Source organism: Halichoerus grypus, chromosome 6 (assembly GCF_964656455.1).
Source record: "Halichoerus grypus chromosome 6, mHalGry1.hap1.1, whole genome shotgun sequence".
Taxonomy (NCBI): domain Eukaryota; kingdom Metazoa; phylum Chordata; class Mammalia; order Carnivora; family Phocidae; genus Halichoerus; species Halichoerus grypus.
Window position 1 is genome coordinate 49,279,460 of NC_135717.1, and position 72,089 is coordinate 49,351,548.

Sequence of the window (72,089 nt, forward strand, 5' to 3'; positions counted from 1 at the left end):
AATGAAGTACTGATATAGCCTACAATATGGATGGGCCTTGAAAAGATTAAGCTAAATGAAAGAAAACAAACACAAAAAAGAACACATATTGTATGATTCCATTTATATAAAGTATCAAGAATATGCAAATCCATAGAGAACAGAAGTAGATTAGTGGTTGTCAGGGGGTACAGGAGGGGAGAATACAGAGGAGCTGGTAATGAATATGGGGCTTTAATTTGGAGTGATGTAATGTTCTGAAATGAGACAGTGGTGATGATTGTGAAATTCTGTGAATAAACTAAAATCCACTGAATTACACACTATGAAAGAGTAGATTTTATATGTTTCACATTTCAATTTTTTTAAAAACTGAAAATTATGTCATGATCTTTTTCATGAATAGGAGGTAGCTTGTGGGATTTTAAAAGTTGGTTGTCCCCAAGAAGAATAAACAAGGTTGAGCTTAAATAATCATGCTCTCCAATTTCTCTATTACCTTTATCTGAGCCTTCTTAAAAAGTGAGTCCTCACAGTGAGTAGGGCCATAAGGGAAAGGTGTGCAAGTACTGCCCTGGACAAAGACACTCAGCTAAAGAGGCAAGAGGGAGCTCAAATGCAAACTACCACCCACTAACCAACCATAGGCCCTGGCACATGGTTTCATCTGCCTGGAGTAAGGGGTGCATTTTCTCATTTGCACAAAGGTGTTATATGGCTTAGCATTAACTCATGAGAACAGTTGAGAAAAAGGAGATACCTAATTCAATATCGTCCTCATTTATATTTCAATGTAAAGAGGACTATTATAATTATGAAAGTTATACAGCAGAAATCTCAGGCAAGTCCTCATGAAAATATTTGATACAAACATATACACAACTTCCTAAAATGATTTATTTAACCCTAATTCATTAAAATTGATTACCTAAATTAAATAGCTCAGCAAAATGATAAAGGGAACTAAATGGACATATTAATAAGTATTAAAGACAATCTGCTTTCAGTTTTCTTGGGATATATACTACAAGAAACATCCATTTCTATATAAAGTTTTCTGTAAATACATATAAAAATACATAACAATTTATAAATTATGAGTTGGGCATGTGCACAAAAGTGGTAGGATATCCCAAAAGTCAAAATATATTGCAAAATATCAAATTATTAAGTATATTTTAGGTACAGTAGCTGATAAAGTAGGTCTGGCATTTCTTATATAAGTTTTAGATTAAGACTAAAAATTTACACTTCAACCACACATAATTAATTTCATTTTTATACAGAGTGCATTTAATTAATAAACACTAGTACTAGATTCTCATTTTTTCATCTTCTACACTTTACTTTTTAAATGAAATTGGGGTGAATTGTGAAAACAAATTATTCAATCTGAATTCAACAATTTATGTAATAACTAGCATGTCAACAATTTATGTAAAAAGATGTCAACTTAAAACTAAATTGCCAGCTATCTATCCTTAGGATAGGCAAAAACACTTCACGTATCTTCCACAGGGTTATAAGAAAATATTTTGGGTGTCAATCTCTAATGTATTAAAGTGAATTATTTAACTGTCAAAGCAAATATTACCTCTAAATATTTTCTGTTTGATAGAGAATGAAAAAAATAACACAACATTCATAGATACCTCTGGGTGACACTGAGTTAAGGTACAAAATTTGTTTGATTGTTACATACTGATGAGTATTTGAGAGACTTATTATGAACTTCAAAAAAGTTAAACAAGCAAAAAAAAAAAAAAAAACATTATGAAGGTCTAATTGCCATATATAGTTAGTAAAATCATGGCTAAATAATGGTGTCCTGAAACACTCATTGTAGGATATTTGTACAGCAGATATTGTGTTTTTAAAAAATAGAGATAATTAATAGGAAAATAATTTTCCTAAAACATATATATAGGTTCCACGCCCAGTGGGGAGCCCAATGTGGGCTCAAACTCATGACCTTGAGATCAAGACCTGAGCTGAGATCAAGAGTCATATGCTTACAACTGAGCCACCCAGGAGCCCCTAAAACATAATTTTAATTAATCATTCTATCTACAAATAAAAAAATCCAATACATTGCCATCTTATCCATTTGATTTTGCACCAAGATATAACTGGTAATAACCACAGTAGAAAGTTTCCATGGTGTCCTCACACAACTCTAACAGAAGAGCTATCAGTGTTAAAAGGGAGAAGATTTGCAACTTTGAGTTGGGTGTTCTGATAGTAATGTATGCCAAATAAATTATCTTGGCATGGCTGCTTTGGTTTCCATAGAGAATAAAAGCGTACTCATCTGGGACAATATTTTTCCTACTTTCCCTCAATTTGTATTGCCAAGCAAAGAATGTCACCAATCACCATTTTTTGGCATTTAATAACGGTGACTAATACAATGAATGCTTTCTGAAACTAAGATGTTATTTGAAAAGAAATATTTTTAGTATAGCAATATTAATAGTCTGTGGATTCTTTTTCATCGTGTTTCCAGCATTTGAACAAATTATATTACCAACAATGAGGACAGAAAATAGAATGTCTAGTGAGACATTGTGATAACTCACAGAACGATCTAGAAATATGAATGCAGTTTCAGCATACTTTTGATCAAATGAGAGACAAATTTCAATATCAATTTATAAAAAACAGCTTATAAATCTCTAAATGACTTGTATCAGAGGCAACTTAGAAGCATTATTGAAAGAAAGCACCATAAGGAAATAATTTCAAAAGAGAAGTAAACATGAACAAAAAAAGGTGTGCTGAATTGATATGTTACATATAATTATGGAAACTTGATGGCAAACTGTCCCACAATGCTTGTGAATGAGAATTTCCAAATTCTGTCCTATGTAGACAGAACATAATCATAAAGAATGTTTATACATATTACCTGAAAAAAGTTATTTTCATGTTCAAATAAGATAGGCAAGAGATTGCATTTAAAAATAAACACATTTCAATTTACTATAGTGACTCACAATTACTACAATGTGCTTTTAATGTGTCAGTATGCATTGCAAATCTTCTAGAAAGAGATGTAGTAAGTAGCATTTCCCAAACATATTATACATCGGTTTAGGAGACTAGTGTTCTACAAACATTTTTTTTAAGTGAGTTCTCCTTAAAATGTCCATTTCTGAAAATGATGGCAGTTCTCATTTTACAGAAGAAAAACTAAGCTATAAAGGATAATTATTCCATATATGAACATGCAAATGAGGAACACAAATCAGAACCTTGAATTTAAAGCTCCATCATCTTCCTCTAAGAAATATGAAACACTTATCCATATTAAGAAATACACATTTCCAGAAATATTGTGGAATTTTTACATTCCCTTTCTATAATCAAAATAAGAATTAACTCTATGTAGTGTGTCCATAGGAATCTGAACCCTCAGAATTTAGACATAAAGTTATAAAAACTGCAAATGAAAATAACAAAGATCAACATAAGGTAGAAGCTTTATATTAACCATCAAAAAATAAATATTATTAAGCAAAGTTTAAAAACTTCAGATGTCACTTGAGGTTCTTTAGGATGTAACTGTGTTAACTTCAACACCTTATCTAAGATTTCTGTCAATTCTCAAGAACTTTAACTTTCCTGGTCATTTCTTACTATAACCTTTTAATATTAGGTTGCACCCATCTCCTGCCTTGAGGCTGTTATTTTTTTGTCATCTGTTAACACTGATAAGAAACATAAAGCAAAATGAAGAATTTGCTCCTCCACAAGGCAATTGTATGCCTTGTAGACTTGAAGATACAAAGGAAGCTATAGTATGGAGTCACTCTGCAAACAACTTAAAATGGGTTATAGGACACACTGACTTTTATTTTTTTTATTTTATTTTTAAATTTTATTTATTTATTTGACAGAGAGAGACACAGAGAGAGAGGGAACACAAGCAGGGGGAGTGGGAGAGAGAGAAGCAGGCTCCCTGCTCACGATGCGGGGCTCGATCCCAGGACCCCGGGATCATGACCTGAGTGGAAGGCAGACGCTTAACGACTGAGCCACCCAGGCGCCCCAGGACACACTGACTTTTAAAGGATCTTGCACCACATTCAGCACTACAGATGTCTCATTGCCATATATCTCTGTGGGAACATATTCCAACACTTTCTTTGTATGACCCCCTTCTATTTTTCTGCTCAACTCCTGTTAACTTCTAATGCAGAGTTGGTCCTTGAAAGCTAACAGCAGAGGGCCTCATTTTTTAAAGGTTTTCTTTTTTTAATACTAGTTTTAGATTCGCAGAAAAATGGAGAATACAAAGATTTGCCATATACCTCCTGGTCCCACTCATGCAGAGCCTCCCCGGTTATCAATATCCCCCATCAGAGTGGCACATTTCTTACAGTGCATGAGGCTACGTTGAAACATCGTTATCACAATCATAGTTTAGATGTGGGTTCACTCTTGGTCCTGTACATTATCTGGATTTTGACAAATATAGAATGATATGCATCTACCATTAGTATCATATAGAGTAGTTTCATTGCCCTAAAAATTCTCTGTGCTTTGCCTGTTCATCCCTCTATCCTGAACCCCAAATCCCTCATTTTTATGATCAAATATATCCATGATATATGTTTCTTAATAAAGACAGTTCACTCCTCATATAAATGCACTGCTAATCCTAGTAGAGTAAATCCCAAAGTAGATAACACACTAAACATCCCATAAGATAAAACATAAGATATAAAACGAGATATTGTGTTTTTAAAAAATAGGGGTAATTAATAGGAAAATTATGTTCCTAAAATGTTATTTTTAGTTAATTATTCTATCTGCAAATTTAAAAAAATCTAATACATTGACATCTTCTCCACTCCAATATATAATAATTATAGATAAAATATAACTTAAAAGACTTAGAGATTTCTATTTCCAGGTAAGAGGGAGTCACAAGTACCAAATATAATCCTTCCACAAAACACAAGTAGAAAACAGGAAAAAACGTACATCAGCTGCTTTTAGATTTTCAATAATAGGCATAGCAGGACTGTGATTTCTGAGAGGGAAAAAACAATGAGGTGAGCCTTGTGATCATGATGGCTTTCTGTCTGAGACATTTTTGGGCTGCAGGGACAAGGGTGGAACACCCTACAGAACCCAGCAGACTATTTTGAGAAGGAAGAAACTGGAGTTCTTGGAAACTGAGGAAGCTAGAATTTGCAGGTAGAAGTACCAGAAAGGAGGGGACTATAGAGAGAGAGCTCCAGACATCTGCAAGACATCCTCTTGAGTTTTTGATTAGTACTAGACTACGCAAGCTACATTGAAATTAAATACAAGACAAAAACCAAACATACAGTTATAAGATAAACAATTCTCAGAGCTCAAACAAGTTGGGGAGAGATATTAACATTCTGGATAGTAAGAGTGGAAAATACTTAATGATCCCCTGATACAGTACAGACCCCAGAGAGTCAAGCTTTATTAATAAGCTGATACAGAGGGAAGATTCCCCTAGACACAGCCTTGCAAATATTAAAACAGGGATCAAATTAATTTGGAAGTCAATTAACTGCCTGTATAATAGCAAAGCCCAACGCTTTTTAAGGAAGTCAGCAAAATTCACACACTGCACAGTGTTATATTACTGTCTGGCATCCAAAAATAGTTATCGGAAATGCTAAATGTACAAAAATAGGACTCATCACAAGATAAAAAAAATCAGACAATATAACCAGACATATAAAAAGCCAAAAATGAAAAAAAATTAGTAAAACCAGGATGAAACATCGATTAAACACAAATATTTAAAGGAAAACGGACACAATGAAGAAGGAAATGACAGATACAAAGATAACACAAACAGAACTTTTAGAGTTGAAAAAGTACTTTAAATAAACAATTCCCTAAATGAGATAAAAACCTGATTATTCACTGAAGGAAAAAAAAATCAGTGACCTTGAATTAGTGACAGACTTAAAATTTTAGCAAATAGACAAAAAACAAACAAAAAGAATAAGCAGTGTAACTAAGCAACCTAACACAAGTGGGAATGGAGTTCTGGTAACAAACAAAGGAGGGGACAGAAAATATTTCGAATGAAAATATCCAGAAACCATTCAATTTTGACGAAAATGATAGACCAACAGATCCAAAACCAAAAAATATTAACATGTTATATGCAACACACACAGGTACACATACAAACAGCACATACCGAAGCTCATCATGATTAAGTTGCTTAAGTCAGGGACGCCTGGGTGGCTCAGTTGGTTAAGCGTCTGCCTTTGGCTCAGGTCATGATCTCAGGGTCCTGGGACTCAGCCCCACATTGGGCTCTCTGCTCAGTGAGGAGCCTGGTTCTCCCTCTGCCTGACATTCCCCCTGCTTGTGTTCTCTCTCTCTAATAAATAAAATCTTAAAAAAAAAGTTGCTTAAGTCAGTAACTAAACAAAAATCCTAAAAGTAGGGAGAGCAAAATGATTCTAACATCCTTTTGACTAGCTTGGCTGATTGTCCCACCTCAACAGAGGGGCCTCACTGCTATGAAGGTTGTCTGGATACAACCTCAAACTAGGGAGAATTCTTCAATGAACAATATGAATGCCCTATTCCTTAACAACTGGCTATCCAGAAAGAGTAAAAAACATAACAAGAATAACAAAACAATGCCCCCAAAAAACAATGAAAGGAAAAAATAGTTTTGCACTGTCTGTAAGACTTAATACATTTTATCATTTTATCATCTCTCTCTCCAATAATGATATTATTCTTAATGAATCAAACTAAAGAAATCGTTTGTAATATAAACACCAGGTTTGGCAGGCACATTTAATTGCCTTTCATCCTTGCAAATGTATTTTCAACAGTCTTGTGATTCAAAGATACAATTAGACTGCTTATCTTTCATTCCTTCAAAGAGAAGGTCATATTTCTGGCAGAGAAGAACGGTAATGATTTTGCTTGTGTGTGTGTGTGTGTGTGTGTGTATAGTATGTTTCACCTCCTACTGACACCTAATTGCAAATAAAATCTCTGTAATGCATTATGGACCAGAAAATTGGATGGAATATAGATCCTCATTGGTAATTACTACATTCAAGACTGGCCAAAACCTTGTATCTGCATAAAAACACCTTTGATATGAAAACATTTACTGCGTAATGCCACTTAGAAAAATAATACATGTTGTAAAAGGGATTTATGCAAGATGGTTAAGATTCTAATAATCTTGTAGCACCTCATTCTGTTAATTCTGTATCTATGGTTTCTCGTGTAAGAATTTTTTTAAAGTTACAACACATAAAAATGAGTTCTTATTGCAAAATTTAAAGATTTAAAACCTTCAGAAAGTGAGTAACCTTCATACCACACAAAATAAATTTCTACACATAGATTACATGTAAATTGAAGAGAGCCAAAGGTAATTGTGTTTTTTGTTTTGTTTTGTTTTGTTTTTTCTTTTAGTAATTTCTAAACTGCATCTTAGATCTACAAATGCTTAAAAAGTTCTAGTTGATTTTAAAGAGAACTGTAAAGTTTTTGTAAAGACAAAGAGTTACAATAACATCAGATTTTTGCAAAGGTATCAAATCCACAGAGAATATAAACATGTCAAATTAAATAATCAAGGGATCATGTAAGATTATAAGGATTTTTTTTTTTTAGAAATGCAAGGAAAATATTTACCTTTAATACAATCTTTTAATGAAATAAACTGAGTAATTCAAGAACAGACAAATAACCTAGGCTATGGTATCTTACTAAGGAGTGGAGTAAAGAACCAGAATATTGAACAAGGTCAGTTGCAGAGCAGAAGAAAACTCTAAGAGACAGGCTTTGAGAAGATGTTAAAAAAAAAAAAAAAAAAAAGGATTGAATTGACTATCATGTATGGTGGAGTATTCGGGGTAAAACTAACCTAATGAGTAGACCATAGATAGTCCCATTACAACAGAGGGGTCTCAATATTCTAGAGGGCATTTGATTAAATTTGGAAACAAAGAAAAAGACTAATGTCACCACTTCTGTTGGATAATGCAATAAATCTGAGAAAAGTAAATACAATGTAAAGATTTTAAAAGAAGAAATAAATGATCAATCATATATATTAGTACTTATGTGAAAATATAAAACAATCATTTGGTAAGCTTTTAGAACAAAAGATCTTAACAAGATTGCTAGAAATATGAATAATAAAAATATTAATTGCATTTCCACCTATTGCAACAAAATATTAGAAAATGATAGGTTAGGTGTTCTTTTTTTAAATTTCCTGAAACATGTGCTTGCATGTAATTTATAGTAGCACATATATGTTTCATAAAATACATATTTTCTCAAAATAAACATCTACTAAATAGTTATACATATGTAATATATAATGTATTATATGTATAATATATAACATACAAGTATCATAAATATATTTAACAAAATATGAACCATACTTGTTTTTGGTAAAATTTTAATATTTTATTAAAATTTATTATATTAACCTAAATAATGAAGAAATATACCATGGCCATAGGTATATTTTAAATATAACAACTCTCTCCAAATAGACTAACAGATTTCATATAATGCTCACTCCTTTCCCAAATTTGAGTGAAGTTGTTGTTGAGCTTGAGAAATTGACTTTAAAATTTATATGAAAGAACAACCATGAATAAGCAAGACACTTCTGAAGGACAGGAGACATCAATAAAATTTTTATCAAATAAATATTTTAGCACAAGAATAGAAAAAAATCACTCCTGCAACAGGACAGAGAGCTCAAAAATAGATCTACATACATATAAAAGCATAAAAAGTAATGGAAAATTTAAGAAATGGAATTTCAGCAATCAATTTCCATTTATGGAAGAAAATGGAATTGGAATCCTACATTACATTTTTGCAATTTTTCCAAATGCATAAAAAATTAAAATATTGGAGCAAAATTCTAAAGCATTTGGGAAAAATATATGTAAATAAATTTATTATGTCTGGGTAGGAACGGATTTTTCAAACAGGACCAAAAGAGCCCTCATCTTAATATAAGTGATTGATAAATATGACATTAAAACAGAAAATATCTGTTAAGCAAATAAATTATGAAGAACTTCCTTAAAAATCCACATAAAATTATTTGCTTAATGTTTAATAGGCAAATGATATCTATAATCTGTAATATAATCCATAATATGCAAATATATATAAATAATATAACATATTAAATTGCTAGTACAGTATAATATATGTCCTATTGTCTCTAAATAATATTTTTTTACAAAAGTTTTGATCATTGTTTGTTTTGAGAAGCTATTATCCATATACTGCAATATTAAATTCAATTTTAAGTATTTTGGAAATTTGCATCTACTACTATTTAATACAAGGCTTGCTCAGAAGCCTGCTTTAGTCATTATATACTACTACCAAAGGTCTAAGTAATTTGGCTTACAGTCTGATATCATGAACATGATAACATCAAGACAAATTGATGATCCTTTGTGTATGGTTCTTGATAAGATAAAAATTCTGAAGATTAAAGCATGTTGATGGTGGTCTGGGGATGATGTTGACTGTGGTCTGGGGGTGGGGTAGGGACAGGGAGAACAGATCACCTAATGGATTCAGACTTTCAAAAGCAGATGGTGCAGGCCTGGTATGATTTTGGTTTGGTTAGAAATGATTTCCTAAATAAAAGGTTAATCTGACTGTATTTTTTAAGACAAGAAAAACTATATGTAATTGTATAAACTACAGTGATAAATCTTCTGACCATGATGAATGTTTTTTTTCTTGTTTTTCTTTTTTGTTTGCTTGTTTGTTTTATTTTGTTTTGATCAAGGATTCACTTTAACAGAAAACAGTATGATCCACATACTATCTCATAAGGATAAAAAGGGATAAAGGGAAAGAGGGATGGCCAGTAGAATAAATAATGAGAGACTTATAGTAGTAAGGACGCCATTTGGATTCTAACCTCTTTGCTGGTTATCTGTAATATTGGAAGATCATATGGCCAATATTTAAATAGTAATGAATGCTAGTTCATCTTTCAAAAGTATTCTTAAGTTGTTTTTTGGGGGGGGGGGCGCTTGGGTGGCTCAGTCGTTAAGCGTCTGCCTTCGGCTCAGGTCATGATCCCGGGGTCCTGTGATCGAGCCCTGCATCGGGCTCCCTGCTCAGCGGGAAGCCTGCTTCTCCCTCTCCCGCTCCCCCTGCTTGTGTTCCCTCTCTCACTGTGTCTCTCTCTGTCAAATAAATAAATAAAATCTTAAAAAAAAAAAAGTTGTTTTTTTTTTTAATTGAAAATGGCTAATATTTTGAGAAGAATTACAGAAAAGTAGGAGTCCAACATGGAGATAAACACTGGAGGCTACTGTGAAAATGCAGTTGAAGATGATGGTACTTAGCCCACGGTGAAGGCAGTAGAGATAGTAAGAAATGGTCTGAATCTGGAGATGTTGAAGACAAAGGATTTTGTTGGGTTGTGTGTGGATGTGAGAGAAAAATGTAAGTTAAAGATGTCTCCAAAAATGCTGGCCTAAGCCCAACTGGAAGGATGGTATTATAATCAACAAAATGGAAGCCTATACTGTCTGACCTAATCTGATTGTCTAATTTAGAATCTTGGCTCTGCTGATCACCATCTGATTTTAGACAAGTTATTTAACTTTTTCTGTCCCTCCTTTTCCCTTATATGTCAAAATGATTTGGTAATATTATTACCATATAAAGCTGTTTAATCAATAAATGAGAGAATATCTGTAAAGTATTTAGAATAGTGGATGGTACAAAATAACTAAATAAATTGTATTTTCTATTACCTCCTAAATCCAGCCTGAGAACAAAGACCCTGCCTGAGATCTGTAGGTAGACACACAGGTGGTTCTACTAGATAAAAAGTTCTGATGTTACAGTCCACAGTCTAAAGATCACTATATTTGAGTAAAATCAAGCCCTCCTGCTTAATCAAAGTGTTTCCTCAACTGACCTAGTAAATGCCTGCCATGAAATTTGCCTCCAAATGGACTGTGGACTAATTGACACCAAAATGGATGGTTTACAAGTAGAGTTTAGTCTCAACCAGTGGATCTCACAAAGTAACTTTTTAATTTCCACACTTGTGTTTGAAAATACAATGGATTAGAATGTGGCACAACGGTGGAATCTAGTCAGACAACTGGTTTCCATTTATGCTTCACCACTATTCACTATGTGACCTTCAGTTCCCTCATTTATAAATGGGGATAACAGAATGAAGACAATGGATTTTGTTGGATTGAATGTGGATGTGAAAGAAAAAAAGGTTAAAGATGGCTAATAATAATCTCATGAGATTATTCAGTGGATTAAATGAAAGAAGAATGTAAATCACAGGATAGTTCAAAGGGTATAGCAATTGTTCAGTAAATATTAACTATTATGATAATGATGATGATAACAATTCTAATGATAAATAAAATTATAGTGCATAGTCATTCTTGAATTGGTAAACAAAAATTACAAAAAACTTTATTTTTTATAACATTCAGTATTTATGTTCTAGTAGCTTATAAAAGTCCAATAAATAAAAAAAATATTCATGAGTGTTTAATAATGGAATTAGGTACCATAACCCTCACATAGATAAAAAATTGGGGGGTTTTATAAGGCCCCCAAACAACATACCTCTAGTTACTTTCCCCATTCTCCTTCTAAGAAGAATAACATACTCAGTTTTATGCATTTGTTAGCATCCTTTAGGACTCTTTAATCTCTTTTTGAAGCACTGTAGAAAGTAATGAGATCCCCAAAGAAAGCCTGAAGGGCCTCTAAATAACCAGAAAGAAACAGCTAATCTCTTACAACCAAACCTTGTAAAATAGCAATTTGTTCATTAATGATAGAAAAAAAGCATCTTCATTTGAGAATTAATCCTCATCTTCCATAAAACAAAACCACCTTCTATATTCATGTAAAAAGGAAACATAGACTGGGCTATAGTTAGTGGAGTAAATCTTATATAATATACCAGCATTAATAGTGCTGTTAAAAAAAAGAAGAATGAAAGAATAAAAGAAAATCTCATTAACGCCTTATCTCATAGAGTACTTTAAGGTAATCAGCAAAGGAAGGGGGTCTTTCAATGCAATTAGTGGCTGTTAAATTTAGAGAAAATTAGAGGGGCTATTCTCTATCCAGGTCCTACTCAACTTTGAGTCATTGGGCTGATTTTTTAAGGGCTGATTCATTAAGGAACAATCACAGCAGGTGTAGTTTTCCATGTTAAGAGAAGAACCAGCATATTTTATACCTCTAGGCAACCTAGTGGGACACTAAGGGGATATTTCCCAGCATAGCACATTTATTTGAACTTTTGTTTACCTCTGAACATCTGTAGGACTAGGTTCCTGACATATTAAATATTTGTATCACATTTTGTACTTGAATTATATTTTATATTTGTCTCAAATTATACACTTCATATTTGCACCACACTTTATATTTACAAAGCATCGTACAATTATTTCTTTGGGCTATTACTTACAGCACTCTAATGGGAGTATGTAAGTGTAGCATTACTTATTTTAAATATGGAAACACCTCTATCTATCTATCTATCTATCTATCTATCTATCTATCTATCTACCTATCTATTATCTATCTATCCATCCATCCATCCATCATCTATATATCCATTATCATTGATCTATATTCTATCTAACTATCTAGCTAGCTATTCTCTATCTAGCTATGAGTTCTAAGTGACTTTTTGAAATTATGTATAAGAAGAATTTGATTTTTCAAGACCTATTTGTTAAACCTACTACATGAAATTCTCTGAACCTTCCAAAGAGGAAAACGTGTGAAATAAAGAAGACAATACATTGGGTTTCACTTTTTAAATTTTTTTAAACATGTTCTATCATGATTTCTCAGCTTCTCTATTTTTTGAATACTATATATAAATAAATTACATGCTGAGTTTCAGTCCAACATGGTGACACAGGAGGCTCCTAAACTCCCCACCTCCCATGGATACACTAAATATACAGCTACACATGGAAAAATTCCCTCTGAAATAAACCCAGGAACCAGCTGAGCAACTCCTACACACAGGATGAATGAGAAGATACCCATGCCAAACAAGTCTTTGCACAACCGCAATTACTAGGAGTGACTAACAAAGAAGGTGGCTTGGACAATCACAAAAGTTTGAGAGAGAATCAGGAGCTTAGGCTGGGATGGGCAATAAGCTTCGTCTCCTACACAGGAGCTCTCCATCAAGACACAGAGATAAGGATGTTTTATCTACTGTGCAGAAGACACAGACACAGGGAAAATAAAGAAACACAGAAAAATGTTGCAAACAAAAGAACAAGAAAAAACTCCAGAAACAGAACTTAATGAACTAGAAATAAGTAATTTACTAGACAAAAAGTTCAAAATAATGATCATAAAGACACTCACTGAGGTCAGGAGAATAACGCATGAACAAAGTGAGAATTTCAATAGATAGATTAAAAAAAATAAGGAAGTACCAAACAGAAATCATAGATCTGAAGAATACAATAACTGAATTGAAAAAGAAGTCAATAGAGGGATTCAACATCATACTTGATCAAGTGGAAAAAGGAGCAGTGAAATTGAAGACAGGGCAGTGGAATCTATCCAAACAGAAGAACAAAAAGAAAAAGAAAAAGAAAATGAAAAAGAGTGAACATAGCTTAATGGAATGATGGGACACCATCAAATGGATCGACATTTACATTATAGGGGTCGCAGAAGGAGAGTACAGAGAGAAAGGGGCAGAAAGCTTATTCAGAAAAATAATGGCTGAAAACTTCCCTAACCTGGGGAAAGAAACAGATATTCTGATCCTCAGTTGGGAAGCTCAGAGAGTTCCAAAAAACATGAATCCAAAAAGTATCACACTGAAAAATGTTACAGTGAAAATGTCAAAAGTTAGAGACAAGGAGAGAATCTTAAGAGCAGCAAGAGAAAAATACCTTGTCACATAAAAGGAAGCCCCCATAAGACTATAAGCAGATTTTTCTACAGAAATCATGTAGGATACTAGAGAGTGGCTCAGTATGTTCAAAGTGCTGAAAGAAAAAAAATTGCAACTAAGAATACTCTAACCTTTTCTGGGTATTTTCTTACTTTGGAATGGAGAGAGAGAGTTTTCTTGAGAAGCAAAAGCTGAAGGAGTTTATTAGAATTAAAAAAGGTGTTATAAGAAATGTTAAAGGGAAATCTTCAAGCTAGAACAAAAGGGTGCTATTTAGTAACAGGAAATATATGAAATAATAAATCTCACAGGTAGAAGCAAATAAAGGATTAAATTCAGAATACTTCAATGCAATGGTGGTAGGAAATCACTTATTAATTTAGTATAAAAATTAAAAGACAAAAGTAGTAAAAATAACTATAACCACAATAATTTGTTAATGGGTACACAAAGTAAAAAGATGTAAACTGTGATATCAACAACATAAAATGTGTGTGGGGGAAAATGTAAAACTTTAGTTTCTACATGCATTCAAAGGTAAGCTGTTGGCTTAAAATATACTATATGTATACAATATATTTTATGAAAGCCTCATGGCCACCACAAAGCAAAAACCTATAGGGGATACACAAAAGAAAGAAAAGGAATCTAAGAATACCACCATAGAAAAATCATCAAGCCGCAAAGGAAAAGACCAAGAGAAGAAGAAACAAAGGAATTATAAAATAGCCACAAAAAAGTAAACAAAATAGCACTAGTAAATTTACATACCTTTCAATAATTAAATGTAAATAGATTAAATTCTTCACTCAAGAGACACAGAGTGGGGGGGCGGAGCAAGATGGCGGAGGAGTAGGAGACCTGGATTTCGTCTCCTCTCAGGAATTCAGCTGGATAGGGAACAAAGCATTCTGAACACCTACGAACTCAACAAGAGATCGAAGAAAAGAATAGCAACAACTCTCTAAACAGAAAAACGACCACTTTCTGGAAGGTAGGATGTGCGTGCGGAGAAGTGAATCTGAGGCGATATTCGGGAGGATAGACGGCGGGGGAGGGGCCTCCGTCGGCCACTTCTGGCAAGTGATAGAGCCGCGGAGCACAAAATCAGAACTTCTAGAAGTCTGCTCCGCTGAGGGACGTCACTCTGGTGGCTAAGCGGGGGGTGGAACCCTCGTGGGACAGTGTGGTCTCAGGACCCTCGGGGTCACAGAAAGACCAGGGGTGCCTGAGTGCGGCAGAGCTCCCAGGTATCGGAGCGGGGAAGCCGGCTGCAGAGACGGAGCCCAGGTGCTGGCTCTCAGCTCGGGGTTGCCATAAACCGTGATCCGCGGCACAGTCGGGCCACTGCTCCTCCAGCAGGGACCCAACAAGCGGCAGATCCGGGGAGACTCCGCTTCCTCCCCCGGGAGGAGCGGCGTGGGAGCGCACTGCAGGGATCGGCTGGGTTTGGAGACTCCACATGGGGTCGGGTGCCAGAGACAGAAACGCACGGTCACAGGCCGGGTGAGCACAGAGTGCGGCCGGAGACCAGGGAGACGGGAGTGACTGACTGCTTTTCTCTGGGGGCGCACTGAGGAGCGGGGCCCGAGTTCTCAGTTCCTCCGAGGCGGTGATTGGGAGGCCGCCATTTTCACTCTCCGCCTCCAAAGCTGTACGGAAAGCTTGCAGGGAACAAAAGCTCCGGAGAGCAAGCCCGAGCAGATTACTTAGCCTGGACCGGGCAAGGGCGGGGCATTTCCGCCTCTGGCAAAGACATTTGGGAACCACGGCAACAGGCCCCTCCCCCAGAAGATCAGCGAGAACAGCCAGCCAAGACCAAGTTTACCGATCAATGAGAAGGGCAGAACTCCAGCACTAGGGGAATAATGCACATAGAATTCATGGCTTTTTTACCATGATTCTTTAGTCTTTCAAAGTTAATTTTTTTTTAACTGTCTTTTTTCTTTTTTTTTTTAATTTTTTTTTGAATTTTTCTTTTTCCCTTTTTCAACCAACATCTTATCAATCCCTTTTTTAAAAACCATTTTTATTTTTCATTTTTAGAGTCATATTCTATCCCTTCATAGTAGTTACCCATATTTTTTGGCATATATATATATGTTGTTCTCTCTTTAAAATTTTGAGATAGTTTCTTCTAACAGATCAAAATATACCCTAAATCTCTACTGTATGGTTTTTTTCTACTCCCCTGCCTGATCACATTCTCTCCCTTTTTTTTTTCTTTTTTTTTTTTTAAATCCTCTTCTTTCTTTTTTCAAACAACTTCTTATCAATTCCTTTTATAAAATTTTTTATACTTTCCATCTTTACAGTCATATTCCATCCCTTCATCATATCAACCCTTATTTTCGTACATATATGTTTTTCTTTCTTTAAAATTTTGGGAGGCACTTTCTTCTAACAGACCAAAATACACCCAAAATCTAGTGTGTGAAACTGATCTATATACCAGCCTGATCATATTTGATCACATTCTGTTTTTGGTTTTGTTTTGTTCTGTTTTTGTTTGTTTTTATCTTTATCTTTTACTTTTTCTTTTTTTTTTCTTTTTCTTTTTTCTCTCTTTCCCTTTCTTTTCCCACTGCTTCAGGTCTTTTCTGATTTGTTTAGAGTATATTTTCTGGGGACGTTGTTACCCTGCTAGCATTTTATTCTCTCATTAATCTATTCTCCTCTGCACAAAACGACAAGACAGAAAAAATCACCTCAACAAAAACAACAAGAGGTAGTACCAACTGCCAGGGACCTACCCAATACGGACATTAGTACGATGTCAGATCTAGAGTTCAGAATCATCACTTTAAAGATACTAGCTGGGCTTGAAAAAAGCATGGAAGTTATTAGAGAAACCCTTTCTGGAGAAGTAAAAGAACTAAAATCTAACCAAGTAGAAATCAAAAAGGCTATCAATGAGGTGCAATCAAATATGGGGGCACTAACTGCTAGGATAAATGAGGCAGAAGAGAGAATCAGTGAGATAGAAGACCAAATGATGGAAAATAAAGAAGCTGAGGAAAAGAGAGATAAACAACTACTGGATCACACGGGCAGAATTCGAGAGATAAGTGATACCATAAGATGAAACAACATTAGAATAATTGGGATCCCAGAAGAAGAAGAAAGAGAGAGAGGGGCAGAAGATATAATGGAGCAAATTATAGCAGAGAACTTCCCTAATTTGGGGAAGGAAACAGGCATCAAAATCCAGGAAGCACAGAGAACCCCTCTCAAAATCAATAAAAATAGGTCAACACCCCGACATCTAATAGTAAAACTTACGAGTCTCAGAGACAAAGAGAAAATCCTGAAAGCAGCTCGAGAGAAGAGATATGTAACCTACAATGGTAGAAACATTAGATTGGCAACAGACCTATCCACAGAGACCTGGCAGGCCAGAAAGGACTGGCAGGATATATTCAGAGCACTAAATGAGAAAAATATGCAACCAAGAATACTATATCCAACGAGGCTGTCATTGAAAATTGAAGGAAAGATAAAAGTCTTCCAGGACAAACAAAAACTAAAGGAATTTGCAAACATGAAACCAACCCTACAGGAAATCTTGAGAGGGGTCCTCTAAGCAAAGAGGGACCCTAAAAGCAACATAGACCAGAAAGGAACACAAACAATATACAGTAACAGTCACTTTACAGGCAATACAATGGCACTGAATTCCTATCTTTCAATAGTTACCCTGAATGTAAATGGGCTAAATGCCCCAATCAAAAGACACAGGCTATCAGATTGGATTAAAAAACAAGACCCATCGATATGCTGTCTGCAAGAGACTCATTTTAGACCCAAAGACACCCCCAGGTTGAAAGTGAGGGGGTGGAAAACCATTTACCATGCTAATGGACAACAAAAGAAAGCTGGGGTGGCAATCCTTAGATCAGACAAATTAGATTTTAAACCAAAGACTGTAATAAGAGATGAGGAAGGACACTATATCTTACTTAAAGGGTCTATCCAACAAGAAGATCTAACAATTGTAAATATCTATGCCCCTAACATGGGAGCAGCCAATTATATAAGGCAATTAATAACAAAAGCAAAGAAACACATCGACAACAATACAATAATAGTGGGGGACTTTTACACCCCCCTCACTGAAATGGACAGATCGTCTAAGCAAAAGATCAACAAGGAAATAAAGACTTTAAATGACACACTGGACCAAATGGACTTCACAGACATATTCAGAACATTCCATCCCAAAGCAACGGAATACACATTCTTCTCTAGTGCCCATGGAACATTCTCCAGAATAGATCACATCCTAGGTCATAAATCAGGTCTCAACCGGTACCAAAAGATTGGGATCATTCCCTGCCTATTTTCAGACCACAATGCTTTGAAACTAGAACTCAATCACAAGAGGAAAGTCGGAAAGAACTCAAATATATGGAGGGTAAAGAGCATCCTACTGAAGAATGAATGGGTCAACCAGGAAATTAAAGAAGAATTTAAAAAATTCATGGAAACCAATGAAAATGAAAACACAACTATTCAAAATCTTTGGGATGCAGCAAAGGCAGTCCTAAGAGGCAAGTATATAGCAATACAAGCCTTTCTCAAGAAACAAGAAAGGTCTCAAGTATACAACCTAACCCTACACCGAAAGGAGCTGGAGAAAGAACAGCAAATGAAGCCTAAACCCAGCAGGAGAAGAGAAATAATAAAGATCAGAGCAGAAATCAATGAAATAGAAACTAAAAGAACAGTAGAACAGATCAACGAAACTAGGAGCTGGTTCTTTGAAAGAATTAACAAGATTGATAAACCCCTGGCCAGATTTATCAAAAAGAAAAGAGAAATGACCCAAATCAACAAAATCATGAATGAAAGAGGAGAGATCACAACCAACACCAAAGAAATACAAACAATTATAAGAACATATTATGAGCAACTCTATGCCAGCAAATTAGATAACCTGGAAGAAATGGACGCATTCCTAGAGATGTATCAACTACCAAAACTGAACCAGGAAGAAATAGAAAACCTGAACAGACCTATAACCACTAAGGAAATTGAAGCAGTCATCAAAAATCTCCCAACAAACAAAAGCCCAGGGCCAGATGGCTTCCCAGGGGAATTCTACCAAACATTTCAAGAAGAATTAATACCTATTCTTCTGAAACTGTTCCAAAAAATAGAAATGGAAGGAAAACTTCCAAACTCATTTTATGAGGCCACCATTACCTTGATCCCAAAACCAGGCAAAGACCCCATCAAAAAGGAGAATTACAGACCAATATCCCTGATGAACATGGATGCACAAATTCTCACCAAAATACTAGCCAATAGGATCCAACAGTACATTAAAAGGATTATTCACCACGACCAAGTGGGATTTATCCCTGGGCTGCAAGGTTGGTTCAACATCCGCAAATCAATCAACGTGATACAATACATTAACAAAAGAAAGAACAAGAACCATATGATCCTCTCAATAGGTGCAGAAAAAGCATTTGACAAAGTACAGCATCCTTTCTTGATCAAAACTCTTCAGAGTATAGGCATAGAGGGTACATACCTCAATATCCTAAAAGCCATCTATGAAAAACCCACAACGAATATCATTCTCAATGGGGAAAAACTGAGAGCTTTCCCCCTAAGGTCAGGAACGCGGCAGGGATGTCCACTATCACCACTGCTATTCAACATAGTATTAGAAGTCCTAGCCACAGCAATCAGACAACAAAAATAAATCAAAGGCATCCAATTTGGCAAAGAAGAAGTCAAACTCTCACTCTTTGCAGATGATATGATACTTTATGTGGAAAATCCCAAAGACTCCACCCCAAAACTGCTAGAACTCATACAGGAATTCAGTCAAGTGGCAGGATATAAAATCAATGCACAGAAATCAGTGGCATTCCTATACACCAACAACAAGACAAAAGAAAGAGAAATTAAGGAGTCGATCCCATTTACAATTGCATCCAAAACCATAAGATACCTAGGAATAAATCTAACCAAAGAGACAAAGGATCTGTACTCAGAAAACTATAAAATACTCATGAAAGAAATTGAGGAAGACACAAAGAAATGGAAAAACGTTCCATGCTCATGGATTGGAAGAACAAATATTGTGAAGATGTCAATGCTACCTAGAGCAATCTACACATTCAATGCAATCCCCATCAAAATACCATCCATTTTTTTCAAAGAAATGGAACAAATAATCCTAAAATTTGTATGGAACCAGAAAAGACCCCACATAGCCAGAGGAATGTTGAAAAAGAAAAGCAAAGCTGGCGGCATCACAATTCCGGACTTCCAGCTCTACTACAAAGCTGTTATCATCAAGACAGTATGGTTCGGGCACAAAAACAGACACATAGATCAATGGAACAGAATAGAGAGCCCAGAAATGGACCCTCAACTCTATGGTCAACTAATCTTTGACAAAGCAGGAAAGAATGTCCAATGGAAAAAAGACAGTCTCTTCAACAAATGGTGTTGGGAAAATTGGATAGCCACATGAAGAAGAATGAAACTGGACCATTTCCTTACACCACACACAAAAATAGACTCCAAATGGTTGAAAGACCTCAATGTGAGACAGGAGTCCATCAAAATCTTAAAGGAGAACACTGGCAGCAACGTCTTCGACCTCAGCCGCAGCAACTTCTTCCTAGAAACATCGCCAAAGGCAAGGGAAGCAAGGGCAAAAATGAACTATTGGGACTTCATCAAGATAAAAAGCTTTTGCGAAGCAAAGGAAACAGTCAACAAAACCAAAAGACAACCAACAGAATGGGAGAAGATATTTGCAAATGACACATCAGATAAAGGGCTAGTATCCAAAATCTATAAAGAACTCATCAAACTCAACACCCAAAGAACAAAGAATCCAATCAAGAAATGGGCAGAAGACATGAACAGACATTTTTCCAAAGAAGACATCCAAATGGCCAACAGACACATGAAAAAGTGCTCAATATCGCTCGGCATCAGGGAAATCCAAATCAAAACCTCAATGAGATACCACCTCACACCAGTCAGAATGGCTAAAATTAACAAGTCAGGAAATGACAGATGTTGGCGGGGATGCGGAGAAAGGGGAACCCTCCTACACTGTTTGTGGGAATGCAAGCTGGTGCAGCCACTCTGGAAAACAGTATGGAGGTTCCTCAAAAAGTTGAAAATAGAGCTACCATATGATCCAGTAATTGCACTACTGGGTATTTACCCCAAAGATACAAAAGTAGGGATCCGAAAGGGTACGTGCACCCCGATGTTTGTAGCAGCAATGTCCACAATAGCCAAACTGTGGAAAGAGCCAAGATGTCCATCGACAGATGAATGGATAAAGAAGAGGTGGTATATATATACAATGGAATATTATGCAGCCATCAAAAGGAATGAGATCTTGCCATTTGCAACGACGTGGATGGAACTGGAGGGTATTATGCTGAGTGAAATAAGTCAAACAGAGAAAGACATGTATCATATGACCTCACTGATATGAGGAATTCTTAATCTCAGGAAACAAACTGAGGGTTGCTGGAGTGGGGGGTGGGGTGGGAGGGATGGGGTGACTGGGTGATAGACACTGGGGAGGGTATGTGCTCTGGTAAGCACTGTGAATTGTGCAAGACTGTTGAATCTCAGATCTGTACCTCTGAAACAAATAATGTAATACATGTTAAGAGAAAAAAAAAAAAAGGTAGCAGGAGGGGAAGAATGAAGGGGGGGAAATCGGAGGGGTAGAGGAACCATGAGAGACGATGGACTCTGAAAAACAAACTGAGGGTTCTAGAGGGGAGGGGGGTGGGAGGATGGGTTAGCCTGGTGATGGGTATTAAAGCGGGCACGTTCTGCATGGAGCACTGGGTGTTATGCACAAACAATGAATCATGGAACAGTACATCTAAAACTACTGATGTAATGTATGGTGATTAACATAACAATAAAAACATTAAAAAAATAAAACTACAATGAAAATGAAAAAAAAAAAAAGAGACACAGAGTGGCTGAACAGATAAAAACACAAGGCCCAACCTATGCTGCCTGCAAGAGATCTACTTCATGGTTATGGATACACACAGACTGAAAGTGAAGGTATAAGACAAAGGTATTCCATTAAAATGAAAACCAAGAGAAAGCAAAAACAGCTATACTTAATATCAGACAAAATAAATTTTTAGTCAAAAACCTAAACAAGAGACAAGTAGGTAATTATAATGATAAAGGAGTCAAATAAATATGATAATATAACACTTATAAATATTTATACACTTAAGATAGGAGTGCCTGAATATATAAAGCAAATAAACATTAATAGATATGAAGTAAAAAACAGAAGTAAGATAATAGATATGAAGTAAGAAATAGACAGCATTTCTGGGATGTAAGGATGGTTCAACATCCACATATAAATCAGTTTGGTATAGTGCATCAACAAGATGAAGGATAAAAATCATTTGATCATCTCAGTAGATGCCAAAGGAGCATTTGACAAAATTCCACATCCATTCATGATATAATCCCTGAACATGCTGGATAAAGGTGATAAAGGGGGCTTTTCTTTTTTCTTTTCTTTTTTTTTTTTTTTTTTTTTTTTGGTCCTTTTCTCCTCTAGGTGCCCCGTTTGAAAACTGGCTCTCAAATCACACATCATTGAAAGCCCGGACCCTGTAATCAGGCTCTTATTTACAAGGATACATTTTCTACCAGTTAAGTGGACTTTCTGCTTCTTGTGGTTTTAGAGGAATTTTAGGCCAGATACTAGCTCCCTGCTTCTCTCTTCCCAGTGACTTTCCTTGGGCTGCTTTCACCCCAATGCTTTCAGGAAGTAAGTGAGAAAGTGTTGCGGGGAGTTGGTGAATTTTCCCTCGGTTTTCATTAATAGCTATTTTGAATCTATTCCATTATCTGCCTGCTATTTATGCCAACGGTATTGTTTCGTGTAGATTATTATCCTTCTTTTTGTTAGTGTTGTTTTATTGTGTGTGGAGACATGAACCTAGGTAGCAATCTGTCGGAAGTCAGGGACATATTTTTAATATATTTTTTTATGTTCTCTATAGACTTCCTAATTGTGCTTTTTTTGGGGGGGGATAGTTTTAGTATTTGCTTTGATGCTTACAACATGCATCTTGAACTTAGGAGAGTCTGTTTGTAGTCATCATTGTTCTCCTTCACCCTCCAGGCAGGTATTATCCACCTTTTATTTGCACACTCTATACTTATTGCAATATATCGGACACGTCCCACTTCCAACTTCGCACCGCATCACGAATACAGTAAACAAATTCCAGTATGTGCCCTTGTCCCACTGCATCGCTTTGTTCTTTTATCATATATTTTGTCTCTATGCATCGTGTAAAATCCACCTTTTAATTTGATTTGGCTTTAAGCAGCTTGTGGCCTTTTAGGAAAACTTATAGGTCAGAATAATAATAACACATTTTCTTTTACATCTACTTGTACTCTTTGAGATTCCTTATAATACAGCTTTCCATCTGTTATCATTTGCTTTCAGCATGAAAAAAATATCCTTTAACATTTCTTGTGGTGTATTTCTGTTAGCAATTAATTCTCTCAGCATTTGTTCATCTCAACTGTGTTTTTTTCAGTCTTGGTTCTGAAAAATATTATTGTTGAATACAGAATTGGGGTTTTATAGTTGTTTATTTTTTTCTTTCAGCCCTTAAAAGTTCATTACATCTTCTTCTCATTCTGTTGTTTATGATGAGAGGTCAGACACGATATTTGACTTTGTTCTCCAGTATACAGCGTGTGTTTATGCTCTTTCTGCTTTTAAAATTTTCTCTTTCTCTTCGGTTTCAGTCAGGGTCATGCTTTGAAATCCTCTCACGGGGGCTGGTAACAGGTACCACACTGCATCTTTTCTCACCACTCATGTGTCTAGGTGTGGTTTTACGTGTATTTATAAAACTTCAATTTATACTGCTTGGCTTTGTGCTTTGTTAAGTGATCTGTGAAAACCTCAAGCTGTTTCCCAGCTTTCAGCTCAACTCAATCTCTGAACTCTGTCTCCCCATGAAGCTGCAAAGACCTTGGCTTTTGACTTTGTTAGCAACGAAGTAGAGTAGGTCTTACCTTATATCATGGTCCTTACCTCTAAACTCAGTCTTTCTGATGTCTCAGCTGGATGCCCGAGGTGCTAAGGAGGTGTTAATGTAGTTCCTCCACTCTGGTTGGGCTGGAACTCCAAGACTTCAAGCAGTACTAGTTTTCTAGTGTCTCAACCCCATAATAGTCCATTAGCCTTGGGTATTTCACTTGTATATGGGCAGCCCATCCTTCAGCCAAGTACTCAAGACCCCCACAGAAGTTTCTGGGCATCCCATGTTTGCAGCTCCCTTTGTTCTCCTTCTGGGCTCTGTGGAGTCCAAACGTTTAAGCTGTCCTGAATTCTGATCTGTGCCTCCTCAACTGATTCAAAACACTATACACAGCTTGAACTCCAGTTTGATGACCCACAGTGAGGAAAGTGTCCTCAGAGCCAGGGCAATCATGGGACTCACCTCATTGTTTTTGCTTTATCGGGAATTACATACTGATATGTAAATTATGAATAGGAAATAGCTAGTCTGAGTAGGGGAGTGTTCCACAAAGAGGAACACAAGGCTATCGTCCTAAGACAGAAGAGAGCAAAGGCATTCTCAACGCGGACTTTAGAAAAAAGTCCACAGCATCTGAACTGAGAAGAACAACACGGGGTCTGGATAAGAAGAAATCGAAGATGTAAGCAGGAGCCATATGATCCAAGGCCAGTTATATCATTGGTATCTCAGGTTTCAGATTCCCCACCCCAACCCTTTAGGTTTCTCACTTCAAAGTGTTACTTTGAGGACTAAATGTATTTACTTCATGCTTCATGGTGAGAACCAGTAAATCTGGGTTTTCCTCTGAATGCTTATTTCAAAAATCATGGGTCCCACCAAAGCACCTGGAATGTTCATGACTTTTCAAAGTTGGCTGGTGAGTGATCACTCTAGGAGAGATGACATCTTTTCAGGTATGGTTTTACCAGCCGGAAGCATGAGAAACTTACCATCCACTTCTTTATCTCTAATCTTGTAGAAAAGTATTTATGTAAAGCAGATCTATAAATTCAATTCCTAACGCATTGGCATAAATAAGGAATGTTTTTCATGAACCCAATGTATTACCTAGGAAGGCATGTCTTTGAATATTTTACACATTTCACAGGCTACCTGCATAAGCTACTATAGAACCAAGTGCTGCCCAGTTCTCTCCCTCCATGTCCAACTATTTCTAGACCCATTCCTCATCATCCTCACATAGAAGTTCAAATATACTTCCTGTTTTTTGGAAACAATTTCTAACCAGGTTCAGGATTGTACTTGATTATGTATGCGCATATCCGTTGGTTCTGTTTCTCTGGAGAATCCTAATTAATACAATCTTCTCCTTAAGAGTTTTAGCAAAGGTTTTCGGACTAATGAGGCCTGAGCTATCACAGCTCACATGCCCATCATGAAACAAGTGATTGAGCCAGATAGGTAGGAGGGCTCAAACTGGCCACTAATAGGTCATTTATTAGCCTTTGCAAAGGGGATCAAACTGAACTACACAGACTGATAATGTGAAGTCATCAAAAAAGGTAATAGATATGAATAGAAAACTGGGTATAGAAAAAACACAAATATCTTCTATACTAAAAGTATGTTATTTTATGATTCTATAACCTAGATATGCTTCCTGGTTAGAAAACACATTGCTTTCTGCAATGACAAAATTTAAGCAAAATTTGGTATCTAAACACGCACATATTTGAAAAAAAGAGTAGGCAAGGATTAATGCATTAGGATACATATGAACATGAATAGTTATCATACATAATAGAGGCCTGGAATTAATAATGGTTATTAAGTGTCTGAGTGTGCATACAATGGAGGTAGACACTAATTAAGTAAAAGACAAATTATCTAATTTTATTGTTTAAAAAGTATACCAAGTTTTTTCAACTATACTTCAATAATTTTTTTTTACTTTTCTAACCCTAACCCTAACACTAACCCTAATCCCTAACCCCAACCCTAACCCTATACTTCAATAATTTTTAAAAAATATTTTATTTATTTGAGAGAGAGAGAGCAAAAGCAAGGGGAATGGCAGAGGAAGAGAGACAAGCAGGCTCCCTGCCCGGCAGGACTGGATCCTAGGACCTTGAGATCATGACCTGAGCCGAAGGCAGACACTTAACTGACTGAGCCACCCAGGTGCCCCCAATATTTTTTTTAAATATACAATACCATAAATATTAAAAACAATTGTACCAAGTTTTGGAAAACCAAATAGTTTTCCTAGTTTTAATATATATGCTATAGTACTCTCTGTAAGTCACTATAATTATTGTCTTTATTTGCAAATTGAGCCATATAACACCTGTTCTTTCCACCTCTAGAATTGTTGAGGAGATTCAAGAATATATATTAAATCCTTTTGAAAACCATAAAATCCTATGCAAATGTTAGATTATATATATTTTGGAAGAAAAGTTCTTCACTGCTGTGTTGTTATTAATCTAAAAAGACTCTACCGAGGACAGGAGTGAAGTTTCAGCAGCTACAAATGATGAATTAACCTGCTGAGTCCAAATTATGTTGCAGGTCAAAGGCATTCTACAGTAGCACAGTTTTTATGAATATAATACTTGGGAATAGCAATTAGCTGCCATAAAAATGTACTCAAAGGGAATGAAATTCATCTATAAAAGAGCTGGTAATTCTCCTCTGACTGCATTTTGTTGTGATCTACAAGTAACTGTACATGATAAAATCTTCATAGCTTTTGTCCTCTTTTTTCCAAATACTTAGATATACTTTATTTGAAATCCCCAAGTATTTAGTAATTAGACAAGCAATTACTGGAATTTGAGAAGGGAACTCAATACATAGGTAAGGGAAAGAAAAGATGGCAGAAATTACTGAATTCAGGAAATAACACTTGTTGACAATTCTCCCATAATAAATTATTCCTTTACATAGTCATTTCTCATTTCTGAGTCACTCTGCCCTTGATTGCTCCTAAAATTTTTCATAGATGGTACTCACCACCATATACTCTTCTCCTATATTTAGAGCCCTAAAAACAAATGCAATGTGCCTTATTTAAAATGTAATATACTAATACACAAGCTAATAATCACTTTATTTAGGTAAGTCATATGCAGTCACAAATTTTATATTTGAGAATAAAGTAGCACTATTGCTTTTGAGAAAGGAAAAGAAAGTTAGCTTACAAAAAAAAAAAGCAAATAAGAGTGGAGAAATGAATCATAAACAAGAGGTAAAAAGTGAAAAAAGACACACATAGCAAAGGCATTTAAACATAAATTTTCATAATATTTGTAAAAACATAAATGTTCTGAATCTATAGGTATTTCTGTTTGTTTTATTTCATTTTGTTTTTAACCATTGATATATTTCCTTACCTGATCTTGAAGAAGTTTGGAAATAATCCATCTTTGTCTTGTGAAATGAATGAATTTGAATGAATGGAAGAATCCAACACTGTTTTCAAATTTGATCTCAGCAAGTGTGAACTGCTGCAGCTGCATTTCCTGGTTATAATTAATGCCTGTTGGAAAACTTCATTACCAGGAGTTGGAAGGCTAACGTAGAGGGCTTGGCTTCCTGAGGCCAGCTTTAGTCTGGAGCAGGCACAGCTGTGGAATTCCAGGAAGTATGGAAGCTGTTCAGGAAACGATGGAGTGAGCGTAGGTAACACCAGAGAGAACAGTTTTGCAGTTCGACATGGGGTATGTAGTCTCCAATCTGAGTTACAAGCAAAATGAGAGGAGAAAGCATATCTTTCTTCTGGTGCATTGACACTTTGGCTATTCATTAGATGTCCTGCTCACATGTTTGCCTGGTCACCAGAACTGTAGTAGATTGTTGTTGATGTTGATCTTGGGGATGCCCTATCCATTTTTCTCCCCATTCTAGCTGCATTTTTCTTTAATCAAGGGTCTTCTGATAAGATGTTAATTCGGTATACAAATGTGCTTTGCTTTAATGAACAGTGTGTTCTCAGGGGCAACATCTCAAAATACCTAATCCTCAATATTGATTTTGTCAAATCAGAAGCCAATAGAATCCACAAAATGATTAAAGAAACCAGAGATAGAATATGCATGGACAACTGGGACACTTGTAATTTTTATTTCAAATATACTTTCCCCTCTTAAAGACTTGGATTTGGAAAGATGGCCATTGTATGTGTCACGTGCTTCAGGTAGGCAGAGTAAAGAAAACTTCATGCTTCTGCATTCTGGTTTCCTCTAACGGTATGCCAGGTATTTTTCTTGTTGTTGTTGTTGGGTTATTTTTGCTTAATGGCTTATAATCAAAAACTTACAACAATTATCAGAGCATTGAATTTGCTTATGTCTGGAAGAGTGTTTCTAATCCTGATGATCCACACTTTAATGTTCACAGGGAAGGGATTGATAGCAGGTTTGTAACTTGGCCCCAGGTTTGTAACTTGGCCCCAGGTTTGTAACTTCAGTATTCCCCACAGAATGACTAATCTCGACCAGTCCTCCTTGTATACATGCTGTAACATTTACCAGCAGAAAGATTTAAGGAAGGCATTCTTAAAAAAAAATAATAATTTTTCAAAGGACATGGCCAGTCTCTCTAAATAAGTTCTAAATTATGGGACATCGCTGGCCATAGCATGAGTGTTAGTCACATATATATTTTTATCTTTGTAGCTAATGGGATATAAATTGAGAAGCCCCCAAACCAAAAGAGCTTCCTTTGTAAACAATTTTCAAAGTTACTGTTGAAAACTCATCTGTTATACAAAACTAAAGTACTTTCTAGTGCAGGGAAAGGGACAACTGGAAATGTCAATTAAAATAGGAAATAGACTAATAGGGATAGTCAATAAAAATATGAAAAATGTCCTATCTCATTGATAAGACACAGAAATGTAAATTAGAGATGCCACATACCCTACAGATGAGGACAATATTAAAAATAATGATTGTGTGACATGTACATAAGTATATAGGAGAAAGGCAATGCTTACACAATTTTACTAGGAATTGAAATGGATAAAACCACTTTGAAAAGTGTTTACCATTATCAAGTACAGTTGAAAACTCAAGTGGTACGATGCAAGATTTCCACTCATACATATATAACATAGGGTGATGTATTCACTCACCACTAGGGCATATACAATTAACAGCCTTATCCATATTTGGCTCACTGGAATCCACCTGAGTCTCCTTCACAATATCTAGATAAATTCATGTTAAACCACTGAACATTATAGGAAATAAAAATACAAAATTATAGCTAATTGCAACACCGTAACTGAATCTTTAGAATTTAAATGTAAAAAAAGTACCAAAAAACATGCATTATGATTCCAATTATGTAAAGTTCAAAAATAAGGCAAAACTGAACTATATTATTTAGAGAAGCCTGCATGGTTGTTAAAGTAGGAATAAAAGGAAGGAAATAAATAACACATGTCAGAAAAGTGATTTCCTTAGCAGAGGTAGAGGAAGTTACAATGGGTAAAAATGCAATGAAGTTATTTCTCTATTAAATATTTTTTCTATGTGGTAATTACAAAGATGTTTTCCTCACATCTATTTATCAATTTGTGCTTGTAGGTGTTATGCACATATATATTTGTGCAATATTTCAATGTAAAAAATAAACTTAAAAATCTTCCCAAGAACTAGTCAACTCTCAGTATTTAATTCTCTGAGAATACTGGCAAATATGTGGTTCTGGATTCTACAGTTGAGAGAACATAAGCTACAAATACCAAAGTTCCCAAGCAAACCTGAAATGTTGAACAAACATATTTATCAGAGACATATTTATTATCATCCCTTTAATTATACCAGGATGAGAACTGAGAAAGACAGGGGCAGAGATGAAAAGTAAGGAATTAAAGGTGAGTTTAAGTGATTTCTGATTGTTGCTTACATAAAATTGGAGGAGAGGGAGATCAGGTGTTCTGTAAATAAAACAAAATACAGAGCTTGAAAAATCCAAAATGTACTGCATAATACACAAGACATATTGATGATACATAATGAATAAATTGCTCTGAAAATATCAATCCTTTCATGCTACATTGTTCCTTTTCTTGCAGTATTTCCTCTGAGTCCCAAAAGAATGAAACCACAATAAAGTTTAATTTTATAAATAAGTGATCACCCAAAGGTAAGCAATACAAAATTAAAATTAATTTTATTTCTTTTAGTTTCTAAAGTTTTACCAGATACATATTCCAAACTCTGCAAGGCTCTCTTTCAAAATGGTGATTTCCATTCATCACTGAATTATTTTATATTTATTATTACAGCAGCAATGCCATGGCCTTTGTAATGGGGTATCAAATATTTTACCTATATTCATTTTGTCCCCGAGAACTTTGATGATATGACAAAGCTGAGACTCTGAAATTTTGTTAAGAGTTGGTTTTGTTTTGTTTTTTTTTTTTACTTTTGTGGAGGAATCATAAATATTATTGAGAGCTCAGGGAAATTATTTCATCTTTGAATGAAAGATAATTTTAACTCCCACACTGGGCTTATGAAAGAATAAAAGGAATAAGTACGTCTGTTATAGAGTTAAATTTCTCTATTAGTGTTAGGCAAAATGTACTGAAATGCCTCCTCAAAAAGCATATGTAGATCAACAACAAGAGCAAAGAAATCCACACATTACCCATGCTTTTAGCATACTAGGAGACAGAATATTTCAATGTTCAAATCACTGTGGGTAAAGAGTTTATACTTTGTCGAATGGTTGTCATGTTATTTGTTGCACGGATATTCTAAAATGTTTTATCTTTATTTTGAATTGTATATCATTCATTTGTTGAATTGCATTATATAAACAGTAGTGTAATAAGTATAATGAAGGGTCATTTTTCCCAGTTTATTTCCTATGGTTATGACGACGTTGGCCGTACCAGAATGGTGACCCTTGCTTCTTACGTTCCTTAGTATATCTTTCTTTCTAGTGTATCTTCTCATTTCTCGAGTATATCTTTGACCCTCTCTTTATTTGTAGCCTTTCTGAAGCAGTTTGTTTTAGTTTGTTTCTTATACACCATATAGGGTGTTGTTTTGTGAAAGAATCTGAATTTTTTTTTTTTCCTTTAACGGGTCAGTTAATCCCAATCACACTTATACATATGTCTGATATTTTTTAGCCTTATTTTATCATTCAATAATTACTGCCCATTAAATTGTTTTTGTTTTAGGCTACTTGGTCAGTATTCTTATCTGTTTATATAATTTATTTTGACTTTAGTAAGTCAAAGTTTTGACTTTTATTCTAGTGGATGTCTTTATATCAATACTTCCTTACGGTGGTGATTTCCATCGTGCCCTTAATCCCCTTTTAAAGCACTTCTTTCCCTTTTTGACCAACTATCGAAATATCTTTTTGTTTGTTTAAGCAGAAAAAAAATGTTATTTCTATCAAATTAAAAAGTATGAATCAATTTTCAAGCAAGATAATCAAAATGGTCAATAACACAATCAATAGGAGAGCATTTAACTACAGGTTTAAATACCTTGATTTAAGCACATCTTTTGAAACTATTGCTCTAATTATCTTTCCAAATGCAGAGCGTACCCACAAAGGAGAAAAAAATAATTTAACCTTTTATATATTTAACCTAGACTATGCTTTCTTAGTCTAAGACAGCAGCAGCAAAACTGCAAAGTATTCTCTTCTAATTAGTAGGTTACTGGTGGTAATTGATGGTAATGGCTGTAGCAATTCTGAAGCTGTTTTGTGATTACTGTAGAAGTGAATAAATAAGTAAATATATTTATTTTTGTGGATATCAGGGTGGTTCTCACACAGAAGAAGAGATACACACATGGGATGGGTCAGTGCATAAAGAACACTTTGGGGTAGCAGGCTACTTTGTAGCTACGGTCATCACTATGAATTCATGAAAAATAACATGCAAACGTATGTATCTGTGTGTATATATGTGAAATATAACATTGAATACACAACATATAATATAAATATATAGCATAAATATCTTTCTGATGCCCTAACACAGTGAAATGAGTAGCTATAAAAAAAAATCATGAGAAGGTTTTGATTTTTTAAAACTATTTTCCACACCAAAAGGAACCAGGGATCCCTGCAGAGATCAGATTCTAGTGCTGATGCAGAGATATTACATGGTAAGCCTGGAACATCAAATTATGCCAGAAAGGTCAAGAAATGCTTAAAAGAAATACTAGAGACATGTTAGAAAGATACAGGGAGAACCATAAAGGGATACCACTGGGCAACTGGAGGACAAATGAACATCAATATTTTAACGACTTGTGGCATATTTTAAAATTTATTTTTAATATTCATATAGGAAAATTCGCCCTATAGCTATAGGGATTGGTGGATTTCCGGGGCTATAAATGGATTGTTCCTATCTACGCAATCCCAGTTACTCAAGTGCGATCGCTGGGGTGTGGCTTGTGCTCGCAAGTATGTTTATTAGAATGAGACCACTCCTGACTGGACAACATGCAGGATTTAGTCTGTCACTGCTTGGTTGAATTGCAAAAGCATGTTTGCAGAGGCAAGTGGCTGTTTGGTTGAACTTCTCGTGGCTACTTGTTACTGTTATTGGTTTTACTGAAGTTCAGAGTATCTATATAGAATATGCATATGGGCTCCTACATGATAATTTAAAGAAGTGAGGCAGATCTACATGTGCATGTATTACATATTACTAGTGCATGTGATGTGAAATTCTCTGCATTTTATGCTGGTAAGAAAACAATACAAACTGATATGTAGAGCTCGAGTCTGTGTGTCTAGAAAACAAATATCTATACATATGCAACACACACAATTTATTATGAACCACTCTTCATGCACTGTCTTGACAATTAAAGAGGAAAAATAACAAAATGTCTGAATAATGCATATGTTTATAATACAATTTCACACAAAACAAAAATGGAAACAACAAACAATAAAAAGTCCTTCAAAATCTTATCTACAGAAACAGTTTGATTAGTGTGTTTTCCCTTTCTCTTTGTTCATATGCATCTGAGTCGTCCATAAAACTCAGTCATCACACAGTTATATGTACCAAGAATGAAAGAATTTCAACTCAATTACCAGTATACTCTAATATTTCTTGACAATGCCTAATTTTTAACTGTATGCTAGAGAGAAAAACAAATGTTAAGAAATACCAACATCCACTGATTATTTATAATGCTTTATGCTTGTCTCTTCTTCCCATTCTTTAGATCCAAGAAACAGAAATAAAAGAAAAAGGTGAAAAATATAAGTTTTGTTGGTATTTTCATACTTAGCTTCATTCCTTGGCTTTAGCAAAGGAAGGCGATCCCTATTGCACAATAGGTTTTCTCATACCCGAAATAGGAAGCTAAATTATCAACAGGGTTGCTCCAACTTTCAAAGCCTCATCAAAGCCATCGAGAAATCAGCTGGACATAGTCTATCTAAAGGGGTAAAGGATGGACAAAATTTTTGAATTTTGATCTCAGCTCTGGAATCCTCAGCCCATGGCTATAGTCCTGCATTTCTCAATTGTCTTATTGAATTGCTCTTCTTACCTTTTTGTATTCTGGGCACTTCTATGGATGAGTATTAGCTAGAACTACAGAAAAATTTTAACTTCAACATAACTTTAGCTAGCACCCTCTTTATTCATTGTAAGTCGCTTTAAAAATCTATATTCTTTTCTACATTCTTTATAAACACAAAATTGTCATTTTTAAAGACTTTATTTGAGAGAGAGAGAGAGCACAAGTGGGGGGAGGGGCAGGGGGAGAGGGACAAGCACAGGGCTCACTGTGGGGCTCATCACAGGGCTTGATCCCAGGACCCCAAGATCCTTGGACCCCGATATCACAACCTGAGCCAAAGTCAGACACTCAACTGACTGAGCCACCTAGGTGCCCCACAAAATTGCCATTTTAAAGTGCTCACAAACCTTGATACATTCTTGTAAAAAAAATTTTCTCAATCCTACTGAACCAAAACCAATTTATTACAACGCATTCATCAGTAATTGAGGGGTGGGGCTGGAAGGCATGGATTTTACTCCAAAGCTACTCTATACAACATTACTGAACAAAGGTTGGAATCATTAAAATTAAAATGGACTTTGTGAGCACAAAGAGGTTTATTCAATCTACATACTGTTACAGAACCTGCTTTTCCAAAAAGAAAAGCAATGCAACAGGATATGTATACATTACTTATATCCCTTTATTTTTGCCTGCTGCATGGGTGTTCCCAGATATATGGCATGGGACACGGACATCTAGTAATGTCACCACTGCCATCAGTAAGAAAATTGGGAGGTATTTAAATGAGGGACATCTTGACTTTATAGCTGTAAATTCACAATATTTTCTACTAGAATATTTCGGATCTTTGGACAAACAATAATTTTGACTATTTCATCTACACATGAGAATAGATGAGAATCAGGAATCACTATTTTCACGAGAAGCTGACAAGGGGATGAGTACGGAGGTGTAAGCTCTGGTGGCACCCATCACGCCATGCAGATGATAAAATGGCTCTCTACTAACCTACTTCCCTTGGGCTAGTAATCAAATGCCTACTAAGTATTCAAACCAATAAGATATTTTTATCTTTCACTCTTCTCAAGGTTTATAGTATTTAGTATTTATCAGTTCAACTGAGAAAACATGCAACTGCTACTAGACTTTAAATTTAAACCACAGAATTTCACTTCTGTCATCGCTGTTATCAGTTCGTACAATCATTTACGATTTGGGCCAGGCTGCAATAGGAACTGGGGAATTTTACTATTTTAATTGGTATTGTATTTCCTATAACATCATTCTTGAGAATTTAAAACCAATTCTTGGGAATTTAGTAACTTAAGGTACACTGCATAATTTTATGTTTGTTTTGGGGGGATAATGCACTATTTTTTTCATGTTTATTAAATATCTATTTGTAAAACAAAGCACAAGGATTTCATTTGGTTTTTCTACAAAGCTAAGAACTGGGCTCAGCAGCAAACCTTTTCCACTGTTACTTGAAAACCCTTAAAATATTGAAATGTCTACAAAAGCAATAAAATGATCACAGGATTATATGGTGATATTTAATTTTTGTACAAGTTAAATACCACTGATAATTAACTGTTAGAAGTTTATTTTGAAGTGACCTTTTCCTGGAATACCAGACCTTTACAACATAATTAAAGGTTTTCTCATTGTAACGGTGCCCTATTGCTGATATGAAAACTCTTTAAAATTGTGATTCTACTTTATACATTATTATACATATATAATAATATGTAAGCCGATTATCTTTGTTATCTTATGTTCATCTTATTATGAAAATTATTATGAAATAATTTTTCCAACAGTTAGGTAGTAACCCCCCCCCTTGGACAGTTTGATAGGATAGTGGGGGACAGTGAGTATTGGAAAAGTATTTTGAGCAGTAAATCTGTGTACTTAAAAAAAATGAAAATCTCACTTATTCTTATATAGGCCAAGTAATCATTAACCATAACAGTATTGATAAAACAACAATATTTATCTCTGTTGTAATAGGCTGGCCTCTATGAGGAAACAGTGATGTTGTGTCCTCTATAATATGACTTCCTCACACCAGGCCTCCTCACTCCCTAGTTAGCTGTTCCCACATATTCCTATTGCCAGAAATTTCTTCATTAAATACACCAGTTTTGGATTAGTTGTAAGGGCTAAGATATGAAAAATACCACAGAACCTATGGAGCAGACGTATTATCATGATGCGAATTGGTCAAGGCTTTGCTAGGAGAAATTAGGACAAAGCAGGAGGATGCTTAGAATATGAGCTGCCTGGAAATGAGGCACAGAAGTGGGGGACAAGGGACAAGAAGCCCTACATCTATTATTTCATAATTTGGGGTGATTTCTGTAGATGTCTTAATTATAGTTCTCCTTAGAAGGTATTATCAGAGTTAGAAAAAGTAAGAATGGAAAGGGATTTACCTCCCCCAGCATTACCATTGCTTATCAACTCTAAGACAAACATATTTTTCATTATGAATTTCTGAAATTGGGATACATTTTACTTTTTATTATAACTCATTCTCAATAGCATCTCACATTTGATATATATGATAAAAAATTATATACACGATTCATTTTATAGTGTCAGGTTCATATAATTGTTAAAATTGCCATGACGCTAACCCAAGAGGACCTGCCAATATTATACACTTGAGCTTCACACTTAGTAAAGTGGAAAATAGAAGACTTTAATACATATCATAGAACAGGAGAAAAAAAAGATAAAAATCCTAAAATAGGGATTATGAAACATTCCAAACAGACTGAGAAGTTTTAACACATGTTTAATTAAAATCCTAGGAGGAGAAGGCAGGGAATGAGATTTGTGCAATATTTAAGGAGAAAATATCTGAGAATTTTCCAGAACTGATGGAAGACCCTCACAAGGTCCAGTGAATCCAAAATAGTATAAATGTAAAAAAAAAAAAAAAATCACCAAGACAAGGTATATACAGACTGTTTCCCTTCACCTTATTTGGACCAATCTACTGACTCACCGTGAGTCACATTTGTGTGTGTGTGCTAGTTGCTAAGCATGGCTGTGTGCTGTACCGTCTTCGCTGTTACTTTTTGGCATTCACCTTAAACAGGAAGTCATTTATCTTTCCCTTTCATCTACTTCTAATTTATCTTTCATACCACAGTTTCCTTTCTAACTCTACCTGCCCAGCTTTCTCTTGGATACATATATTTTTTTAATCACTTTTTGGGGATATGGTGATTATTGCAACTGATTGATGGAAGATATTTTATTTTGTTCTTTCTTCTGTGGATGGAAGCCAAACCACTGAAAAGAATGATCAAAATAAAACATAACTTGTTACAATGTGTTCTGAAGAGCAGAGTCATGATAATTAGCTATCTCTATGTCCTGAGAATTCTGGATTAATTGCCAGATTTTTAAACTTTTATTTTTAAATTCCAGCTGTCTCTTTGATCACATCCAGCTATTTCAGTGGGTACGGTTCTCATTCAGATGGTATGCTCATAAGCCATCTACTGGTTTACATTAAATAATTTGCTCTCATATGGCACCTCTCTTTAAAGCATTTTATAAATGCTAGTTAATTGCCATGCCCTCCGGAATTGTTCAACACTATCATTTTCATCATACATATTAAGAAACCAACATGCAATGAGGTTAAAATGCTTCATAAAGACCTCACAGTTGTTGGTAACAGAGGGCAAAACAGAAATTCCCCAAATTTTCATTTCTTAGCTCACATTTTAAAAGCTAATATCTATTTCAGTGATTGGGAAAGCAGTATGTTTCTTTTATCACAGAACCCTTGGAAGTTGGTGATGTGCAAGCGTATTGATGGATATCTTGGCATCCTGTTTGGTACTGGGAACTAAGTAGACTACCTAATCAAACAGTTCATTTTAAGAAAATTCTCATATATGGGGCGCCTGGGTGGCTCAGTCATTAAGCGTCTGCCTTCGGCTCAGGTCATGATCCCGGGGTCCTGGGATCGAGCCCCGCATCCGGCTCCCTGCTCGGCAGGAAGCCCACTATTCCCTCTCCCACTCCCCCTGCTTGTGTTCCTGCTCTTGCTGTCTCTCTCTGTCAAATAAATAAAATCTTTTAAAAAAAGAAAAAAAAGAAAAAAAAAAGAAAACTCTCATATACAACAACTCACTTGCCCCAAGGCCAGTCACCATGTTATTATACTCCAGCTCCCTCACCTTTGTCACTAGCCTTGCATTTTATTGATTTTTGAGACCAATTGTTATTCACACACATGACTTGGAGTCCTGTACCTGGATATCGGTATGACCTTTTTAGTAACCTGTGTATCTGAACATAGTCTTAGGTCATGGAACAAAGTACCTCTGTCCATTAGAGCCATTTATCTAGTGTCTCTAGGGGAAAGAGAAAGAATCATAGTTATTCTAAGCTAGGACTGTGGAACATTCTTTTAAAGAAGAGCAAACACAATAGAAGTGTGTTTAGGGGCTCTTAGAGCAATTTTCACCCAGAAATAGTAGACTGACTATCTCATGTCTTATCCTTCTAACTCTGTCACTGTAAAGGTGAAAACCTGCTTTGGTACTTCTATTTAACAACTTTTATATGTTTATTTTAGCAAGGAATTTTTAAAGAAGCTAGCTCTGTTTACTTTTGCTGTTGGCAACAGTTTCAAAGGCTTTGTTTTGTGAGGTCCACAACCAATTCACACATTTCCATATTCAACCTCATCATAAGATTATTTCTAATAAAATCAGAATAAATACTTATTAACACTCAAAGCTGTAATTGCTATGAATCTCACATGCATAGTAATTCTAATCCACCAATGTAAGAAGGTCAGCTAATATAATAAGGAGGGAAGGGAGTAGAAAATTATACTGTGAAATGCTTAGAACAATAAAGGACACAGCCCCAAATTAGAGATGTTACAAATAATTCTACAGTGAAAGAATAAAGAATATCGTGATGAAAGAAAATGATGCATGGGTACATTAGAGGCCAGCATGCTCTCAGGACAATAAGACTTTCTTCTGTAAGTATGTTAGAGTTTGTGTATGAACTGGCCCTCCAGTGATGATACGTATTTCCTGTAACTGAGAAGAATAACTTTTTAAAGAATTGATGGCACTTTATAGGAAGAGACTGTGCTGAGAAAAGCTCATATCCGTCTGAGAATCTGACTTATTTCACCATTTTGATGACAATCACATTATTATAACACATTTTCTTCCTTTATTCAATAGAAATCACTGACATGCAGGCCTAGTTGTGGGACTAAACCCGTGGTTCTTTACTTTCACCCACCACTTCTCCACTCCCCCATCAACAAGTACATTTATTGCAGACAACAAAACCAGGGAGGTACTGAATCTGTGGAAAGAATAAAAAAAATGATCCTTTCCCTAAAAACATTTACAGTTTAGCAATGGGGACAAAATGCACGTAAACATAGCTGGAGTAAGTGCATATTAAACTCCAAGATACAGATGAGAAATGATATCAGTTTAGGGAAGGAAAAAGGGGCAACAACAAAAAATCCTCAAGGAGGCTGTAGCTCTTGAGCTGGTTTTCTACTGGTGAGAGTGGGTGAGAGAGGAGGGGTGCGTTTTGGAAACATGTTCCAGAGCAGAGAGCAAATCTGATATAAGATGGATGGGGAGGATGGACAGATCTGTTTGATAAGAACCAGAATGTACAATAAATCCTTTCTCTCATTCCAGTGTCTTCGGACATTCTGTCACCTCTGGTCTGTGACCTTCCCCGCCTGTGTATTCCTCTGGACTTGTAAAGACATCTAGTTAATGTCTCTCATTCTGTATTGCCCACTTACTCCTTGGTTTCTAGCCATCATATGAGTTCTTTATTACTCAGGGATTGTTAATTTTAAGCCCCGATTACCCAAAACCCAGCAGAGTGTCTGTGTAATAGTAATTACTCGATGTCCCTTTCTCTTGTTCATTTGTCACCACCTAATCCAACGGTGTGTCATTCTTCACCTCAATCATCACAACAGGTTTCTAACCGGTATCCAGTGTAAAGTAAGTCCCCGAGATGTGTTTTCCACCTGGCTAACAAAGTGAAACTTACAAAATGCAAACTTTCCATGTCCACCAACAAAACCCCTCCCATGTGCAGGACGCAGTCTAAATGCCACAGGATAATATACACAACCCCTCCCTATCCAACCTTGGTGGTCTCCTCAACCCCATATACTCTCACATGGTACCTCCAGACTCGTGTTCCTTCCACTTTTCTCAGCATCTTCTCACTTTTCTGGGCATCCCTTCCGCCCAGGAACATTTGGGCTTGCTGTTCTGCGAACTTGCTATTAACATTTCATGCCTAACTCCTGCCTCTTCTAGTGGTTCAGCTTATGAGGTTCTTCTAGGAATTATATAGGTAAGAAGAAATACAGAGATGATCTATTTGTTTTAGGTTATTTCAGATTGCAAGACAGGTGCTCACATTATTCAGAGGGTATGATATTTTGTGCGTTTTGTTTTTCATAAAGAAATAAGGGAGGGTGCCTGGTTGGCTCAGTCAGTTAAGCGTCTGCCTTTGGCTCAGGTCATGATCCAGGGTCCTGGGATAGAGTCCCGCATCAGGCTTCCTGCTCAGCGGGGAGTCTGCTTCTCCCTATGCACCCCCCCTCTCGTGCACTCACTCTCCTTATCTCCCTCTCTCTCACTCTCTCTCACAAAAATAATTTAAAAAATCTTTAAAAAAAAAAGAAATAAGGAGATAAGATTGTTTTATATAGCAAGGCCTTATAGATCTAGAATACTGTTGATGAGGAAAAATTAATTATAGTGTAGTGTAGAAGCAGATTAAGGGATCAAAAGAAATCCTAGCTTTTAATTAATTAATTAATTAATTAATTTATTTATTTATTTATTTATTTATTTTGGATAGAGACATCATTGCTTCTTAATCTGATATTATCATTGTCCAACTAGTTAATGTCTTACTCCACTATCTTATTGATAGAGGCCAATTTATTTCTACTTTCAACTATACTCAACGGCTCTGTTTATTTGTAGCTTCTATTTACCCTGGCTTCTGGCAACCCACAGTATCACTGCTTCAGCCTTCGCTAATCCCTGTATGTCTTTGGCTCTGTCCTCTCTCAATTTATGTTAAATTCATTCCATACGTTACAAAGCGAATCTCTCCAAAATGAGATTTAATTGATAGAAATAGGTACATTTTCCCTTCTGCATGGAGTTCTCATTCCAGATCTCTATATAAGAAAATTTTCAGTTGGCTTCTCTTGGGTTGGGGGCTTGCTTATTCTAGTGTCCTATTCTGGGTTGGTCCAGTGGTCAGCTTTCCTCAGAAGGTGGCTATCGACATTACCTATACTCAACAAACAATAATGTTTGTCTCTGCAGATCTTAGACTAGCCACCTTATTTCATAAATGAGAAACCTGAAGCCTTAAAGTAGCTTTGAGATTTATAAAATATTATGTCTATTTGCTATAATCAGTATTGTTATAATATACAAATTAGCATTCAAAGCAATTAATCAATGTGACTATGAAATATGGTATCTAGCTCATAAACAGAAAATAAATTATGACATAAAAAACTCCTAGATATTTGCTCAGCATACAAAAGGAAAATGAAAAATGGTTTTATGTAAAAATACGAATTTGAGAATTCCTTTGTTTTCTAATATTATTTAAAATAAGAAAGTTAAATATAATACACATTTTCTAGTTTTTCAGGAAAGTTGTGTCCAGTCTGGAAATTCTTCACTTTTAGGTGAACAACCGGTTCATTTAATACAACTTCCGATCTATTTGGCTTTAAATCCACTATTTTTCGTTTTTATTTTCAATTATTTTGCACATTTTATTTGTCTCACATTTTTCTATGAGTAATTTGTTTTTTTCTTATCTTACCTTCTTTTAAATTAATTGAGTTATTCAGGCAAATGAAACCCAAAATCACCCCTCAGGTGACTGTCCTGACAAGATCTCTCGCTGGCTCAGACCACCCAGACCTTCTGAGCTAAACCTCTCACTCATGCCTGTATACACACCCATGGAGTGACCTCTGGAATGATCTTCATCTAATTATACTACACTTTCCACCCAAGAAGGAGCCTTAGCCTCATTTACATAACTTACAATGTATGTATAGGCATGTTTCCTTAAAGCGCATGCGTGACCTTAAGCCCACCTCTACATACGATGACAATGCTTCCTTACCTAAATATTCATCCTAACCCTAAACAAAAGGATCCCATTCACCCTCTCTTAGGCAGTCATGGCCTTTGGAAGCCATTCCCCTTCATCTCCTTATTTGCTACAAATAAAAGTTTTCTCTGTGAGACTAAATAAATAAATATTGAGTTATTATTATTTTATTTTTATTATTAAGTTTTTTCCTTTATTGCCTTGCAACCTATATATTTTGTTTCCATTAACCATTTTTATTGGCTAATCAATAAAACTTACAAACCTAACTTATCACAACTTAAGTTACTAAAAATTTTTGTCCTCTTCCAGCCTAAAGCAAAATTCGCAAATAATTTCACAAAGCATCGAGTGATATTAGAACTTAGTTTTTAACCTCGCCAATTTATATTATCTATTCTCGACAGTCTAATTTTGTTTATATCTTCGCACATATTTACCATTTTCTCTTTCTTTTTTGTACCTCGGAACTTGCTATTTCAATAAAGTCAGTCTTACTTATGCTAAACTATATTCCTTAGAATTCCATTTATTGAGGATCTACTCATGGTAATCATTCTCAGTTTTTCTCAGCCTCAAATACAAGTTTCTCTTCCCCCTTGAACACTAATCCAGCTGTGTACAAACATGATTTGGATATCTGCTCTCATCACTTCTCCTTGGTGTTGTACTGAAAGTCACATTCAGTATTATGAGTTGGGGTAAATGTGAAAGGCATACAGATGGAAAGAAGTGTTCTGGGTATCATCAAAAAGGATATGTTGAAGTCCTGACCCCTTGTACCTCACAAATGTAACTGTATTTGGAAATAAGATCATTCCAGGTGTAATTTAAGATGAGATTATACTAAAATTGAGTGGGCACCTACTTCAAAATGACTGATGTCCTTATAGGAAGATGGGTATGTGAAGACAAAGATACAGGGAGAATACCCTGCAGACAAAGGATTGGAGTGATGCTTCTACAATCCAAGGAAATACTGGGGCCACCAGAAGCTGGGAGAGAAGCACAGAGCAGACTCTCCCTCACAGCCCTCAGAAAGAATAAACTCTGCTGAACCCTGGATTTTGGGCTTCTAGCCTCCAGGAGGTAAGAAAATAAACGTCTGTTGTGTAACGCCACCCAGTTTGTGGTACTTTGTTACAGCAGCCCTAGGAAACTAATACAAAGAGAAAAATTATATTTATTTATCATTTATCTCAAAAATACTAAGAAATCCATCAAAAATGTTTTCAGAAAAAAAATAAGTGTAGTAAACAGAATACAAAGTCAATTTGCAAAAGTAGTCTGAGCATCTGTATACTTGCAATGATCAGAAATTTAAAATTTTAAAATACCACTTATAATAATTGTTAAACACATAAAAATACATTTTTAAGCTGTATGTGCAATGTGTACGCTGACAATGAAACAAGGCTGAGAGACATTAATTGAACCATAAATTAATAGAGCATGCCATGACTGAGAGACTCAAGCACCAAATCCACAGATTAAAGCCATCCCAAATAAAATTCCAGTAGGATTTTTTATTGTTGTTTTATAGAAACTGACAATCAGGTTTTGAAGGTATATTGAAATCAGAGGAATTATAATACAAAAATTTAAAAAAATTAAGTCGGAGGATACATATTACTCAACTTCAAGATTTACTATAAAGTGCCGAGAAACATGAGTGTGGTGTGATCATAAAGACAAAAGTGGTATAGATCAATGGAATAGAACAGAAAATCCAGAAATAGACCCATCCATATATCTGCTTCTCAATACAAGTAACAAGGCAATTCAATGAAGAAAGAGTAATCATTCAACAAATGATGCTGGAACAATTGAAAAATTGTATGCAAACAAACAAACCTTATACAGAAAACGGCAGAAATTATTTGCAAGACATGTATTGGTAAAACAACTTATAAAGAACTATCATATCTCAGTTATATTTCTATATATTAGTAGTGTCAAGAAGTATGAACAGAACTTCACCAAAGAAGATAAATGCAAAGCCAAGAACACATGGAAAATATTTAGCATCATTAGTCATTAATAAGTGCAGATTAAAATCATAATGAGGTACCTCAACACACTTACTAGAATGGCAAAAATTTGAAAGCCTTAAACTATCAAGTTTTGGTGAGATTGTAGAGAACCTGTAACACTCATATGGTCCTGGCATGAATGCATTTTGGAAGATAATTTGGAAGTTTATTATAAGGTCAGACATGCATTTACCATATGCCACAACAATGCCACTCCAAGTATAAAAATATATGTCCACACAGAGATTCATATGTGAATGTTCAGTGCCACCTTGTAATAGCCCAAACCTGGAAAGTTTCCAAAAGTCCACCTACTGATGAATGGTAAAAACAAACAAACAAACAAAAAACGTGTCGTATACGCACACAATGAAATCCTAGTATCAATAAAAAGGAACAACTGATAGAAGCCACAACATGGACTCATCTCAGAAACATTGAGTAAAGAAGCCAGACACGTGCAAACTATATCCTGTATGATTCCATTCATGTGCGATTCTTGAAAAGCAAAACTATAATAGTCAAGAACTGATCAGAGGTTGCTAGGGGCCAAGGAGTGGGGGATAGTGATTGACTATGAAAGGCCATAAGGGCAGTTCTGGGGGTGATATTGTGATTGTGGTGGGTGTTGTAAGACTCTATACAGCGGTTAAAGCTCACAAAATGGCACACTTAAAATTAGTGAATTTTACAGTCCACAAATTACACCTCAATAGAGCTGACCAAAATAATTAAAAGCAAAAGTGTGCTATATATTTTGCCTTTTTTGTAAATATTCATTTTCATAACTTATTTTTATCCATATGTATTTTTTTTCTTTCTTAAAGATAGCCTCTTAATGTATAAATGTCAAGGTACTGGGGCGCCTGGGTGGCTCAGTCGTTAAGCGTCTGCCTTTGGCTCAGGTCATGATCCCAGAGTCCTGGGATCGAGCCCCGTATCCAGCTCCCTGCTCAGCAGGAAGCCTGCTTCTCCCTCTCCCACTCCCCTTGCTTGTGTTCCCTCTCTCTCTGTCTCTCTCTCTGTCAAATAAATAAATAAAATCTTTAAAAAAAATAATAAATGTCAAGGTACTGAACATTCAGTCATATACCAAAAGAAAAGTTTCCTGCTCTTACTGGGACAGTATAGCATAGTAAATACCAACCATGTTACTTTATAAACAGGTATTATTAGGTCAGGTAGTGACAGGCACTAAAAAGAAAATATACTGTAAGGCAATAAGGAATGCCTTTTCTGATCAGATAAAACCTGTCTGAACAGCTAGTATGGGTACAAATTCCTGAATAATGGACAAGTGAGCTCTGTTGCTACACAGGCTTTTGGGATAGAAAATGTAGAAAAGTCTCAGTGAAGATGTAGCTGCCATGTTCAACAAATATTTTAAAAGCCAGTATGGCTTGATTCAAGTGAGTGAGAGTGGATACAGTAAAACAAACAATGAAAGCAAACACCCCAGAAAAAAACAGGCAGGACTCGTATCACATAGGACCTTAGTGGATTGTTTTCCTCAGTGTGATGGGAAAACATGGTGCATTTTGAGTAGAAGAATGACGGAATCTGCTGTCAGCTATGACCACTGTGTGGAGTAAAAGACCTTTCCAAGTAAAGCATGGAAGTGGGAGGTCAACTGGAAGGCCGTACAGTGGCACTCAAAGTGAGAAACGATGTTGGCAAGTCTAAAATCCTAACAGCAGAGATGGTGAGAAATAGTAAGATTCGGGATCTATTTTGGGAGCAGTGATGACACTATTTGCTGATGTATCAGACGTGGACTATGACAAAAAAAAGAGGCAACAAATATGGCTCCAGGATTTTGACCCAAGCAGCAAAGAGAAGCCAAGGGCATTGTTCCATCAGCTTTTCTCCCCCTTTTCCTGTATCTTCAAAGTCTGCTTCTCTAATACCTATTTCCTTATAGCATATTCACAGGTGTTAAGTCCCTTCTATTCTAAAACAGTTCTGAGAACAGCATGCCTGCTATAAAGCTTTGCCTTGCTCTCACTGTCAAATGTGCGTTCTCCCTTTTCCCCTTACTGAAACTACTGAGTGTATTCTACACTCACTTGTTTCACTGTTTTCTTTTCAATTTTCATCTACTCTTTAATCCACTTATACATTAATTCCACCTCTATCATTCCTGAATCACTCTTGCTAAATTGTTGAAAGGAAATCTCAATACATTTTAAAAGGCTTCTCAGTTTAAGTAGAAAGATTTAAACAGAAGAAAAAAAAAAAAAGATTTTATTTATTTTAGAGGGAGAGAGAGAGAGCACGCATGTGCGCAAGAGCAGGGGGAGGGGCAAAAGGGGAGGGAGAGGGAGGGAATCCCAAGCAGACTCTGCTCTGAGCTGGGAGCCCAATGCAGGGCTCAATCTCAGGACCCTGAGATCATGACCTGAGCCAAAGCCAAGAGTCAGATACTGAACCAACTGAGCCACCCAGGAGCCCCATGCAGGTTTTATTAAAAACAACCCACAAGAGGGGCGCCTGGGTGGCTCAGTCGTTAAGCGTCTGCCTTCGGCTCAGGTCATGATCCCAGGGTCCTGGGATCGAGCCCCGCATCGGGCTCCCTGCTCCGCGGGAAGCCTGCTTCTCCCTCTCCCACTCCCCCTGCTTGTGTTCCCTCTCTTGCTGTATCTCTCTCTGTCAAATAAATAAATAAAATCTTTAAAAAAAATAAAAAATAAAAACAACCCACAAGAAGGAAACCATATCCTCAACAATTACGTTAAGCTCTACTAAACTTCCCTTTTTAGTCTTCAACACTTGGCTCTTCAGGTTTACTTGGGTCTTATTTTCAAGACTTTGAGTTTAGTGCTTCTAACATGTATGTTTAACACCTTGACTTCACTTCTATGTTGAACTGGGTCTAAAGAAACTTGCCTTATCACCATTTATAATCTTGACTTTGGTTTCACCCTTGCTATGCCATGTAACTTGCATGGGGGGAGGTGCTGAGTGGACCACAGCTCACAGTGTTCTACAAACGCCCATGTAGGAAGGCACAGAAAAAAGTTCTTAACTAAAAAGCTACTGGGAGCTAACTTTTTTTCTCTTTCTCTACAGTTCAAGCAGAACCTATTTCTCTTTCAAGTAAGCCATAGGTGAAGATACATCCATATACACTGAGCCTCTATCACTCTTATTGACTATGATCTGCACTGCTGTTTCTAGCCAGATAGTCAGACTTCCCACATCTGCTACAGTTCAAGTCAGATGCACCTAGTCAGTTGGGGTAGATAATGATTCCATTCAATTTCCAAAACTATTCTAATTTTCAAAACAATTTCCTAGCTAGTTTTTACTGATCAATAAATGTCAAATTAAACTTTAATCCTTTAGGGAAACCAATTTATCTTTTCACTCAATCATTTCTCTTTCACATTCATATTAGAAAGCTTATACATATTTGCTAAAATGGATTATAATTTGTTAATAAACCAGGAGCCACATAAGGGAAAACAGAAAAGAGATATTGTCCCTACTTTACTGATATTCCCAAAGACTTCCATTTCCTGCTATTTTTCTTTAAAACAATACTTTCAAAAGTTTTACTTTATTGTTAAGTATTTTGTTCCCACTTGTATTTTCTGTAGTTAATTAAATTCTGAGCTCATAATGTTGAATTGGTCCAAATCTCCATTTGATCCATGTTTAAAATCTTCCATAGGTCTTTTATAATCATGATTAAGTTTTTAGGTCATAGGTCTTGGTCCAAGAAGGCAGTGAGACAAATATATGGATAATAAAATGTAACAAATGATATAATTTAAAATACTAATTCGAGAATACCATTGAGAAGTTTCTATATTCATTATTTAAGTTTGAAACTTCAGTTTTAGACAAATGTGCTTGAGTTCTCAAGGGGATATGCAAGTTGTCTAACACTGAAGATTGATGAATGGTAAAAAGCTTACCAAGAAATATGTACCTGCAAGTAACTAAAGCTGAGAATTGCCATGCAAATCTAGATTCATGGGAGGTAATATTCATGGAAAACAACAACAACAACAACAACCAACCAACAAACAAACAAAAAACAAACAAAACAAACTCTTCTTCCAAGGTCTCCATCCATTAAGGCCAAGCTAGGACTCCATTTAACACTTGCTCTAGCTCTATAATACAACCAATAATCCAAATAAAAGGTCATTCTTTAGGCATCCAAACATTTATTATTCAACATTTTAGTACTGGTAGAAGTGGAAATGGGCTCTTGATCATTGATTATTGACTCAGTCTGTGAGTGTGTGTATGCGTGTGAATGTTCATGTGTTTTAGCTTACTACCTCCTTGAATACTGGAATTATTTTTTAAAGTATATAAAAAGTATAGGGTAACAAAAATGTGATCAACTATAATTAAATCACAGTGATAAATTGTAACATATGTTTACAATTATGTTGGTCTGCCTTTCCTTTCATGCTTTCCCATCCAATGGCTTTACTGGGCCATGGGAGACTTTGCCCAATGGCCTGCGAGTGGACATGATGTTTGCCACATGGAAGCAAACATTTAAATTCTGTTATCTGATTTAGAAGGAGTCTTTTTGCTCCACCCCTCAAGCATGAGAACAGCATGGTGCAGACAGAGACAGCTCTTCCAGCCTGGATTCTGAAATGCTAGATCATGTGGTTTCGGTCCTGAAAGCCCACAAAGCCCAGGACAACTGTTGTTTATCCACTATCCTCATGAACCATGAGCAATACATAAGCATTTGAAAGCAACCAAGATGTCGTTAAGTAGATGAATTAAATGAGCTGGGGTTAATCGAGATAATGAAATGTTATTCGGCACCAAAAAGACATGAAGTATTAAGCCAAGAAAAGATATGGAGGAATCACAAATGCATATTATTAAGTGAAGGAAGCCAATTCAAAAAAGGTGACATAATGTATGATTCTAACTAGATGTCATCCTGGGAAAAATAAATCTGTGGAGATAGTAAAAGATCAGTGGTTTTCAGAGGCTGGAATGGAGGAGAGATGAATAGGTGGAGAACAGGTAATTTTTAGGGCAGTGAAAATACTCTGCATGATACTGTAATTATAAATACATCACATTATTCATTTGTCCAAACCCCTAGAATGTCCACTGCCAAGAATGAACCCTAATGTAAACCACAGACTTTTGGCTGATTGTGATGTGCCAATGTAGGTTCATTAATTTTAACAAATGCCCCACTCTGTTGGGGATGTTGATAACGAGCTGTATATGTAGGCAGAAGCAGAGGGTATTCTATAACTTCTTCTTAATTTTGCTGTCAACCTAAAACTTCTCTAAAAAAATAAATCTTAAAAAAAATAAGCATTCGTTCTTATAAGCCCGAGAATTTGAATTTGTTAGGTAGCCTAACTTTGAGAAAGATGACTGCTAATAGAATCATCAAGAGCAAATAAGGGTCTCTTCTAGGCAAATATAGTTGTAATGTGTATCTTGGTACATGTTTCGTTTTTTGTATATTAATGGATATATTAGTAAACATAGAATTGAGTTAAAATATATATATAATCCTCCCCACAGGTTTATGTAATATATAATTCTATTATCAATGTTTAATCTCTACTTGACACTCTACTCTCACAAACACAAGTTTTTATAAATCTATTAGAAATGTTTTTCCAGTAGGTAGGCAATATACAGTATCATTCTTAGATTTATTTGTTGTTTTTGAGCTACTGGTGAGATTTTTCTGCTGATAAGCCGTTTACATTTCCTCTTCTATGTATTATCTGTTCCTATTTCTTGGTTTTACTGATGGGGTATTTGAATGTGGATTTTTCACTTGTAAGACTCATTTTTATATTAGAGATATCAGCTTTTTTTTTTTTTTTAAAGATTTTATTGAGAGAGAGAACAAGCGTATGGGAGAGGCAGAGCGAGACGGAGAAGCAGAATCCCCGCTGAGCAGGGAGCCCGATGCGGGGCTCGATCCCAGGACCCTGGGATCATGACCTGAGCCAAAGGCAGACGCTTAATGACTGAGCCACCCAGGTGCCCCGAGATATCAGCTTTTTGACTGATACACATGGTGTAATTTTGTCTAATACAGTTTTGCTTAATTTATAAATAAAATCATTTTTTATAGATCTTGGATATCATCAGCCCTTTATCTGTAATGTCATTTGAAAATATCTTCTCCCATTCCATGGGTTGCCTTAGTTTTGTTGACTGTTTCCTTTGCTGTGCAGGAGCTTTTTATCTTGATGAAATCCCAAAAGTTCATTTTTTCTTTTGTTTCCCTTGCCGTTGGAGATGTGCCTTGAAAGAAGTTACTGTGGCTGATGTTGAAGAGGTTACTGCCTATGTTCTCCTCTAGGATTTTGATGGATTCCTGTCTCACATTGAGATCTTTCATCCATTTTGAGTTTATGTTTGCGTATGGTGTAAGGGAATGGTCCAATTTCATTCTTCTTCATGTGCCTGTCCAATTTTCCCAGCACCACTTCTTGAAGACACTGTCTTTTTTCCATTGGATATTTTTTCCTGCTTTTCAAAGATTAGTTGACCATAGAGTTGAGGGTCCATTTCTGGAGTCTCTATTCTGTTCCATTGGTCTATGTGTCTGTTTTTGTGCCAGTACCATGCTGTCTATAGGTCTATAAAGAACTTCTCAAACTCAACACTCAAAAAACAAATAACCCAGTCAAAAAATGGGCAGAAGACATGAATGGACACTTCTCCAAAGAAGACATACAAATGGTTAACAGACATATAAAAAAATGCTCAACATCATTAGCGATCAGGGAAATTCAAATCAAAACCACAATGAGATACCATCTTACACCAGTTAGAATGGCAAAAATTAACAAGACAGGAAATAACAAATGTTGGTGAGGATGTGGAGAAAGGGGAAACCTCTTACACTGGTGGTGGGAATGCAAGCTGATACAGCCACTCTGGAAAACAGTATGGAGGTTCCTCAAAAAGTTGAAAATAGAGCTACCATATGATCCAGCAATTGCACTACTGGGTATTTACCCCAAAGATACAGATGTAGTGAAAAGAAGGGGCACATGCACCCCAATGTTCATAGCATTTATGTCCACAATAGCCAAACTGTGGAAGGAGCCAAGATGCCCTTCAACAGATGAATGGATAAAGAAGAGTGGTCTATATATACAATAGAATATTATTCAGCCATCAGAAAGGATGAATACCCACAATTTACATTGACATGGATGGAACTGGATGGGATTGTGCTAAGTGAAGTAAGTCAAGCAGAGAAAGACAATTATCATATTGTTTCACTCATATGTGGAACATAAGCAATAGCATGGAGGACCACAGGGAAAGGGAGGGAAGTCTGAAGGGGGAGAAATCAGAGAAGGAGATGAACTATGAGAGACTATGGACCCCAAGAAATGAATTAAGGGTCTCAGAAGGGAGGGGATGGAGGGGGGGTAACAGAGTGATGCGTATTAAGGAGGGCACGTGTTGTGATGTGCACTGGGTGTTATACGTAATTAATGAATCACTGAACACTACATCAAAAACTAATGATGTACTATACAGTGGCTAACTGAACATAATAAAAATAAATAAATAAATAGAGTTATTTTATGTCTGTACTCCATGTATTTTACATATAATGTATATAGTATATTTTCTCATGAACATTGGTATACATTATAGGCCAACTTAAAAGAAAAAAAGGAGAATATGTCATAGGAAGGTTAAGAATACCATCTTGGAAGTCAGACAAATTAGCTTGCATTTCAACTTTGCCATAAGTTACTAATGAGAATAGCTCCTCATTAGCTTTAAACTGAAAATTTTAGAAAAAAACAACTCTAGTATAAAACTATTTTAAAAACTAGTATATTTGTCTTTCTCTGACTGACTTATTTTATTTAACTTATACCATATGATTTCACTCATATGTGGAGCTGAAGAAACAAAACAAATTATCATAAGGGGGAAAAAAAGAGAGATAGAGACAAACCAGGAAACAGACTCTTAACTATAAAGTAACTGCTGCTTACCAGAGGGGAGGTAGGTGCGGGGGAAGGGTGAAACAGGTGATGGGGATTAAGGAGGGCACTTGTGATGAGCACCTGGAGATGTATGGAAGTACTGAATCACTAAATTGTATACCTAAAACTAATATTATACTGTATGTTACTAACTGGAATTTAAATTAAAAAACCCCAAAAACCTAGTATGATTAACTGTACTTTTAACTTAAAAGTAGTTTATCAAAAAATCAGCATAGTTCCTTCAGCAAAAGGTTAATATTTATTGCCCAATGGGAAATATTAACAGAAACGAAAAGTAGCTTTTATCTAATATCAAACTTTGTGGCTGTTAGGAGTAGAGTTGTTGAGAAAGATTCTTAAGTCACATCTTAGCTCATCAGAGAATAGAGTGGTGGTTACTTAACGTCATTGCAGGGAAAGGGTTTGGCAGTTTTATTGTTATGGACAGCCACCCATGAACACAATCAGAAACAACTGTGAAACTGTATTTTACATATCACAATCTGAATTCTCCCCACCACACACACACACACACACAGACACACAAAGGCAAGCCTTTTATAATTTCTTCATTTGATCAGAAGTGGAAAATATACATGCTCTGTCAGCTTTTCCACCTGTTAATATATATTCTTTGTTCTCATTAACATGCATGTTCTTCTTCTTATCATATTTCATTTCAAAAGTCTAAGCCAGCCTAATTTTATCCTAGTAGGGAAACACAGATACGAACAGACAATATACATGATTTTAAGTAACAAGAAACTAGTCTAACATGTTACAACATTACTTTGGCCTATATAAGCCCAGTTCTTTCTACATTAAGATAATTGTATGTACACAATGTAATTTAAAAAGAGTTTAATGAATCAACCCTAAAAAATTAGTAATGAAAATCTAGTTTAAACAATAAGACACAGTTTTTACCACAGAGGCTACTAAAAACCTATGGCCCTAAGTTCTGCATAATACTGAACCACCTTTCTGAAGGTGTTTTTCCTCAAACAGTACATCCACAGTTCTTCAGAGCATGAACAATAAGTATCTGTGTTATGAAACATAGAGGGAGCTGTTGGCAAAGGTATAGTAAACCAATCACAAAATATACAGTGAAATTTTCCATAGAAATAGAATATTGTGAAACCTTATTTCCAAGACATGAATTGATAGCTAAAATATGTGATAAAATATGATTGAAGGCTGTATTTTTGGAAGGAAATTGTGATGGAAATTATCTTTTGTTTCTTTTAATAAAGACTTTCATGAAAAAAATGGGACTTTTGCTATCCAAAACAAGAGTACCTTTAAAAAGATGGAGGGAAATGTAACTTATATTTTGTTACTTTTCCTTTATGTTGTGCCCACTAGCATGACTCGGGGATTTACTTAATATGGCAAACTTTGCCCCAGTCCTCAAATTTAAATTGTGTAATTATTGACAGAAAAATGTAAATTAGTCTCAAGGCATTTACTTTTATAATCATTTCATTTTAGTTGAAAGTTTTAATTTAATATGTTAGGTGATAGAATACAGACAAAACATATTTGGTAAGGTAGATATCATGGTGATTCATGACAACATAATTGTCCCCAAAATTCATTACACATATAAAACAAAGAAACATTTGGTAGATGACAGGTACTGAAGACAAACTACATACTAAAGTAATTGAACATATAATCTGAATTTGCACCACCTGGTTGGCTGTGAATTAAACCGACATGAATAATAGTGTTCCCTAAGAATATGCACTGTCAATTAGTATTTGAATGTAGGTTTTAAAGTGGATTAACATTGTTAAAACATGATTAGAGAAGACAATTTAGGTGATACAAACTTTATTTAACACTTCATGAAGCAGACAGTCTCCATGCAGAGAACTGCAAACTAGGGTGGAAGGCTGGAAGCTTTTATAGGATAAAGAATAAAATACAAGGAAGAGAAAAATAGAAAATATCTGATTGGCTGGGGCCACAGAGTTGACCTGTTTGGGGTAGGAAGGTTAGCTTGGTATTTGGGGATTGGCTGGCTGGTTATACTGTGTGTTTGCTTAAGTGGAGCATTTACAGGGACACAAAAGTTATCTAAGTCCCGTTTGTGATATGGCATCTGGTGCAGGAACAGCTCCACCTTGAAAGTTATTTTAAGAGTCCCCCCATTTTGATCTTTTTTTTTTTTAAAGATATTTATTTATTTATTTATTTGGGGGAGGTGAGGAGCAGAGGGACTATGCACTGAGCATAGAGCCCAAAGTGGTGCTCAATCTCAAGACCCTGAGATCATGACCTGAGCCAAAAACAAGAGTTGGGTGCTCAACCAACAGCCACCCAGGTGCCCCTTGTTTTGATCATTCTTGACTATTCAAGAGGTTTGATCAAAATGTTGGTCTTAGCATGACTCTCAGTAACCATTGCCTTTCAGATCTCAGTGTACTGTTCTCAGGAGAAAATGTCAGACTTGTATTATTGGACCTGGTTACGTTCTCTTCTCTTTTGTCATTCCAGTTGAAGAGAGGCCATCTGTTGGTTGGTTAATGGATACCCACATGCATTTAAAGAGAGAAAGCAGCGTATCAGGGAGACAGTTAAAATTATTAGCAACAAAATAATGCCTGTGATTTGAAGAGTGCTCCTGAGTCAGGGTCCCCATAACCCAAATTAGCTAGAATCAAGTAAGTCAAGAAATAATCCCAAAGAGGGGGAAGCTTCTTAAAGCCAGTGGCCTATTTGTGTATTTCATGTAACTATGTTTCCACTTCCCCAGAGGTGTTTATTCAGTCAGATTGTTCTAGAGAAAATGAGACACTGGAAATCAGGGAGAAATTTGTCATAGGCCGAAGGGACTACAGATCACTAGCATTACGGCGAAGCCAACAGTCAGATGGAGGTTGAATTATTCTCCTTTGCAATGGCCCAAGATACATGAATTATCTCTTCAGACAAGGACAAGGAAAAAGATGGGCAAAGAATCATAAAGACCTTCATGGTGTAAGTACTAGAAAAAGGATGGTCAGAGAGGTAAGGAGGAATGGAAAGAATGTTCTTGATCCCCCATCTTGAGACTAACAGTCTACCTCAGTGCTGGCTATTTCTCTTCCTAGTCAATTTGATTTTGAGGTCTCCTGTGTTTATACAAGACCAGACATCAAATGAAGGCTTCTTGCAAAATATGCACCCAGGGTTCAACACCTTGTAATTTGACAGCAGTGTCAGCAATTGAGAGTTCTTGGTAGGATCCATTCCAAGAATCTCACTTTTGCAAAAGCATCAGAGTAAAACAATACCTGTCTATAGATGACAAAAGACTTAAAAATGCCCATTGCTAAAGATCTGTGAGAGTTCATTATAATGGAATCGACAAGGAAATTTTGGCTATTTCTGTGACATAAAACATTTTAAGATAATAATTGGAATTATGACTTGTAACATTATACCAAGATATGTCAGATTTTTAAGAACTGCATATAATTTCTGGAACACTTCTATTAATAACATATACCCATACAGATATAAGCTTAAGAACATTTAGTATCACTTCTGATTTGACAACGCTTCCCATGTAATTTAACATGCCAAATAAGCCTAATTGGGTTAACATTTTAATTTTTACAAGAACACAGAACAAATCTTTTGAGATGTTCTAGAGACTGTCTGGAAAACTCCAAAGTTTGTTCAAAGAAGACTTCATTTGGAATTTGAATTTTGGGAAGTCAAATATATGCATTTAACCAAAGTGACAAAGACTTCAAAGGCAAATACAGATAAGTTCCATGGTTAAAAAAAAATTAGTTCTTTTATTACTTAGAAGGCTATGTTTTCTTAAGTAATCAAAGATCTGATAAAGATGATGTGAAGTACAGCAAATTATTTTGGTGAGACACAAAACCTTTGCTTTATAGGCAAATTACTTAAAAGGTAAAGAAAATCCTTTGTTTACAATTTCTTATTAAGAACAGTCCAATAATCTAAAAAACAAAACAAAACAAAAAAACAAAAAAAACCTCTGTCATTTTAACAAAGAAAAATCAAATTCTAATTTTGCACAAGTGTATTTTTTTATATTAAAACTCATTAAAAAATAAATCAATTCCAATCTTAGGCAGCTGGACCACACATAAAAATCCTTTCTCAAGATTCATTTTCTATAAACCTACATTTTTAAATATTTATTTATATTTTATCCTACTTTTTCATTTTTCTCACTCAGAAAAAATCAGTTATTTTATTTTAGGACAAAATTATTCCCTTTTTCCCTTAACAAAACACATCTCTATATCTCATATCTTTTCTTACAAAAAACACTTGCTACTTTCCATAGAGATGTTTCTCTTATCATTTCTAGTAATTTTAATTACATATATTAATTAGCATCCTTAACCCTCAGAAGCCTTAATTCCTAGTGAAAACTTAAAAGGAAGCAATTGTGGACTGGCCAGTTTATAAATACCTTTCATAATTTCTAGAAGTATATTCTTCTTCATAGTAAATTTTTCAATGTGGCACAAAACATGTATACTAATAGACCCAAATATCTTTAGTTCCTCTAAAAGGAAGCCAAAAGTGGATGAACTTTTCAGTAATTAATGTTTCCTGTTTTAATCTTATTTGGAAATGATCTATTTGAATATCCACCATTTAACATTATCTATCGATCTATTGATCTTGCATATATCTATTTAAACAAAATAGAACTTGTGGATTCAAGAGCTGCATACAAGGGAGTAGAGCTCAAATCTGAGAGTGACTTACCCAGGGCTTTTGGTAATAAGAGGACCAGTGAACTTAAAGGTTTCAGCAGGGTTCTCCCAGGTGCATCTCATTGTCTTATAGGCCATTAGCAGTCAGCGTCGGACCCCATCCTCATCACCAAAAACTGTTAAAATATGATCACAGGAGACATTTAGGTGATGAAAAGTTTAGTTAACACTTCATGAAGCTGACAGTCTTAATTTAGAGAAATGCCAAATGGGCAGAAGCAAGAAACTTTTATAGGATAGAGAATAAAGAAAAAGGAAGAGAAAAATAGGAAATATCTGATTGACTGGGGCCACATAGTTAACCTTGTTTACGGTGAGAAGGCCCAGAGTTAGCCTGGCATTGGGGATGGGCTGGCTGGATTTACTGTGTTTCTGGTCAAGCAGAGTATTTACAAGGACACATAAGTTATTTGTTTTAATTTTCTGATACAGCATGCTGGGCAAGAGTGGCTCCATCTTGGACCTAGAAAGTTATTTCAATACCAGGTAACCATTTTCAATAGCTTCTGGTTTACCTGTTGAGGTCTGTTTGTCTGTTTTTCAAATTCATAAATATAGTCTTTTTTTTTAATGCTTTTTTTATGTTATGTTAATCACCATACATCATTAGTTTTTGATGTAGTGTTCCATGATTCATTGTTTGCGTATAACATCCAGTGCTCCATTCAGTATGTGAATATCTTACTTCCTCCTATTATTAAACCTAGATTTTACATTGTTTTGATTTCTTAAAATATCTCCATACTAGTTCAGTTCATAGAGATATTTATCAATCTTTAACCTGCTTATTACTCTGTAATATACCTTTGTATTTTCTTCAACCTCTCTTAGTTGAATATTGGGGTTATTTCTTATACATTTCTACTACAAAATTACTGCAATAAAAACCTTGTGCATATATAGCTTTGTCTTATTGAATGTTTTTCTCCCATGTAAATGGCTAGAAATTGTATTGTTGACTGCAAATGTGTAGGCAGTTTTGTTATTATTGCAATATTTCCCTCCTTAATGTTATAACATTTCATATTCCATAAAAGATATAGGAGAGTGATCTTTTGTTTACAAATTTATTTCCCTTTCTTTTAACCATTGCTATGATAGTAGAGTGTCCGGAATTTGGTAGCTATTAAGAAGGCAGTTCTCATTCTAAAATCCTTCCCCGTTTATTTCCAAATCTTTTCCAACAACATGAAAAGCAAATTGTACGTTATGTTTTATTTAAAGATTTTTAGAACCATATTAGAAAGAGAATGAATGAACTTCTTAGAAGCACATTTCAAAATATTTATTTAATTATCAAATATTTTAAAAATCATCTACCAATGAGTATTTTCTCCCACTATAGAGGAATTCAATCAAAATCCTTGGTATTATGGTATACAAATCACTGTATCTTTGATCATACACATAAAGAGATGGTAATAATTATGAGCTATTTGTAGAAACATGATTTGAATATAAACTTGAAAACGAGAGAAAAGAAATCTACCATAAGCACATGACAGCCTTCCTAAGGCTTTTGTCAGAAATGACCAAGGAGACACATGTCCCAAGATACTGCTGCTTAAGAATTGCATTATCCACTGCATGCTGAATGATGAAGAGTAAACAGGTAGGGCATATATCAAGAAGGCTTTGCATCGGGATGTTAACAGAGTGTGTTATCCTGCAGCACTAAATTCCAAAGTAAACTAGCAACCTGTTAAGCAGTCGTGCTTTCAAACTGCCTTAATGTCAATGAAATGAGGGCTGAACACATTTTTGACATCCATCTACTTGAACAGTTTCATCTATACTTCTTGATTGTTCTACTGAATTATAACAGGAGAGACAAGATCATTAATAATGATATCTTAGCTGTTGACAGCCTGCCATGATTTAACCAATACTTATAACAGTATCAGCTTGCTGCAGTGGTCACAGACAAACATGTAATAAATATTTATCTGAGTGCATTGGATAGGTCTTTCATTAGAACACTGGTTAAACAACTAGCTCATATTTTATTACATTCATTTTTCTAGTATTTCTATTATTTAGTTGTCAAAATAACTTTCAAGACCCAAGATGGAGCTGCTCCTGACTGGGGTGTCATGCCAGCAAACTGAAACTTAGATAACCTTCATGTCCCTGTAAATGATACACTTGACCAGAAACAGTAAATCCTGTCAGCCACTCCTCACACAACTCTGGGCCTTCTCACTCCAACAAGGTTGACTATATGGCCCCAGCCAATTGTATATTTTCTCCTCCTGTTTTTATTCTTTATCCTATAAAAGTTTCTTGCCTTCTGGGGTGCCTGGGTGGCTCAGTTGGTTAAGTGTCCAACTCTTGATTTTGGCTCAGATCATGATCTCAGGACATGAGATCCAGCCTGGAGTGGGGCCCCGAGTCAGGCTCTGCACTTAGCGGGGAATCTGTTTGAGATTCTCTCTCTCCCTCTCCCTTTTCCTCCCACCCCCACCTGCATGTTATCTCTTTCTCTTCTCTCTCTCTCAAATAAATAAATAAATATATATTTTTTTTAAGTTTCTTACCTTCTGCTCCAGTCTTCTCTGAATGGGGACTGTCTGATTAATGAAGAATTAAATGAAGTTTGTTTGTATCATCTAAATTGTCTTCTTTAATCATTTTAACAGTGGGGTGGAGGGAATTGAGAATGGTGGAAGGAAAGGAAGACAGAAGTATGACTTCCTGAGTAAACAAATGAACTTATCCATATTATGTGAACCTATCCATATTATATGAACCAGGTTTTATATACAAAAAAATAAAATTAAGTAAAAAGAATGAAAATGCAAACCCTAAATATGACTATAAACAAAAATGAAGGAACACTGCTTTATATAAAATATAAGCTGCACAGAAAAATATAATTTTTGAGCAGAGTACACTAACTGTACAAATTTAGAAAAACATATCCTAAGAAAAAAATAACTGAAATAAAAAACTGAATTTCTCTTAGTTCATGGTAGTATTGAAATGCTCTAGTAATTCTGTATAAATTTTAGAATTGAGCAAATGAGTAAATATATGTCAAGCCAGGATTGTCACTGGGAATCAAGGTAAGAATATGGAAGAATTGGGGAAGATAAGGAGAAAACTCTGTAGTGCTGGATTTGAATTGGAATTTTCCATATAATCTTATGTATACATTCCCTAGCTCATTCAGTTAAGTTGCCCAGGAGCAGAACAGTTCAGTATAACAGTCACAATAAGTTTTCAGAGCTTGGTTTCTAAATACCATTCTCCACTTAAGGCAACCAGAGCCCCATGAACAAATGGCTGATGTAGGTGCAGGCCAGATGGTACTGACTGCAACATCTAGTTGTCCAAGAAAGGAAGAGGGGAGAAAAAAGGGAATGAATACATTAATTTGGATATATCAGGAGGAGACATTCTTATTGGCCAAATTTAGACAAGAAAAAGCACTGAAAAGAAATCTTACAATGGATTAAAATATACTGACTGTAAAAGAATCCATAAAAATAACAATACTCACAAAAAAAAATAAAGGAAAAGGGGAAAAAAAAAGAGAAACCAAGATGGAGAGAGAAGGCTCTTCTTTACAGAAAAATGTGAGAAGGAATGAAGGTTAAAACAAACAAACAATCAAAACAAAACTATACAAAACACTCTTTTCAACCATGACTATAAATGGTTTTGGTAAGTGCCATCAAAAGATATTGAATTTTGGGGGGGACGATGATTAAGGGACAAAATATTCACATCATCTCCATGTATCACTCCATTAACTATTGTTAATCACAAAGACAAAAGAGAACTTTTTACATGAGTATTCTGGCAGTCACCACCTTAATCGTTGGGACAGACTGATATAATGTCTTCTGATGTAAAGTAACAGAAAATATACATGTTGTCACTGATATAATAATTGCCCCCCAATGTCCAACCTAAGTCTAGTCATAAGAAAATCATTAGCAAGTCTAGATTGTGAAATAGCGGGATGATGACTAAACCAATTTGTTAATGTTCATTCTACAGTTATTTATTAAGCACCCATTATGTGCCAATTACTGCTCTAGGCAGAGAGCTCGCAGAAAGGACACATATCTTCTCAGCGCTTATCACTTTACTTCAAAAAGTGGGCAGGATAAAAGGTTGGTAAGAATAACCTTCTCTAGACTGTGTGCTGACAGAAGATCCTTCTGGTGAAATATTTGAGTAGGATCCAAGAGAAGTGAATGGGGCCATGGGACCCATGTCGGGAAAATGCTTGGCATAACTGAGGAGTAACAAGCAAGTTGGTTAAAATAACTGCAGTGGGTTGAGGAAGGAGGAAAGTGTAAAGAATGAGGTTGCGAGGAACCATTTTATGTGAGACAACTCATTTAAAACACAGTAGAGTATCAGGATTTTATTCTAAGTATAATGGGAAACAATTAGGAAGAAATGTGCCTGCCCACAGGACATGTATATCTTGTAGATAAAGATTATTTGCTTGCTAATTTTTATCTTATTTATCAAGAAGAGAAAATTAAGATATAGTTTACATCTCTTAAAACACTTACTTTATGTAGATTTATGGGAAACACATCACTAGTCAACTCTTTAGCTCTTATGCCATTATTATGAAAGAACCACAAAAGAGTCTGAAGAATTCTTAAATGGGACCATTGTGTTGGAAACACAGATGGAAGCTAGGGTACACTAACATGTGAGTTTTTAGAATAATACAGTGTTTGAACCTGATCCCAAACCTCTCAAGAAGTCCTTTGTTGAGTTGGCTTATCAATTACACACATTGTATCTGAAATTGTCAGAAATTTCAGCTGAGTCATTGTTCTCACTATCAGTCCAATTTAAGGTATTAAAAAAATAAGCCTCCAAATTATGTCACAGTGGAGAAAGAGTATATGACAGCCTTGAATGAAATATAATAAATAGCCACTAGGGTTGGGGGGGTGGGGGGCAGGTCTTTTCAAGGCCATATTCTACCAAGCTCCTCATGTGCTAGTGCAGGCGATTTGGGATCTGCTGGCAGGGGAGGAATTGAAAAGTCTCTGAAAATGCTTAATTTCATTTTCAATTTAAGTAGCCGGAGCCTACTCAAAGACATAGTCCCTAGAGTGAAATTTTGCAGCTGAGAAATTCTTTCAAATCTTTCCCATTCTGCTGCTAACATTCCTTAAAGCAAGAAATAGGCAGTTTGGTTCAGTTCTTGTTTTAGTCACATCTAAGGGAAGAAAATCCCATCGATGTTCCCTCCTGTCTGTCTCTACTAATGTCTCTATCACTGTTCCTAATGGTGTTCTCTATACCAGTCCATTTATGGACATGCCAGTCCATTTATGAGTTCTTCTAAGGGCTAATGTTGACCTAGATCCTCTTGTGGAATTCTGCTGAAGTCAATGGTAACTACATGACTGGATCAAGGTGGAATATACGGCCCCATGAGTTTACTATGAATTTAAACTCTTTGGAAGGAAACCACAAAAGGCCAGAGGAATGAGGAAAAATGTGGTGAAATGGCCTCAGCTGAAAACTGTAAGCAAATGAGGGATACCACACAGAGACATATTGGAATATACGACTCTAATTGTGAAGATACAGACAAGGTAACAAATGTAGTCACATTTTAAAATAAGACTGGTATTCTAACAGAACCAGTGCAGGAAGAAATAGAAAATTTGAACAGACCAATTAGCAGCACTGAAATTGAATCAGTAATCAAAAAACTCCCAACCAACAAAAGTCCAGGACCAGACGGCTTCACAGGTGAATTCTACCAAACATTTAGAGAAGAGTTAATCCCAATTATTTTCAAACTATTCCAAAAAATACAAGAGAAAGGAAAGCTTTCAAATTCATTCTATGAGGCCAGCATTACCCTGATGCCAAGGCCAGATAAAGACACTACAAAAAAAAAAGAGAACTAAAGGCCAATATCTATGATGAACATAGATGCAAAAATTCTCAAAATAGTACTAGCAAACCAAAACCAACAATACATTAAAAAAAGTCATTCATTACGATCAAGTGGGAGTTATTCTTGGGATGCAAAGCTGGTTCAATATTCACAAATCAATCAATGTGATACATCAACAAGAGAAAGGATAGAAACCATATGATCATTTCAATAGATAAAAAATATTTGTCAAAGTACAACATCCATTCATAATAAAAACCCTCAACAAAGTAGGGATAGAGAAAAAATACCTCAACATCATAAAGGGCATATACAAAACAAAAACAAAACAAAACAAAAAACCCTACAGTTAATATCATCCTTAATGGGGAGAAACTGAGAGCTTTTCCCCCCAACGTCAGGAACAAGACAAGGATGTCTGTTCTTACCACTGTTATTTCACATAGTAATGGAAGTCCTAGCCACAGCAATCAAAAAAGAAGAAGAAATAAAAGACATGCAAATTGGTAAGGAAGAAGTAAAATTTTCAGTATTGATGACCTTGAAGATGACATGATACTCTATATAGAAAACCCAAAGACTCCACCAAAAAACTACTAGAACTGAAAATGAATTCAGTAAAGTTGCAGAATACAAAATCAATACACAGAAATCTGTTGTATTTTTTTTTTTTTTTAAAGATTTTATTTATTTATTTGACAGGGAGAGACACAGCGAGAGAGGGAACACAAGCAGGGGGAGTGGGAGAGGGAGAAGCAGGCTTCCCGTAGAGCAGGGAGCCCGATGCGGGGCTCGATCCCAGGACCCTGGGATCATGACCTGAGCCGAAGGCAGACGCTTAACGACTGAGCCACCCAGGCGCCCCAAATCTGTTGTATTTTTATACATCAATAATGAAGCAGCAGGAAGAGAAATTAAGAAAACAATCTTGGTGTGCCTGGGAGGCTCAGTCAGTTAAGCATCCAACTCTTGATTTCAGCTAGGGCCGTGATCTTGGGGTTGTGAGGTCAAGTCCTGACTTGGACTCCATGCTTGAGATTCTCTCTTTCCCTTTCCCTATCTCTCCCCATATCCCTGCTCACACACACTCTAAATAAATAAAATCTTAAAAGAAAAAAAGAAAACAATCTCATTTACAGTTCAACCAAAAATAATAAAATATCAAGGAATAAACTTAACCAACAAAGTGAAAGACCTGTACTCTGAGAACTATAAAACATTGATGAAAGAAATTAAAGATGACACAAAGAAATGGAAAGACATTCCACGCTCATGGATTATAAGAGCAAATACTGTGAAATGTTTATACTACCTAAAACAATCTACACATTTAATGAATTCCCTATCAAAATACTAACAGCATTTTTCACAGAACTAGAACAAACATTCTTAAAATTTATATGGGACCACAAAAGACCCCTAATAGCCAAAGCAATCTTGAAAAAGAAAAACAAAACTGGATATATCACAATTCCAGACTTCAAGTTATACTAAAAAGCTATAGTAATTAAAACAGTATGGTACTGGCACAAAAACAGACATACAGATCAATGGAGCAGAAGAGAAAACCCAGAAATAAACCCAAATTTATATGGTCAACTAATCCTCAACAAAGGAGGCAAGAATGTGCAATGGGAAAAAGACAGTCTCTCCAACAAATGGTGTTGGGAGAACTGGACAGCCACAAGCAAAAGAATGAACCTGGACCACTTTCTGACACCATACACAAAAATAAATTCAAAATGGATTAAAGACCTAAATGTGAGACCTGAAACCACAAAAATCCTAGAAGAGAGCACAAGCAGCAATTTCTCTGACATTAGACATAGCAACATTTTTCTAGATATATCTCCTGAGGCAAGTGAAATAAAAGCAAAAATAAACCACTGGGACTAGATCAAAATAAAAAGCTCCTGCACAGTGAAGGAAATAATCAACAAAACTAAAAGGCAGCCTACAGAATGGGAGATGATATTTGCAAATGACATATCTGATAAAGGGTCAGTATTCAAAACATATAAAGAAGTGATACAACTCAACACCCAAAAAATAAACAATCCAATTAAAAAGTATGCAGAAGACATGAACACACATTTCTCCAAAGAAGACATCCAGATGGTCAAAGGGCACATAAAAAACTGCTCAGCATCTCTCATCATCAAGGAAATGCAAATCAAAACTACAATGAGATATTACTTGATACTTGTCAGAATGGCTAAAACCTAAAGCACAAGAAATGACAAGGGTTGACAAGGATGTGGAGAAAAAGCAACCCTCAAGTAGTGTTAGTGAGAATGCAAACTAGTGCAGCCACTGTGGAAAACAGTATGGAGGTTCCTCAAAAACTTAAAAATAGAACTACCTTATGATCCAGTATTCATACTGGTGGGTATTTACCCCAAAAATATATAAAAAAAATAATACAAAGGGATACTTGCACCCCTATGTTTATAGCAGCATTATTTACAATAGCCAAATTATGGAAGCAGCCTGAGGGTCCACTGACAGATGAAAGGATAAAGAAAATGTGGTGTATATATGCAATGGAATATTACTCAGCCATAAAAAACAATGAAATCTTGCCATTTGCAACAACATGGTTGGAGCTAGAGGGTATTATACTAAGTGAAATAAGTCAGTCAGGGAAAGACAAATACCATATGATTTTACTCATATATGGAATTTAAGAAACAAAACATATGAACAGAGAAAAAAAGAGAAGGTGAAAGAGGGAGGCAAATCAAGAAACAGACTCTTAACTACAGAGAACAAACTGATGGTTACCAGAAGGGAAGTGGATGGGGGATGGGTGAAATAGGTAAAGGGGATTAAAAGTGCTGTTGTGATGAGCACTGGGTGTTGTATGGAAGTGTTGAATCACTACATTGTACACCTGCAACTAATAATAACACTGTATATTAACAATACTGGAGACAAAATTTAAAAAATAAAATAAAATAAGACTGGCATAGAATTACAAACACCATTATGACCTAAAGTACAAGGACCCTTGGGACATAAAATTTGAACAGATTTAACATGTAGATAAATGGTATGATTTTGAGTGTATTTAGTATCAGACTTGTGGTATAGCCATATATTATATCTCTAAATTCTCATCAATGTCTTATCTTAGATACAGAGAACAATAGACCACATTTGAATTTTTTCCTGATCTTTTTCATTAATCAAATTCCCAACTAACCAGAGAAATTTCTGAACTTTTCTTTTACTTCCACAAATTAGTAAAACTTTCTGGGTTACAGATTTATCTTCTTATAAAGATAAATAACAATTTGCATACTGGCAGGTATATTTTGAGTTTATCTTGATTATTGTGAGTGTTTTGGTAGCTTTCTTACAACTCTTGAGTTAGAAGTATCTATAAAGTGCTCTTAATTCTCTGGTTAGCGCCTTTTCTAAAGGAAGGTTGTTTCCTCATTTGTGAAATGTGAGTTCTGCATAATACCTTGGTTGAATAAAATCACAATCATTTTAACAGTACAAAATCTTCAGGAAAAAATACGCTATAGAAAATTTCAACAATTATTGAATTTAGACTGTGAGTGGAGGCTACTGTTAGTTTTACAGGACAGAGTTTTACAGTTCTCAGGACAGAGAATTGATTACCAGGAAACAAATAAGTCAATAGGCAAAGAAACAAAAAATAACTAAAACTTGTTGCCTTCATCCTATTTTATCATAAAATTGAAGAGTAACAGACATGATTTTCATATAAGACTACATAATAGGACACTGCAGTTTTTTCCATACCTCAATCATCCAGTCTAGAAATGTGTAGTTCATGGCCTCTGAGATTTTATCCACAACTCATTACATTCCCAATCCAATTTTCTTGACTGAACATACTTCAAAGTGCCCCACATCTCTGATCTTCAATAGGCATTAAAGTGAATCACAGACTGAACTTCATCACCAGCTAGCCTCAAAATTGCCCAAGGGAGTGTGGTTTTATAGGCATAAACAGGGTTCCCTGTTCAAAAGCCATTTCCCCACCATTTGATAGTGTGCCTGAAATGCCACATTAGAATTCATTCCTTGCAGGCTGAATTATTTTCACTCTCCAAAAAATTCTCTATTAAAATGCAGATATGGGTAGGAGATTAAACACCTAAGGTTAATTTCTGAAAATCAACAAACATTTTGGGAGACTGAGATCAAAATATGAAAAGGATGAAATAAAGAATATGGTCTGAACTAATAAATGGGTTGCTAAGGCACAGGAGAATGGAGAGAGCAACTGAAGGGAGGATGGAAAAACCCCAAAGACATACTTCATCAATTTCATAAGACAACACACTGAATTGGAGGAAGAACTGAAACTAAAGGAAGAAACCCATTAATCATTTCAAATAAATATCTTAGGGCAGTGTTTGAAAAAAAAAAAAAGTTTTTTCTCAGACAATTTGTTCATGAGATCAACTAGGCAAAAAGTCATTCTTGCATAAATAAGTTTGAGAAACCCTCACACTATATCTCCTTCCTTTAGCTTTATGATGGATATGATTATGTTAAGGGTTCTGAGGAGTTCATAGTAAAAGTGGGTGTCTCTGTTTAACTCAGCTTTCCTAAATTTATGTACCACAAACTTTTTTCTTTAACAGATGCATATTTAGAAAATTGACACCATCCAAATACCATTATCATCACAATAAGCATCTGACGTATACTAGGAAGTAACTTGCTTGGGAATGAATCAAAAATATTACATTGAAGTTCTGGTTTCACTAGAGCATGTATTTGTGACCTCTCTAAGCTTTAGTTTCTGTGTTAATGGGAAAATAAATTATTCTTTGGACATCTCTCACATGATTATTGTAAGGACTCAGGAAAGTACCTAATAAGCTAGAAAGTGTAAAGGAGTAACTTTGACTCTTCATACTGGACACCGCCAATTCTGATGACAATCAGGACACCGTAAAGCCCAACCAACAGACCCAAGTGGGGTTGAAGTTCCAAATGAAACAGTTCTTACCAGAATAAATTCCTGAATCAAAATAAATTGAACCAGTAAGCATAACACCTGGGTAACAGAAAAGCTCTTTCTTGGTCATTCCAGGCAATGCTTCTTACCACAGTAATAGTGTTTCATTATTCCTGAAGGGACAAATTTATGAGAGACTTACTTAATAGATATCAATGGCATGTTGTTCCAGAGTGAAAAAAAATATTTTTTTAAGAGATTGTCTTTTCTTCATAAGTCATCTAATAAGGGAAGCAAGAAATTAATAACTCCTGTAAGTGAAAGTTAGAATAGATACATGGACTAGAGTCCATATTACATTGACAGCATAACAGATTTGGAATATTAATTTCCATGTGGTTTAATCATCTGATATTGTTTGAGACTGGGGAATCAGAAAGAAAGTAAGAAGTGACAGATTTTCTTGTGGAATGGTGCGCATTTCCTGAGGGCAGGGTAACAAGTGTCATAGGACAGATTTACAGAGAGATGTGTGATACAACTTGATCACAAGAGATCCAACTCAGTAGTGGATGGACAGTAACCTGGAATATTCTCCTTGTGAAGGCCCAGCTTTTGAGGTGTCTTCTCTTGTGTACTGTAAAAGAAATTTCATGTAGACTGCAACTTTATGTTCCTCCTATAACATAATCCCTTAGATCACAATGAAGTTGATGCTTAATGAGTAAAGTTCTAGTGGAAACTACTGGATCAAGAGGACTGAGGAAGTAGATATATTTCAGCTCTTCAGAAGAAAAGAGATTTTAGTACCTGTCTTGTACTACAGCTTAAAATAATGCATAGAATTCAGTGACAGTGGAGAGGAATTCGATATTAGAAGCAAGAGAGATAGCATATGGAGAAAGAGACTATTTTGATTGCTCTACTGTTTGGAGAAAGCCATTCTTTAAGAAGAGAAAATCAGGATGCCGAGTATCATCTAATTTGTACTGCCATAACATGATACAGGGGAAAATCCAATACTTTTTGATACATGGAAAAGAGCATGCTGTGCACTATAAACTCGGAAAATTTTATTTCTATTGGAAATGAAGGAAAAGAAGAAGTAATGACAAATGTTACTGCTGTTGATTGACTAAAATAAAATGACATTCATTAGAGAAAATATGTGAAATAAAGAAGCATAGCATATTAAAAGCAAGCATAAGATTAATGCTAGATTAAAAGATGCACACTCATAAAATATTTTTTGATTTATTAGTTATCAGAGAGGAAAATGGATCTATATAAATTGAACTATAAATTATCAAGAGAAACTACAGAGCAATATCATTTATGAATATAGATGCAGAAGTCCTCAACATAAGAGCAAAACAATTCCAGCAACATATAAAAATGATTATACACTGTGATCAGATAGGATTTGTCCCAGGAATGTCAAGTGAGTTTAACATCTGAAAATCAATCATTGCGATAAACCATTTTAATACAATAAAGGACAAAAAACATTTGATAATCTCAAAATATACAGAAAAAGCATTTGACAAAATCCAACACCTTTTCATGATAAAAGGATAAGTAAACTAGCAACAGAAGGGAATTTCTTCCACCTGATATATGGCATGTAAGAAAAGCCCATAGCTATCATTCTCAACAGTGAAACTGAATGTTCTTCATCTGAGATGAGGAACAGGATGTGTGTTCCCTCCACTTTTATTCAACATTTGACTGGGCAATTAGACAAGAATATAATATAGAAGCATCCAGGTTGCAAAAAAATAAATAAAATTATCTTTACTTGTGGATGACATGATCTCATATGTAGAAAATCCTAAGGAACACGCTATCAAACTATTAAATGAGTTCAACAAGGTTCCCATGCAAAGTTCAATATAAAAATATTTTTATTTATATACACTAGCAATGGATAACACAAAAATAAACTTAAGAAAGCAAACCATAAGAGACTCTTAACTATAGGAAACAAACTGAGGGTTGCTAGAGAGGGGATGGGTGAGAGGCTGGGGTAACTGAGTTGATGGGTATTAAGGAGGGCACTTGAAGTAATGAGCACTGGGTATTGTATGCAACTAATGAATCACTAAATTCTACCTCTGAAACTAATCATACAGTATATGTTAATTAAATTGAGTTTAAGTAAAAAATTTTAAAAAGTTTAATTCACAATAACAAAAATAATAAAATATAGAGAAATAAATTTAACAAAACAAGCACAAGACTTATCTATCAAAAATTACAAAACCTCAAAAAAAAAATTACAAAACCTCATAGAAAGAAATTATAGAGTTAAATAAATGGAAAGGCATCTCATGTTTATAGACTAGAAGATTTAATATTGTTAAAGAAGACAATACTCCACACCATTTTCCAATTTATACACAGATTCAATGCAATCACTCTCAAAATCCAAGTTGCCTTTTTAAATGTAATTTGCAAGAGAATTCTAAAATTTATATGAAAATGCAAGGGATTCAGAATAGCCAAACCAATCTTGAAAAATAGTGAAGTTGAATGATTTGCCCTTCCCAATTTCAAAATTCCATGCAAATTAGCAGTAATCCAGAAGATTTGATCCTGACATAAAGACAGACATACATCAATGGGACAGAAATGAGATTCCAGAAATAAGCTTCAGGTTTATGGCCAATTGACTTTTTCTTTTTTTTTTTTTTTAAATTGCCAATTGACTTTTGACAAGGGTACCAAGAAAATTCAATGGGAAAAGAGTAGTCTTTTAAAGAGTTGGTGTTGTGACAACTGCATATTATATATGAAAGAATGAAACTGGACCCCTGTCTCACACCATATATCACAATTAAAAAAATTGAGCACAGATATAAGCAGAAGAGTTAAAATTCTAAAACTCTTAAAAGAAAATATTGGAGTGATCTTTTTGTCTTTGGGACCAATGATATTTTCTTAGATATGATATCAAAAACATAAGCAACAAAAGAAAAAAATGGTTACACCGGGCTTCATCAAAATTAGAAAACTTTGTACTTCAAAGGACACCATTAAGAAAGTGAAAAGATAATCCACTGAATAGAAGACAATTTTCAAATCATATATCTGATAAGGAACTCACACACAAGTTATATAAAGATGTCTTACAAAGCAATAATATAAAGAAAACTCACTATAGAATAGGCAATAGATCTGAACAGACCCTCATCCTAAGGAGGTATACAAATTGTCAATAAGCACAAGAAAAGATGCTCAACATCACTAGTCATCAGAGAAATGTGAATCACCATACTGCTATACCATTTCATATCCACTAAGATGGCTAAAGTAAAAGAAAAAGATAATAACAGACATCGACAAGGTTGTAGAGAAACTGGAGCCCTGATACATTACTGGTAGGATTGTAAAACAGTGCAGCCACTTTAGAGCACAGTGTGATAGATCCTCAAAATCCTAAGCCTATAGTTAGTTACCTAGGCTTAGGTAACCAGAAATTCCACTCCTAGGTATATACCCAAGAAAGAGAAATAAAAACAGTCCATCTAACAAGTTACAAAAGAGTATTCATAGTAGCATTATTCATAATAACCCCAAAGTAGAAACAATCCACATGTCCATCAACTGATGAATGATAAAAAACCAAAAATATATGATGACATATTATTTGGCAATACAAATCAATGATGCATTGATACATACTTCAATATGGATTGACCTTGAAAGCATTATGCTAGGTGAAAGAAGTCAATCACAAAAGAACACATACATAAAATTCTATTTAGAGGAAATGTCTAGACACATTTCCAGAGATAGAAACTAGTTCCGTGGCTTTCAGGGTTTAAGGGAGGGGAAACTGGAATGTGGCTGCAAACGGGTGTAGGATTCTGTTTGGGGTAATGAAAATATATTAAAATTAGATATTGAGGTTGATTTGATAACTCTGAATATGCAAAAAAATGAGTTGTACAGTTTATCAGCGTGAATTTTCTGGTAAGAAATTTATACCTCAAGATAGTTGTCCTAAAAATTATCAAGAAAAATTAAATTCTGAAATAAAAATGTCAGAAGTCTCAATTATTGGTAATGATTTTTGGCATTTATTTTGTGGTTTTATAGCAAGTTCTTTACTAAATATCATTTCATTTAATCACTGTGACATCTAACAGACATGAGAATAAGAGGTATGGGCCCTTATGGGCTAGATTCTGCCTCTTGCAAAATTTATATGCTGAAGTTATAACTCCTAATACCTCAAAGTGACTGTATTTGAAGAAAGAATCTTCACAAAAATAATTAAGGTAAAATGACATAGTTAGAATGGGCCCTAATCCAATAAGACTGATACCCTTATAACTAGAGTAAATTTGGGCACATACCCACAGAGGGAAGACTGTGTGAAGACACAGGGATAAGACGGCCATCTAAACACAAAAAAGAGAGGGCAGGGAAAACACCAACCCTGCCGGGGCACCTGGGTGGCTAAGTCATTAAGCATCTGCCTTTGGCTCAGGTCATGATCTCAGGGTCCCGGGATAGAGTCCCACATCGGGCTCCCTGCTCCGCGGAGAGCCTGCTTCTCCCTCTGCTTCTCCCCCTGCTTGTGCTCTCTCTGTGTCTGTCTCTCTCTCTCTGTCAAATAAATAAATAAAATCTTAAAAAAAGAAAAAAAAGAACCAACCCTGCCTGCACCTTCATCTTGGATTTCCAGCCTCCAGAACTATGACACAATACATTTCTGCTGCTGAAGCTTCCCCGTCTGTGGTACTTTATTACAGCA